Source organism: Salvia miltiorrhiza, chromosome 7 (genome assembly GCF_028751815.1).
Source record: "Salvia miltiorrhiza cultivar Shanhuang (shh) chromosome 7, IMPLAD_Smil_shh, whole genome shotgun sequence".
Classification (NCBI taxonomy): Eukaryota; Viridiplantae; Streptophyta; class Magnoliopsida; order Lamiales; family Lamiaceae; genus Salvia; species Salvia miltiorrhiza.
In genome coordinates, this window is record NC_080393.1 from 30,924,539 (window position 1) to 30,995,359 (window position 70,821).

General features: G+C 39.0%; 5 protein-coding genes and 1 non-coding gene across 22 annotated transcripts; 3 read left to right on the plus strand and 3 right to left on the minus strand.

The window, feature by feature from the left end:
• Nucleotides 1-5,351: 5,351 nt before the first annotated feature.
• Nucleotides 5,352-5,457, minus strand: LOC130996333 (small nucleolar RNA R71). The gene has a single exon (XR_009092517.1). It is a non-coding gene; the product is annotated as a small nucleolar RNA R71 (small nucleolar RNA).
• Nucleotides 5,458-12,831: 7,374 nt separating this feature from the next.
• On the plus strand, nt 12,832-20,566 carry LOC130995921 (DNA-directed RNA polymerase 1, mitochondrial-like). The gene is made up of 19 exons (XM_057921419.1): nt 12,832-13,831; nt 13,987-14,193; nt 14,482-14,609; nt 14,709-14,775; nt 14,902-14,960; nt 15,705-15,822; nt 15,968-16,081; nt 16,255-16,386; nt 16,475-16,891; nt 16,995-17,045; nt 17,548-17,618; nt 18,322-18,406; nt 18,625-18,777; nt 18,940-19,014; nt 19,091-19,180; nt 19,289-19,336; nt 19,436-19,550; nt 19,632-19,735; nt 19,851-20,566. The coding sequence occupies exons 1-19, from the start codon at nt 13,037-13,039 to the stop codon at nt 19,959-19,961; spliced, it is 2,940 nt and encodes a 979-aa protein (XP_057777402.1). The 5' UTR covers nt 12,832-13,036; the 3' UTR covers nt 19,962-20,566.
• An 8,310-nt stretch (nt 20,567-28,876) lies between these two features.
• LOC130995926 (putative pentatricopeptide repeat-containing protein At1g68930) lies at nt 28,877-38,914 on the minus strand. Of its 6 annotated transcripts, none has more exons than XM_057921432.1 (7): nt 36,418-38,914; nt 35,449-35,566; nt 34,331-34,931; nt 31,103-32,217; nt 30,101-30,515; nt 29,676-30,002; nt 28,877-29,298 (listed from the first exon to the last, which is right to left on the minus strand). In XM_057921432.1, exon 1 carries the CDS (start codon nt 38,759-38,761, stop codon nt 36,482-36,484), a length of 2,280 nt encoding a protein of 759 aa, XP_057777415.1. In that variant the 5' UTR covers nt 38,762-38,914; the 3' UTR covers nt 28,877-29,298; nt 29,676-30,002; nt 30,101-30,515; nt 31,103-32,217; nt 34,331-34,931; nt 35,449-35,566; nt 36,418-36,481. The 6 variants fall into 6 exon arrangements, with proteins under 6 accessions (XP_057777415.1, XP_057777412.1, XP_057777411.1 ...); XM_057921429.1 differs by having other exon boundaries at nt 30,114-30,987; XM_057921428.1 differs by having other exon boundaries at nt 30,114-30,515; nt 34,331-35,953.
• LOC130995920 (putative U-box domain-containing protein 42) lies at nt 29,295-33,193 on the plus strand. The gene is made up of 4 exons (XM_057921417.1): nt 29,295-29,553; nt 29,762-30,934; nt 31,039-31,348; nt 31,435-33,193. Exons 1-4 carry the CDS (start codon nt 29,524-29,526, stop codon nt 33,048-33,050), a joined length of 3,129 nt encoding a protein of 1,042 aa, XP_057777400.1. The 5' UTR covers nt 29,295-29,523; the 3' UTR covers nt 33,051-33,193.
• On the plus strand, nt 34,052-35,806 carry LOC130995948 (uncharacterized). The gene is made up of 5 exons (XM_057921471.1): nt 34,052-34,204; nt 34,307-34,935; nt 35,010-35,118; nt 35,200-35,520; nt 35,605-35,806. Exons 1-5 carry the CDS (start codon nt 34,052-34,054, stop codon nt 35,662-35,664), a joined length of 1,272 nt encoding a protein of 423 aa, XP_057777454.1. The 3' UTR covers nt 35,665-35,806.
• Nucleotides 38,915-39,033: 119 nt separating the features above from the next.
• LOC130995941 (transcription factor bHLH49) lies at nt 39,034-42,756 on the minus strand. 12 transcript variants are annotated; one of them, XM_057921458.1, is made up of 9 exons: nt 42,342-42,756; nt 40,866-41,763; nt 40,538-40,765; nt 40,342-40,407; nt 40,190-40,258; nt 39,971-40,042; nt 39,699-39,869; nt 39,547-39,631; nt 39,034-39,470 (listed from the first exon to the last, which is right to left on the minus strand). In XM_057921458.1, the coding sequence occupies exons 2-9, from the start codon at nt 41,646-41,648 to the stop codon at nt 39,433-39,435; spliced, it is 1,512 nt and encodes a 503-aa protein (XP_057777441.1). In that variant the 5' UTR covers nt 41,649-41,763; nt 42,342-42,756; the 3' UTR covers nt 39,034-39,432. The 12 variants fall into 12 exon arrangements, with proteins under 12 accessions (XP_057777441.1, XP_057777443.1, XP_057777442.1 ...); XM_057921460.1 differs by having other exon boundaries at nt 42,296-42,628; XM_057921459.1 differs by having other exon boundaries at nt 42,231-42,628.
• Between the last annotated feature and the right edge of the window lie 28,065 nt (nt 42,757-70,821).

The following is a 70,821-nucleotide window of genomic DNA, read 5'->3' on the forward strand; positions in this document are numbered from 1 at the left end:
TTACTCGGCGTGATCTTTTAACCGAGTTGGATGAATGGAGGAATGAGGCTTATGAAAGTTCTCGTATTTACAAAGAAAGGGCCAAGAAATTCCATGATTTGAGCATTCGCACTAAGGAGTTCAAGCCGGGGCAAGAGGTTTTTTTGTACAATTCCAGGCTGCGTTTGTTTCCTGGCAAGCTGCAATCAAAGTGGGCGGGGCCGTATGTGGTGCATAAGAGCAATTGGAACGGAACGTATGAGTTTTTCGCTGCTGATGGCACTACTTTCACTGTTAATGGTCATCGCCTCAAGCCTTACTTCAAGTCGGATGTTGATCGTGGTCTTGAAGTCACCAAATTCAATGATCCATAATTGTGAGGTATCGTCAAACTATAGACGTTAATTTTAGCACTTTTTGGGAGGTAACTCAATTTTTATTGCTTTCTTTCTTTTAGTTTGTTTTCTTTAGTTTAGTTGCTCTTTTTCGTTTTTCTTGTTTTTCTCATTTTTTCTGTTCTCTTTAAAAAAAATCGCAGGAGCCGGCAACCGCCGCCTGACCGCCGAGGTCAGGCCATTTTTTTCAAAGGAGCCGGCGACCGCCGCCGGGTCGCCGCGCAGTCGCCATTTGTGCGGTAAATGGTGTTTAAAGGTTTTTTCTTCCCCTTTTTCTTCACTCTCGCACCTCTTTTCTTCCTCACACCCAAAACCGACGAAAATATCAATTTTTCTTCATCAAATTAGTCCTAAATCACTTCAAATCCACCAAATTCCTTCCACACATCTCTTACCCACATCATAATCTTCTATTCCATCCGAATAATTTAAGTGTTCTTCCACTTTTTCACCTACATTCAAGTTTGGGGGTCTTTGTGTTGGTTTGTGATTATTCACTTGTTTTTGCTAAAGATTCAAGGTAACTCACTTCTCTCCTTTGATTTTATTGTTATTCTTGCTAGTTTTGCTAAGATTTTGCTATTGTTTTAGCTTAGCTTGGTGATTTAGCTTGATTTTATGATATTGGAGTAGTTAGTGTAGTATTTTATTTTTGTAAAGTTTAGTTGTGGATTGAAGTATGTTAGGCACTAGTTGTTTTCCTTGTTCTTGTTACTTGGGATTTATCTTGATGCTAGCATATCACTTTGTTGGAGAATTTAGCTTGAATTTTTGTTGGGAAGTAGGCTTTGCTCATGGTTGGTTTTGTTTTGTTTATTCATATGAGTAGAGTTAACTTGGAGTGTTTGTATTAAAAGATTGAGCTTTGGATTAGGGGGATGACTTTTGAATGAGGTTTTTGCTAAGTTAGGGGCTTCATTGCTTTATTTTAGTTGGTTTGTTGGTTTTAGGTGGTGCTTTGGAATTGATTGAAAATTTTTGTAGGTACAATGGCGCCAAAGAAATGAAAGGGGAGTGTTGGAGCCTCGGGTTCAAGTAGTACTCCATTGACACCCGATCAGCCAGAGTATCACGGTGTGGTACTCATGTCGGATTTAGATCGACCAAAGTTCTCGGCATTGTGCCACCGGAAGATAGAGCCCACACGTTAGTGCTTCAAGAGATGGGGGTTCATGGAGATGTCCAACAGTTGTTTGCTAACATTGGGTGGAGCCGAATTCTAGAAGGAGGATGGCCTACGATCGAGAGGGTTATTCTCGAGATGTTGAGCACGTTTGATGAGAGATTGATGTCGGTGACATATCCCGACTCTATGACCTTCCAGCTCAACAACATTCGGGAGCATGATGTGGACATAAGCACTATTAATAACATCTTTGAGTGCCCTACTGACTGCGCTTTCACACATCTTGCTGGATTTAGACCGAAGGAGTTGTGGCGGGATTTGGTGCAACCCGAGACTGGTAAATACTCGTCGGGCACCTCCAAGGCAGCTAGCATCAGAAACCCGATTTTTCGGACAGTTCAGTGCATCATCGCCCATACTATTCTTGCTCGCAAGGAGAATAGTAATGTAAGCCAGTTGGACCTTTACATTATCTATGCCATGCTCACAAGAACCCACATCAGCTTCGCCGACATCTTGGTTCAGCAGTTATACAAGGCCGCCAAAGCCACTAAGGGCGTTATTACTATCAGAGAGATGCTCACTCCCATTGCCCTACATTTTTGTCGCGAGGTGGGGGATTGGCCGATTATGAGGGGTGAAACGTTACTACATGCCCGCCGGATGTTTGATATGCGGGTGATTTCCCGAGTTCATCCGCCTTTCCAGTTTGTTCAGAGGGATGAGGATCACTTTTCCCTGCCCAACACTGCGCTCACTACGGTAAATGGTAGTTATGACATGACCAACTGGAAGCTGGACACTCCTGCTCATCGTGCACTGGCAGGTCCAGGAAGAGGCGGGCACAGGGTGCAAGCTCAGGTCGAGGTTGAGGAAAATGAGGAGGAAGAGGCAGTTCTCCCCCTCATGGACATCAGGGCGCTGCTGCCGGTGCAGTAGGATACTTTGACATGGCCGAGTTGACTAATAGGATGGGTAGATTAGATGCCCAGTTCACCGCCGTTCGTAGCGACGTGATGGCTATGAGGATGGCGCAGCAAGAGGCCAACCGGCGCCAGACAGAGTTCGAGGCTTATACACGTGAGCAGTTCGGCCGCCAGCAGCAGTTTGAGGAGTATCAGCGAGCTGAGCTAGAGCGTCAGATGGCTATGCAGGAGGAGCTTTTGCGTGAGTTCCGACGATTTCGTGATCCACCGGCCTCCTGATTGCGTTTCTGTAAGTATGCATCACACAACCTTTATCTATTTTTCCCTCCAAACTTACTTTCGAGCTTTTGCTCTTTTATAAGTTTGGGGGAGGGGGATGGAGATTGATTATGTTTTGCATTATTTTTCTTCTGCGTTAGTTGCTTTTATTCGCTTGTTTTAGTCTGCTTTGCTTGTGTTTGGTCTGTTTTCGTTGAGTGTTGGAGTCTGGCTTGTCTTGTGCTTTATTTGTTTGATATTGTCACAGCCCACTATCCCAAGGACGGGTTAATTGGGTTTATCACTTGGGGTAAAATAAGAAGCGGGAATTTAAGGAATTTGCTAAGTACTTCAAGAACAACATTCAAATCAACAACTAGATATATATATATATATATATATATAAACAACTGCTTGGGTAATTTACAAACGATCATGCCCTAACGACTAGACCCAAATGAAAGTTAAACAAAACGAAGGAGTAATAAGTTCAAATAGAAAAGATAATAAGTCAGAGTGTTTGCAGCGGAAAACGTGTGAGTTATGCATATGGAGATGCATACTCAAGGTTTCATTACATGACCATCAAAAGAAATCCCGCTCAACACCGATCCATTCCATCGCCTGCTCAACCTGCACATTTAGAAATACATGCAGGGCTGAGTATAAAAAAATACTTAGTGGCATAGGCCGAAAAAAAAATATGCATACATATATAAATTGAACTGCCAACAGTAACACACAGGGGTTTTCTTGAATGACCTGCGCTTACTAAAATATTTCTTTCATTTTCATAAAGGTGGATGCATCCCAGTTTCAGTCTATATGATCCATATCTGTCTTTTCTGGCACGCGCCGAGAAGGAGGCCTCCTTACCACGGACGCCAAGACCAGTCGCAAGCGACTCGCGGTCTCCACGAGTGTACGTGTTTACCTCATTTTTGTGATGTTTTTGTGAGTTTTTCTGCTGCGCATTCGAGCTCGTTTAGTACCTTTGTACTCTATTTTTCACGTGCTCGATGACTATTTGGGTGTGCTACTGTCGTGTGCAGGAATCAGGAGTTACCGCGCGTTTTGGCATCGTTTGGAGCAGTTTCGGAGGCAGAGCTCACGGCCGCCGCCGTCCCACGGCGGCCGCCGTCATGACTGCGGCCGCGGCCCCACGGCGCGGGCCGTGCAATTCCTGGGGTAATCAGCGAAGGCCACCCACGGCGCCGCCGTCCCACGGCAGCCGCCGTCCCTGGAAGTTCGGCAGTTACGTTTTCACCATATAAAAGCCGAATTTTAGGGTTTTTCCACTCATTCTCGATCCTAGCAGCCTCTAGGGCGAATTCCACACTTTTTCCATGGTTTTTGGAGTTTCAAAACAGTTACTTTTTCTTTTGGATTCATTGGATCACTATTGATGTCAATCAACATTCCATCGGATTAGATTTCTTGAATCGCTACGTTTTGTAAGAACTCAGTTTATGTTTTCTATTGAATTGAATGCTAGTTTATTTCCTTTGCATAGATTTTTGTTGCTTCGAGTTGGTTTAATGAATTGTTTGTTCTTTTATCTCGCCTAGATAATCGTTGCTTTATGATTGTTGAATTAACTATTGTCTTCTAGATTGCTAGTTTAGAACCCTAGGTTTACTAGTTTCCTGCGTTCTTAATCTGCTTCCTATCTTTCGCCTAGATAGATTTATATGCTTTATTTTGATTACGCATTAGTTAATCGTGAGAGAGTGCCAGACCCAACTACCCGATTAGAGTGTTTAGGTTTCCTTTCCGTTTCTTATGAGTAATACAATTAAAGCCCTGCTAAGCCTTCCGTGTGAGATGACTTGAGTCACCTTACCGCCCTAAGACGACCTCGTATAAATTCGAGTCCATCCGCTAGGTGTTTTTGGATGAGTCAAATTTTGGCGCCGTTGCCGGGGAAGGCTTTAGGCATTTGATTGTGTTGCATTTGTTTTCGTGTTTATTTTGTTTCTTTCTTTTGACTTGGTTATTTTCTCCCTCCGGTGCGTTTGATTTGTTTGTTCGTGTTGTGTATGCAAGGACGCAGAAGCTTGAAGAGAAAGCTTGCACCTTACTACGACAACATTCACCGACCTCGTGAGGTCCTTTGAAGCCTAGAGGAGGAGTCCGAGTCCAGTTCGAGAAACCTTGTGGAATCACAATCTCGAGAGGAAGACTGTGAAGAGAGAATCGCTTCCAACCCCATTCTGGAAGCCGTTGAGGACACACTTTCATTGCATTCTGAAGGAGAAGAAGAAGTTCGTCCCAACCCTGACCAAGAAGCCATGGCGGAACAGAATATACAGTATATGGGAGACTTCTCCAGGCCGGTTATTGGGAACACTAGCACCTCAGCGATAGTGCTTCCCACAGCAGTCCGGAATTACAATCTGAAGCCTAACGATTCAAACCTGCTGCCGCTCTTTCATGGGATGCCGAGTGAGGACGCCTTACAGTTCATCCGTGACTTCTGCTCTCAAGTGCAGACCTTTCCATTGCTGGAACTCACCGAGGACCAGTTGAGACTCAAGTGCTTACCTTATGCACTCAAGGACCGGGCTAGAACGTGGTTGTTGTCCCTGCCGCCAAACTCCATAACCACATGGGGAGAGGCATGTGAGAAGTTTATGCTTAAGTACTATCCTAATCACAAGACACATGAGATTAGGAATCAAATAATGAACTTCATGCAAGGAGCTGACGAGCGTCTCCACGAGGCTTGGGAGAGATTCCAAGAGCTCCTCCGCCAGTGCCCACAGCACCAATTAACACCCGTCATGTTGATGCAGTTCTTCTATGACGGATTGATTCAGACGGCACAGTTCATGGTGGACAGTACAGCAGGAGGCAACATTGCCCAGAAGACAGTCGATGAGCTCAAGGAGATCTTCACCACACTTGCCGCGAGCTCTCAACAAAAGTCGGTCAGAGGAAGGAGAGTTGAAGCTAATGCAGTAGATCCAAACAATGAGCTTCAGAAGCAAGTAGCGGACTTGATGAGGCAAGTACAGCACCTCAGGATGAACCAGGTGGAGGCTCCACCTGAAGGAGAAGCAGAGGTCTATGCTGCTCAGGGCTATCCGGGGAGGCCTCAATTTGAACAGAGGCCCATCTTTAATCAAGGGCAACAAAGCTCCAACTCGGGTTGGAGAAATGAGCAGAATTCGGGATGGAGGAACCAAGCTCCTGGCCAAGGGTCGGGATCAAACCAAGGCAATCAGTTTCCCCGACCTCCACAGCCAGTGGGGTATCAGAACCAGCAGCAGTTCTACCCATCTCAACAGCAGTCCTCATTCCCTCAGCAGCAGCATTACCCTCAACCATATCAGCAACAGCAACCCCCGCAGCAACTCTACCCACCTCAGCAGCACCAATCTCCAGGCCCCTTATTTGAAGATCAGATGCAAGCTTTCATGCAGGCTAGCAAACAGGCGATGGAGGCCCAGAGTGCTACCATCAAGCGCCTCGAGACTACAGTTGGGCAACTAACAGGAGCATTGAATCAGTTGCAGCAAGAACATCCAACTGGGAAGTTCCCAAACCAGGACCAACAGCCGCATCAAGCTCATGCCGTGGCGGTAATCAAGGAAAATACCCCAATAACCACGGGGAAATGGAGAAGCAAAACCGTGGAAGCAATCAAGGCTACCCATTGCCCCAGTGAGCCACTGCCACCTGTCACTGTTGCACCAAACCAACCACCACCCAAGCAAGGAGATCCAGGTAGCTTTACTTTTGATATTAGCTTAGGTGGGGTTGAAAAGGTTTTGGGAATGCTTGATTTGGGCGCGGCAGTCAATTTGATGCCGCTTGATATTTTTGAGAAATTGGGTAATAAAGAGCTTAAATGCACAAATATTAAGATAGAGCTAGCTAGCTGACGGCTCTATTAGCAGCCCACGAGGCCTTGTTGAGGATGTTGAGGTTGTTGTGAGGGGGATTAGTGTTTTGGCTGATTTTGTTGTCCTTGATGTGGGAAAAGGGATTAGAGGCGAGAATGGGCATCTCGTGCTGCTCGGCCGACCTTTTATGGCCACCACCCATACTCGCATCAATGTGAGTACGGGAACTGTGAGTATGGTAGGGGCAGGTAGAGCTGTAACATTCTCAGCTTTTGATAAAAAACCTACTACCCCAACTTCGTTAATTCAAAACTGCTCTTATGTTGAAACATTTGATGTTTTGGATGAGGATTGTATTGTGCAGGAATTCCTTAATAAGCTACAGGAGGAGGACGAGATTGTGGAGGAATTCCTTGCTAACTTGCAGGATGAGGCTGACTTTGAGAAGGAATTTCTGGATAAGCTGCACGAGGAAGATGATAAAGAGCAAGGCCTTCTGTGTGCCTTGCCACTGGAAGAGAAGCTTGATGAGGTTGTATCACTCGTTCTCCTTGGATGTGTGGATGGGAGACCATCTCATGATATGAGCATGGAGCGCTCATTTGGAGGACCCGCAGCTGCAATTCAAGAAGACGTGTTTACAAGGGCGTTAAGGCAGCTAGAGCTTCAATCGGATTTTGGTTAAGGGGTTCTCTTAGTCGGGCTGGCGACTTAAAAACTAGCGCTGCATGGGAGGCAACCCATGTTTTCTTGCTTTTTCTTATTTCGTTTTTCTTTCGTTTTGTTTGTGTTGTGTTTTGTTGCTTCTGCTGTTTGGTGCAGGTTGTTGCGTTGGAGACTGCTTGTTCTATGGATGAGAGAGAGGCAGACATTGTGGGACACTACGGGCTCGCCACTTGGATCGGTATTCAGGGAAGTATTTCTTCTTTCACCCCTCTTTTTGTATGCACTGAGGACAGTGCCAGATTTTAAGTGTGGGGGGTGTTTGTTGGTAGTTGTGAATCCTGTGGGCGTCTTTTTGTTGTGTTCTTGGGCTTGCTTGTTTTGGGGCGAATGGTCCCCTCGTCTTGCTTTCTTGCTTGTTTTTGAAGTGCTTCGCATATTGATGATGGTTTACTAGCGATTCTGGGTTATGTTTTGTGTTGTTTGTTGTCCTTGTCTTTTATGATTGATTTGTCCCCAATGAAGTGTAATTGGTTTAAGGTTTTGATGCAACACCCTGATGAGCAACTCTTGACGTGATTTGTCCGGTAGATGCTAGGGGGAGTGTTTTCAGTGCAATTTCCTAATATCTTTCTCTATGTTTAATTGTTTGGTTGGTTGTTGAGTTTTTGATAGCTCTGGGTCTCTGCTCCTCTAATGGCAGCATTATGAGCATAGGAAACCACACGAGAACATTTTGTAAGAAACGAGCTCTGCCTCCGAAACTGCTCCAAACGAGCACGTTTTGTAAGAACTCAGTTTATGTTTTCTATTGAATTGAATGCTAGTTTATTTCCTTTGCATAGATTATTGTTGCTTCGAGTTGGTTTAATGAATTGTTTGTTCTTTTATCTCGCCTGGATAATCGTTGCTTTATGATTGTTGAATTAACTATTGTCTTCTAGATTGCTAGTTTAGAACCCTAGGTTTACTAGTTTCCTGCGTTCTTAATCTGCTTCCTATCTTTCGCCTAGATAGATTTATATGCTTTATTTTGATTACGCATTAGTTAATCGTGAGAGAGTGCCAGACCCAACTACCCGATTAGAGTGTTTAGGTTTCCTTTCCGTTTCTTGTGAGTAATACAATTAAAGCCCTGCTAAGCCTTCCGTGTGAGACGACTTGAGTCACCTTACCGCCCTAGGACGACCTCGTATAAATTCGAGTCCATCCGCTAGGTGTTTTTGGATGAGTCAGTACGCGTTAACCCTAGCTAGCAACCTTTGTCTAGCATAGGATCCCAATTGGATTTCCTTTAAAGTTGGCGAACCAACACAGATAGGATACATATAAAAACATAAACATTTTTGCCAGTCAATCATTTCATAAACATTTCATCTTCATAAGAGTCATTTATCATGTGAGCATAATAATAAACTGAAATTAATAGTTAAAATCATTTGAAGCATATATTCGTATAAGAGGCCTACGACGCGCAGGGGATCTCTATATACGTAGTAAAGTAATGCCCACCTTAAACGTTCTTAAAGCTGGCGTGGAGTCGCTTCTTCTTCGGCTTCACTTTCTGTCGCCCGACCTTCATTGATGAAGAGTCAATAAGTGCGTGAAGAAATTGTCATAAGACAAAGTCTAAATTTTACGAGCCTAGGGTATCTTTTAATGTTTTAGGGTTTTAGCATCCATAATGCGTTCCATTAAAGACAGTAAAAAATAATCATAACTTCATGACTAATCACATAAATAATAAGGTTTAAAACATAATTAAAAACAACCCACTTTCCATTTTTTTTTAAAGGCAGCCCATCTCTGGCCCAAATTAATCAAGACAAGGCCCAAACTTCTTCTTTTTTATTTAAAACACACACACACACAAAAACCCTCTCTCTCTCTCTCTCTGCTCTCTCGCGCTCTCTCCTCTGCCATCACGCTCCCTGCTCTGCTCTGCTATCTCGATCTCTGCTCTGCTCTACCATCACTCTTTCTGCTCTACTTTGCCTTCACGCTCTCTGCTCTGCTCTCCATCTCCTCTGCTCTGCTCTGCTCTCTCGCTCTCTGCTCTGCTCTGCCTTCACACTCTCTGCTCTGACATCTCGCTCTCTGCTCTGCCATCTCGCTCTCTGCTCTGCTCTGCCTTCACACTCTCTGCTCTGACATCTCGCTCTCTGCTGTGCTCTGCTCTGCCATCTCGCTCTCTACTCTGCTCTGCACTCTCGCTCTCTTCCCAACCCAGGGCTGCTCTTCTTTTCCCTCTTTCCCTCCCCTATTTCCCCCTCTCTTTTTTTTACACTGAAGCCCTAAACATCTCTCCTTCTCACTCGTTATTGACAGAAAAAGAAAAAGGGTGGAGGTTGTTGCCGCGCCGTCGCCGGCCATGAGCAGCCGCCGGCTACTCATACCCTTCTCTCAAAAAGCGGACAACACACACAACAGAAACACAAATGATCTAAAATTCCAGAAATTCACACATAGAACAGCTAAGGTTTGTAAAAATCTGTTCTCTCAATATTTCTATTTATTGATGTAATTTCCAGATCTGTAATGAGTTACTACTGAAACACATAGTGGAAAATACCAATTGTGCGTGTGTGTATATCTGTTGGTGGTTCTCTGTGGGATGATCTTTGAAATTAAACGAAAGAAGAAAAAGATTTGATTTAGGAGGAACCTTGAAATCGGTTTGGTGGTATTTGGTATTCGCAGGAATCTGATTCGGAACCTTGGGAGCAGTCGAGACTTGGGTTTGATTGGGATCTGGAACTGCCAAACTTGGAAGCTAACTTGAAGTTTCTTTTTTATTATTTTTATTTTTTTTTCTTTCCAGCCGAGAGTGAAGTGGAGAAAGGAAATTAGGCAAATGAAGTTTAGGAGATAGAGATTAGCTTATCAAGGAAGCTAAATGCTTGCAAGTGGATAAGAGAGAGAAAAGAGAATGTGTGGATGAGGATTAGGAGATATTTAGTCAAACTTAATTAAATAATGCAAGTGATAAATGGGATAAGATCCACTAATTTTGTGGACAAGGTGTACCCTCAAATTTAAATAAACTTGTGACTTAAATACATAAATAAAATGATCTTTACTAAAATCATTAAAATAAAATCCCTTGATTAATAATAATAATAAAAAATAATATCTCATTTAAAGGGAATCTCGTGACTTCATGCATAATTTAAAATCCATGCAGTTCATATAAATACACTCAACTCACGAATTAAAACTTATGCATAAATTCCTTTAAATCTCAAATGGATTTAGATAAATAAAATCAAGCACATCAGAAAATAAAACCAAATTTTATTAATGGATGATGAACCCTAACTATTAATAATTAAGCCTTTAATCAGTGATTAAAAGCCGGGTGTTCGCTATTTTATTAACACGCCGCAAGTGTACGGGTGCAATTGTGTACAGTAGCAAGCAAGGTCGAATCCACAGGGACTAATGGTTATCAATGCCTACTCTTAATTATTTTACTCTATCTGGGTGAACGATTATTAAAGTTTTGATTTTAAAACTAAATAAATAAACAACAGGAAATAAAACAAAACAAGCTGCGAAACAGAGAAACAGATAAGACAAGATTTCCCAAGGCAAAAGTTTCAACAGATTCTCCTAACTAACATGTTCAATTCAATTAATAAGATGATTCCTAAGGCAATCTCTAAGCTAGTTCATACCCACTCCCGTGGCATACAAACCATTGATTACATGCAAGGCTACCGTCCCCGGATCGCACTTCTAACATGCAACTCCTAAAAGCTCATAGGATTAACGCCCTCACAAATATCAATTCCCTTTAGAAAATATTGGAACCAACACCCCCAAAATCCATCTCCCGACGAATCAAATTCATCCGCCCAAGGATTCTCGCCATTCACTCAAGAATCAAATCCTTTCAAACGGTGGGCATCGGAGGAATCAATTTGAACGCCCGATTTGCGGCGGCGGCCGACCCTGAGCCCGAGGTGAATGAGATAGCATATGTGCCGACAACCACCAAACAACGAGGTCACTACAATCCACCGGAAATGATCCTCATTTGTTGTTTGTATCTCGAGCACACAAACGACTCCGTGATAGGGGTCGACCAGAAATGAGCTCAGTACTGGGGCGCCATATGCAAAAAATACAATGCTCATCGGCCCGAAGGCACCATTCCACGCGACATTAAGCAAATCAAGTCGCACTTTCAACACGTCGCAAATGACGTGAAGTTGTGGGAGGGCATCTACAAAAAGTGTTGGGAGAATTGGGCATCCGACATGAGTGATGAGCAAATCATCGATCAAGCAGAAAAAATGTTCATTGCCGAGCATCGTTCGCAGTTTAGGTATCCATATGCATGGAAAATACTACACGAATTAGAAGATTTGCGAGCATTGGCGATGATGCCCACTCCGATAAACGCTCCAAGGGCTCGGACGGTCGCGACACAACAACTTTTAGTGATCAAAGTATCTCCACAAGGCCCCAAGGCCAAAAGGCGGCGAAGAGAGACAAAGGAAAAGGCAGGAAAAAGGCCGAGGCATCCGACGACAATGCTCGAGCTCTCGGGTACATGGCGGAGATGGTCAAGGTCATGGGACAATTCTCCCAAACTCAACGCGACATCGCCGATAGCATCTTGATGAGTAGGGACACCTCTCAAATGAATCCCGATGAGTTGATATTTCACTTGGCCAAGGTGGCGGAAATCAAGCAACGCAACAATCTCCCATAGATTTTAGGTTTCTTTTTTATGTTTTTTATATTTTAAGTAATTTAGGACTTTATTTAATTGTATTACAATTTTTATTTTCAACCAATGTAGGGTTAATTTTTAAATTTAATGAAATTTGAGTTGTTAAATTTAATGTTAATTTTAATTAAAAACAACAATAAAATTAAATAGGAAATGAAAATATAAATTAGAGAGTCAAGGGGTGGGCTCTTAAATGGTGGGGGCTACATTTAAGAGCCCACCTTGACTCTCCATTGTGGATGCTCTTATGAGTGAAATAGGGGTCCAACTTTATAAAAAGTAAAGGGATTGTGGTGGGATAGTGTACCAAAATAAAAATATTACGTTTTTGTTAGATGTCCTAAAATAACAAAATGTTCATGTTTTTGTGAGACGGAGTGAGTAATAATTTTTTTTTTGAAATAAGTATAATTTATAATGTTGATGATAACATTTTATAAAAATAGTAGTGTTATTTGGATAAAATTTGTCCGGACAAAAATTAAGTCAAAAACTTTTAAAAATTAATTTATTTATAAATTTTGATTCAAGTTTTAAAAAGATTTAGTTAGTTTTATTGTTTTTTCCATATTGTAGTTTTTCCGTAAATTTTTAACAATTTTTATTATTTTTTATTATTTTATTTGTAGTTTGTGTATTTTAAAAATAATAATAATTAAAAAATTACAGAAAAAATTACAATATAAAGAAAACAATAAAAATGGTTAAATTCTATTTTATTTTGAACCAAATTTTTTAAATAAATTTATTTTATAAAGTATTTAATTATATTTTTACCAAATAGCATTATTGTTATAAAAATCTGTAAAAATTAAGCAAATAAAAGAAAAACAATTTCGTTTCAAAAAAACAAAAAAACAACAAAACAATTTAATAAAGTCGATCTAGGTTTTGGAAGGGTTTAAGGCGGCCACAGCCTCCGGTTGGTTTCACCTATCCTCCGTTGTACTCTCTTCAAACTAAAATGCCCTATTTTTCGCCATTTTTGGCTCTCGAATGCCTGATTTCCTAATTTAATTTCTCTCTTCAACGAATTGTCATACTGATCACATTTTGTGGTCTCTTTTGCTCGTCAATCCAGTTGATTCACCCATCGCAATATGTGGAGACATCTATCGAAACAGTCCTGTTTGAGAAGATTCAAGATTTTAAAAGAATCCCACCCATCAATCAATGCGTTTAGCGCTGTCAAATACTCTCAGAATTCTATCCTTTGTGAAGAGGACATGCAGTTTCAGCCCCAAATCGGTGTAAATACAGGCAGCTCAGGATTGGGTTTTTTCCAAGGTACAATCTTACGACGGGAGCACGATGTGGGCCCTCCTAAATATGGTTTCCCTAGTGATTCTCTTAGATTTACAAGAGGTTATGCCGCTGCAGCTGAGGCTTTAGTGTCCACGTCCGAAGAAGAGGTCGACGAAATTCAGGAATTGGTGGAAGAGCTTAACAAAGAAATCGATGCAAAAAGCCCAGAAATCCAGGGGCGGAGGCAGCAGCAAAAAATGGTGGGAGGAATGGGATTAGGGAAATACAACATTCTTAGGAGGAGGCAGATCAAGGTGGAGACGGAGGCATGGGAGGAGGCAGCGAAAGAGTACCAAGAGCTTTTAGTTGACATGTGTGAGCAGAAATTGGCTCCTAATTTGCCTTACATCAAGTCATTGTTCTTGGGGTGGTTTGAGCCTTTGAGGGATGCCATTGCTGCTGAGCAAGACACATGTCAGGAAGGAAAAAACCGGGCCGCGTATGCACCTTATTTTGATCAATTGCCTGCAGATATGATGGCAGTTATTACTATGCATAAGTTGATGGCATTGTTGATGACTGGAGGAGGCAATGGCAGTGCCAGAGTTGTACAAGCTGCATGTCATATTGGTGAAGCCATTGAACATGAGGTTGGCTTGAAGAACTGAATTACAATAGCCATATTGGTTTATTTAGTTTACACCTTCTCTTCACTCATGCTAGATAGTTTTCTGCAGTAAGTAGAAGAATAATGGAAGTTAACATGTCCTGGATGTTCAATGATCAATGTTTTATTATTGAGCAGGTTAGGATTCATAAGTTTTTGGAGAATTGCAAGAGGAAAAATTCATTAAATAGAACTTGTGATGAAGAACCTGCTGCGGCTAAGGAGCAAGAGAGACTAAGGAAAAAGGTCCAGCTTTTGATGAAGAAACAAAAAGTACACCAAGTCAGGAGAATTGTGAGCCGACAAGATGATTTGAAGGCCTGGGGACAGGATGCTCAAGTCAAGGTAGTTGGCATAATATATCCTCTCCCTACGCATATGTCTTTATGTTCCCGTGTATACATACTGAGTGAGTTCTATGAAGCTTGCTGCATATCTTTCCTGTTTCTGTCTGCCATTCACTATTCTGATTTTAGACTTCTCATTTAGAAGTAAACACATGAGTTGTTTACTCTCTGAAGAATCACACACTATTGCAATCATGTCTCTATCTGTTTTTCATCTGCTCAAGGTGATTCGACACATATTTCTTAGAAAGTAATACTGATGACGCATTCGTGATACATTATATAGGTCGGCTGCCGTTTGATTCAGTTATTAATGGATACTGCCTACATACAACCCCCGGTTGATCAGATGGATGATACCCCTCCTGATATTCGTCCTGCATTTGTGCACACGCTCAAATCTGTTGAAACATTGTGAGTGCAACTGCATGGTTCCTATCTGAGTTTTTGATCCCCTGGTACCTTGTTACGAATACTAACTGCTTGGGTGTTTTCACGATGAACTTTTTGTAGGAAAGGGACCAGGAGGTATGGGGTGATTGAGTGTGATCCTCTAGTTCGCAAAGGGCTGGAAAAAACTGTAAGCACAACTTGTTGTAAGCTTCAAGCAGTTTTTGGGCTTCTTGTTGATGATGAAAATGATTTTGCTCTCTTTTGAGAAATGCTGATTCTAAGAAAATTATATATTTCTTCTTTGTATATACAGGCAAGGCACATGGTGATGCCATATATGCCAATGTTGGTTCCTCCACTAAATTGGACAGGGTATGCTGCTCTTTGTTTCTCACAGAAAAAAGTTTCTATGTTCAGTATTTTTGACAAGTGTTCATGGTGTGCTGCCTTTGTTATTTTCATGCCATATGATAATATACATGGTATGGTATGCTACAAGCTATTTTCTTTTTGTAATGCCATTGTTTTTCCCTCTCTATATAATGATCATCTATGATGTTATTATCTCTGAGGAAAGTCTTGGGCCGTTATTAAGGTTATATTAATCTTGGTGGTAGTGAAGAAATTTACAAGTTATGTTATAAGACAGATATTTGATCTTATAAGTGGGAGGTTGGTTGATTAAGTTGGTGCTGGGGAAGCAAGGGTGAGTGGGTCTGGATGTGGGCTTTGGTAGAATGGCTGAAATATCATAAATTAACAAAATGAGTTCAGATGAGGGAGGGCCCAAAGTGTACTTTGGATTTTTTTGGACCATTGAGTGTGAATCTCTTTTTAGTTTTTACTAATGCAGCCATATTTTTTACACTTGTAATCTGCGCAGCCACGGTTGTGTTTATACTACTAAGAGACTCCTGCTTGAGATCAAGGGGTGTATCTATTTTTTATTTTTTCTAAAGGATTCTAGCTAATCCATCGAGATAATCCCCTAAACGTATGACGTTTTAGAATGGAACTTCAGAATGACTCACGTATGATAGTGCTCATAGCCATGTTTTAGATTCTGCTGTAATAGTGCATATCATGAAGCAAATTAATATTCTCAATTGTTGGTAGGTATGAGCGTGGTGCTTATCTATTTCTACCATCATATATTATGCGAACACATGGTGCAAAACAACAACGGGAGGCTGTTAAAAGAACTCCAAAAGAACAGTTAGAACCAGTCTATCAGGTGTGCCACTTTGTACTTTTCTTCTGCATTATTTTCTTGTAATTTAGATTTCGTGTATTGTTAGTATTTTGTTTTCACTGTTGATGACTTGAAAATTATCCTATCCTCTGTTAAAAATCTTCAAATTTTATTTTATCTTATCCAGGCACTCAACACTCTTGGCAATACTAAATGGAGAGTGAATAAAAGAATACTGAGTCTTGTGGACAGAATCTGGGCTAACGGAGGTCAGCTTGCCGACTTGGTAGATCGTGAAGATGTAAGTAACGTTTGCATGGAAAGAATAACATAATGCATTTTTCTTGGCAAAGGTTTCTATTTTTCTTTTGGTAATATAATCATAAAGCCAACCCTCTCTCACACAGTTGACAAAATAATAATTTTGTATTGCTTTAAGTTCTTTAATGTCCCCTCAATTTGATGGTCAATCAGGTCCCTTTACCAGAGGAACCTGATACAGAAGATGAATCAGAAATAAAGAAATGGAGGTGGAAAGTTAAAACTGTTAAAAAGGAGAACAGTGAAAGGCATTCACAGCGGTGTGATATAGAACTCAAACTTACTGTAAGAAAGCTCATTCGTTTAGTTTGATTGGCACTTGGGAATGTTCTGCAGCGTTACATATTAATTAATAAATTTTATCGAAGAGTAGGTGGCCAGAAAAATGAAGGACGAAGAAGGATTTTACTACCCTCACAATTTAGATTTCCGAGGGCGTGCATATCCCATGCATCCGTATCTGAATCATCTTGGTTCTGATCTCTGCCGAGGAATATTAGAATTTGCAGAAGCTCGTCCGCTTGGCAAGTCAGGCTTACGCTGGTTAAAAATACATTTAGCAAATTTATACGGTGGTGGCGTTGACAAATTCCCATACGAGGGTCGGGTATCATTTACTGAAAACCATCTGGAGGATATATTTGACTCTGCTGATCGGCCTCTTGAAGGGAGACGATGGTGGTTAGGTGCGGAGGATCCTTTCCAATGCTTGGCCACTTGCATGAGCCTATCTGAGGCATTAAGAAGTCCATATCCTGAAACTGCACTCTCACATATTCCTGTCCACCAGGTAATAGATTGTCAAGTCACATTTTTTTTATCTGTTTGAGCAAAACTGTTGCTTTCATTGTTTGAGCTGAATCTTTTCACCCCTTTCTATTTTCAATTTCAAGGATGGTTCGTGTAATGGCTTGCAACACTACGCTGCTCTTGGAAGGGATACGGTAGAACATCACTAATTTTATCCATGTTCTTGACATCTTGTGTATCATTAAAGTCAGCTAGAAACAAGGATTTTCATCCAGTACCTTATATTGTGTTTCGAGTTGTTGTCTTCAACCCTCGATGTTAGGTATAGAGCATACAGATTTAAAACCAGCATTGGACACCCTTCTTTTCCTGTTAGTACCATGTTTCTTAGCACACGTAATCTACAGAGGTGGCTGTCCCTCAACTAATGAGAATTTGATTGTTTTACTTTGATTTGATGTGACATTCTATTGCACATACATTGATTTTTGTGATATTTTTGGAATTCGTAATGTTACTGGTATGTATAAAGTACAAACATGCATCTTAAGCATTATCACTATATTATATTTCTTCATTTAACCATTACGACTATATACCTATTACCTAATAAGTTTGAACGGATGAAATTCAGTTAATTTGGAAGTAATACAATATTTATTTCCTTTTTGACATGAAATTTATTATATTATTTAGCTTGGAGCAGCTGCAGTCAATCTTGTTGCAGGAGATAAGCCGGCTGATGTTTATTCAGGGATTGCTGCAAGGTAAGCTTGAAAACGAGATGCTCTGTTTCCATTGTGACTTTGATTACCCGACTTCATGCCCGTATTGCACAAGGGAAAATCTCAAATGATTTGATAGTAAAAGTGAATTTAATACAGACTCAATCATGACCAAATTCAAGAACTAGGGGCTGCACGACTTTATAGCAAACATCTTGCCAAAACATCCTTACAGGGTACTTGGCTAAGCTTATTTTAGAGCGCTTATTAGCTCCAACATCTTATAAGATGTTTCTAGAGCTTATAAGATGTAATGTCTCAAGAGCTTATAAGTTGTCAAACTGTTTGGATAATTGAGCTTATGAGCTAGAGAGAATTGTGAGTTCGAGAGAGAAAATTGAAGAGATATAAATTGATTGTTGTTTATAAGATTTTGAAAAATTAAGTTGGGGTTGAGGGACTTAATGTTTTGGAGTACTTATAAGTTGTTGGATCTTATTTTCACAACTTATAAGTTGTTTAGGAGATTATTTTGTCAAACACTTCTCAAAAGCTTATAAGCTCTTAAATTAGCCCTGTTAGTTTAATTAAGGGTAACTTGCTATTTTGTAATTCTGAGTTATGCTCTTAGAGGTTTCTCTTTGGATCAAAGGACTTCAATCAACAAATAATATTGGTGATGTTACTTTGAACATTCTAGTCAAACTATCACAAGCTAAAATTTCATTGAAATGTTTCGATGCAGAGTTCTTGAGATAATGAAGACAGATGCTGCTGGAGACCCTGCCATTGATCCCAATGTCAACCGTGCTAGGCTACTAATTGACCAGGTTTCTCTATCTTTTTTGTCATTTATTATGTATAAGCATTTTATTTCAAAATAGAAAACAAACTACTATTGTTTGTTCTTCCCTGTGACTAGTCTCCTCTGGTGTTATGTTCTACCTGAATTTCTATTGGTTTCTGTGACTCCGATTTGCAAGATATCGTTTTGCCACATTGGCTTTTGTCACTATGCTAATTGAATCTACTCTTAATTTTGTCACAGGTGGATAGAAAGTTAGTCAAGCAAACAGTCATGACATCAGTGTATGGTGTCACATACATAGGTGCACGTGACCAAATCAAGAGGAGGTTGAAGGAGCGTCATGCTATGGATGATGATGCGGAGTTGTTTGCCTGTGCTTGCTACGCTGCAAGAGTTAGTGCTTTCTGCTTCTTTCAGACTAAATTTTGAACTCAAACTGTTATGTGCTTCTCAAATGGTTTAGATGCTTTTATGGTGGTACACATTTTATCTTGCATTTATTCAAGTTCTGATTTAGCATGGTTTGTGCAAATTTCCTTTGGTACCGTCAATCAGACCACCTTGACTGCCTTAGGAGAAATGTTTGAGGCTGCAAGAGGCATAATGGGCTGGTTGGGAGACTGTGCAAAGGTTTGTCCATTGTATTCTCTGTCTCTCTCTTTCATCTCAGAGTTTATATTTATATCATTATAAGCCTTACCTGCAGATTATAGCAACAGAAAACGAACCAGTTCGTTGGACGACACCACTTGGACTCCCTGTTGTCCAGCCTTACCGCAAATTAGGAAAGCACATGGTATCTTGCTTTATCTCTTGGACCTCTTCTTTCAACACCAGCATCAACAACAATAATTCAATGCAATGACCATTTCCTTCAAAAATTTGATCATTGGTTTGAATGCAGATTAAGACTTCCCTTCAGGTTTTAACACTTCAACGCGAAACTGATAAGGTAACTCTTCCCTTCTTTTATGCTTTTTTCTTCCCCTGTCCAAGAAGGGTATAGTAAGCACGGCAACATCATAATTTGCATTGTCATGATCATTTCTAGGTGATGACCAAGCGGCAGAGAACGGCTTTTCCTCCGAATTTCGTGCATTCTCTTGATGGCTCACATATGATGATGACTGCCATTGCTTGCTCCCAAGCAGGCTTAAGTTTTGCAGGTCTATAAGAACTGAATTTGATTTTCAGGTGGTGATTATTTTATTGTACCATCAACATATTAACCCGGTAAATGACCTCAGGAGTGCATGATTCATATTGGACTCATGCTTGTGATGTTGATCAAATGAACAAGATTCTAAGAGAGAAGTTTGTTGAGCTGTATGACGCACCTATTTTGGAGAATGTATGTCCATTTCACTGTTGCATGGTTTCACCTCGTGTTTGTCCCAATTTTCTATTCAGGTAACTTTTTTATAGTTATTATTATAAGGTCAATAATTGATTTATCTTCTTAACAGTTGTTGGAGAGTTTCGAGAAGTCATTCCCAGGCCTAAACTTCCCTTCGTTGCCAGAACGAGGAGACTTCGATCTGAAGGACGTTCTCGACTCCACCTATTTCTTCAACTAGACAATACAGATATTTGCTTATCATTCTTTGAATAGCTTTCTTATCATTTCATTACCATGACACCCCGACTTTCTTGGATCATTACTGCTGCCAGTACCGTCTATATTGCTCTGGAAGATCTCCGAATAGCGGGCTTGCACGCCTCTGACCGTGTTTCTAGGTACTGATACTTGCAGCTTTGATCAGAATAAGACGAAGCTTGGATGCTAATACCGGGTGGAAAAATTTATAATGCACGAAGTCGCAAGTTCCTTTGGTTGCTACTCGTGGGAGCCGTGTTGTAGTTGAAGGAAGCAAGGCCTGTGCTTGTACATGGAAAAACTAGGAGTGGAAGTTGAGCTAAATTCGTGTATATATGTTTCAGATTGATGCAGGAGATAAATGAGTTTACTAGAGATGTAGATCACAGTGGATCTGGTCAGTTCTATAGATAAATTCTGAATCATTAGGATCTTATTAATGTATGTTTTTTGTAGGAAGAGTATGCAGCAATGCTTCAAGAGTAATTTCTAAGCAATTTTACATACATCAAAGTTTTGTAATTGATGATGGTCAGTATACTTGGGTTTCCCTCGAATAAGCCTGTAAATGGCATCTTCTTGACATTCTTCCTGTGCGACTTTTATTGTGATTCATTTTTTTGCCTTCCGAAACTAAAGGGACTTAACTTAATCCACTTATTTTGCACCAACAGAAGAACTAAGCAGTGTTGGTTATAACTATTAAGGAATTCCAATTGTAATTAAAGAGGTTTGGGTCCAAACTCCAAAGAGGACCTCTGGAAGAGAAAAATAAACAATAAGAGTTGTGTGCGTGTGTTGGTTTAGCGGTAGGATGTTAATGCCTAAGACCTGAGGTTCTGGGTTTGAGTCCTCCATCGTGCGGTCTTAAAAATTTTTTTTATTTAATTATGTAATGTAAAAAAAAAAGAGTTAAATGCATGTAATATCATAAATTTTCATCGAAATACAATTTGTCACGAATTTTAAAAATTTCATTTTTTTATTACAAACTAGTATTAAATGTGAACATGAATCTCAATAAAAAAAAAAATTTGAAGTTATGAACGGCATAATCTCAATAAACACATGAATTTGAAAATATTTGAATTTTCGGTTTTTGAAATAATTAATTGTTTATAATTGATATTGTGTATAAATATATAAATTATTAAATATTAAAAGCAAGTATAAATGATAATTAGTATCATTATGTATCATATAATATTTTTTTTTGACTTGGGGGAGTTTGGGAGGGAGAGGGGGTTTGAACCCAAGACCTCACTGTTTACACACAGGATGTCGCACCGCTTGGTGTCCCCTTGGGACAAATATATCATATAATATTTTAAGATGTATAAACAATTTTTTTTGCATATAGTTTAATACTAATACTTAAATCATATTTATGCGATAATTTTGTTTAAATAGAAATTTTTAAATAAAGTTCTTATGCAACATCCAAATAATTTATTTTGCAGAAAAGATAGGATTTGTTTTCATAAATAAAACTGATTAATTTATTAAGTTTAATTTTGTAATATTGAACGATGTTGCATTATTTTAGTTCGGTTTCAATTTTAATAAAAAAAATTATCTGAAAAATAGTTTTATCAGTGAGTCGTTAGTGTATACATGCCATGTAATTTGAATAAACATGAAAATAATTATAATCAATGAGCAAGTCGAAAAATAAAGGGTTGAACCTGAGATATGTGTAGTTCATTATCAAAAATAAAATGTACTATATGATATCAATAAATTTAAATAGACGTGCTACTACAAAATTAAACTCTTCAATTTACTTTTATTTTTACTTAAAGAGAATCAATAATGGTTCTCTAATTAATAATTTTCCAATGAGTTTCTTAATAGATATGTAATTGTCAATTGCCAATCTAATATGTGGTGGGGGATTCTCCAACAATTTCTTATGTGAGCATATTTCTGGAAAAATAAGCCAGAGATTTTTTTATCATAATGAAGGCTACTTTGTTATTCGATTTCAGAATGTGGAGGATAGAGATTCAGTTTTATTCAATGGACCTCACACTATAGCGTTTAAACCTGTGATTGTTAAGGCTTGGGAGTTTGAATTTTGTTTTGAAAAAGAAGTGTTAAAAGTAGTTCCACTGTGGATTCAACTACCTAACCTTCCTCTTAACTGCTGGGGTGCTAACTCTCTGAGTAGAATAGGTAGTGCTTTGGGTACTCCATTATATGCAGATGAGTTTACTACAACTCAAAGTAGGATTTCTTATGCACGTATGCTGGTGGAAATTGATGTGACTAAGCCTATACAATATAAAGTCATGATTGAGGGAGCTAATGGGAAACAAGTTGAGCAAAAGGTGGTGTATGATTGGGTTCCACCTTTCTGCAAAGTATGTCTAAAGGTGGGGCATAACTGTAATGAACCTGGAAAACCAAAAACATATCAAGAAGCTCTTAAAAAGAAGCAATGGGTACCAAAGGTGAAGGAAAAACTGGTTGATGAACCAGTGAAAGAAAAGGATCCTATCACTGGTGAACCTTCAAACTCAGAGGCACCACATAATCTACTACAAGTCAGAGAAGAATGGCAAGTTCCCAGGAAAGTGGCAAATAAAGTAAGTACGGTGGAGAAGATGGATTCAGTTCCAACAGGAAATTCTTATCATGCATTTGAAGATCAAGGGGGAACCAATGAACAAACTGAGGGGGGGCGGGGACCATATCCCCTTTGTGACAATATGAAGCTCATGATGTGGAATGTCAGGGGTTGTAACAAACCCTTTAAGCAAAAAGAGATTAAAAGTTTTTTGCATAAGAATAAGGTAGATTGTATAGCAATGTTGGAAACGAGAGTGAAGATTGGAAAATTTAAACAAGTATTTGAGAAGATTTGTAGAAACTGGGAAGCAGTTCATAATTACACTCATGCGGAAAATGGAAGGGTATGGATTTGTTGGAACCCAAAGACAGTGAATGTGAGATGGATTGAAAATGATGCTCAAGCGATACATTGTGAGATCACATAAATTAGCTCTGGACTTAAGTTCCAGTGTGTGGCAGTTTATGCATTCAATACAAATGAGCTCAGAAAGAGTTTGTGGAGATTTATTGATAAAGTATGTGAAGCAATGACTGAACCTTTAATAATAAGGGGAGATTTTAACTCTCTGCTACAAAGTCTGGACAGGTTCCAGGGAAATTCAGTTACAGATACTGATTATAAAGAATTTGCAGGTTGCTTGAGAGATAATGACTTGCATCCATTGCGGCATATAGGACATGATTATTCATGGTGCAATAATCAAGAGGGAGTGGAGAGAATTTACTCTCTTATTGACAAAATTATAACTAATGGAAGCTGGATTCAAGCTTATCCTGCAAGTGTGGTGGAATTGATGGATAAAGGAGTGTCACGTCATTATCCTCAGTTGTTGAATATAGAAAGTGATACTACTAAAATGAACACTCCTTTTAGGTTTCTAAATGTGCTCGCTGACCATCCAGATTTTAAGAAGATGGTAATGGAAGTATGGGGACAACACTGCCATGATAACAAACTTCTCAATATTTGGCATAAATTGCGAAAGCTCAATATTCCTTTGAAGAAGTTGAATGCTACCCAATATCGATTAATTAGTACTCAACTCTTGAATGCCAGATCTGAGCTACAGGATATTCAGCACCAATTGGGTAGGGACAAGCTCAATGAGGAACTGATCAAGAAAGAAAAAGAAATGCTTGCAAAACTTGAAAAATGGAGTATGTTGAAGAGAGAGTTTGGAAGTAGAAATCCAGAGCAGATTGGATGAGATTAGGTGACAAGAACACAAAATACTTTCATGCCTATGTGAAAGCTAGGTAAAATGCAAATACTATCAAATTATTGCTCAGAGCAAATGGTACTAAATGTGCAACTCAAGGAGCAATCCAAGAAGAGATTAGAAGATTCTATATGAATTTGATGGGAAGTGCAACTCCTAGTCTTCCTATGGTGGATAGGAATATTATTGCAAGAGGCCCTATACTCAATCACAACCACCAGTTACAGCTATGTGCTCCCTTCTCTAGCAAGGAAATAAAAAATGTGTTATTTAGTATGAATCTAGAAAAAGCTCCTGGATTAGATGGATACAATGTCCTTTTCTTTCAAAAAACATGGGATTGGATTGGTGCTGAAATCATTGCAGCTGTACAAGAATTCTTCTCAACAGGTTTTTTACCTAGAGCTCTAAATACTACTCTGATTACTTTACTACCCAAAACAAGTACAGCTTCCTCAATTAAGGATTTTAGGCCTATAGCTTGCTGTAATGTGCTATATAAAATCATCTCCAAGACCTTAACCAATAGAATGCAATGTATATTGGATTACCTCATCAGTGAGAACCAATCTGCATTTGTACAAGGCAGGGTGATTTTTGATAACATTATCTTAAGCCATGAAATAATAAAAGGTTATGGTAGAAAGGGTGTTTCTCCAAGATGTATGGTCAAGATTGACATACAAAAAGCCTACGATTCAGTGGAGTGGCCATTTATGAAACATCTCATGCTAGAGTTGGGGTTCCCATACCAGTTTGTCTCTTGGACAATGGCCTGTTTACAGTCAGTTACTTATGCAGTTAATGTGAATGGAGTTGTAATAGAACCGTTTCAAGCTAAGAGAGAACTTAGACAAGGTGATCCGGTATCACCTTATTTATTTATGATAGCTATGGAATATCTCAACATGTGCCTAATGGAGCTAAAGGAGGGCAAGATGTTTCACTTCCACCCTAAGTGCAAGAGATTGAGCTTAATTCATTTATGTTTTGCAGATGATCTGCTCTTGTTTACTAGGGGAGATGAAAGCTCAATCAGGAAGTTGTTGTATGCCTTTGGAAAGTTTTCTAAGGTATCTGGTTTAAAAGCTAATGAAACCCAGAGTTTTATATATTTTGGAGGGGTGAATGATGCTACACAAGCTGCTATTCTTGAAGCTTCTGGTATGACAAAGGGTTAGCTTCCTTTTAAATATCTTGGTGTGCCTCTCTCATCAAAGAAGCTGTCAATTGCGCAATGCCAGCCATTAATACAAAATATTCTAGGAAGAATAGACTGTTGGACTGCAAAGTTTATTTCTTGTGCAGGGATAATACAACTCATCAAATCAGTCTTGACCAGCATTCAATCCTATTGGAATCAAATATTTCTACTTCCTCAGAAAGTCATCAAGCTATTACAAGCAGCTTGTAGGAACTTTCTGTGGTCAGGAAAATCTGGTACTGCTAAAAGAGTTCTTGTGGCGTGGGAACACTTGTGTCAGCCTAAAACAGCTGGATGATGGAATCTCACTGATATAAGATGGTGGAACAAGGTTGCAATTAGCAAACAATTCTGGAAAGTTGCTCAAAAAAAAGATTGTTTGTGGATAAAATGGGTTCATGAGTATTACATCAAAGGACATAGCTGCATTACTTATGTCATTCCAAACCATCTTCATGGATTATTCGAAAAATATTGCGAGCCAGGTTCTACTTTGCTCAACTCAATTCAGGTAATTGCAGCCTAACTCAGTCTACATTCTCTATTCGAAGAATGTATGTGGCAATGAGGGGTGATGCCCCAAAGGTCGAGTGGCAAATGATGCTTACAAGGAATATTGCACCATCCAAGTTTATATTTATAACTTGGTTGGCTATTTTAAGAAGACTATCTACTGTGGAAAAGCTGGAGAAAATTATTGAAATTTATTGTGACAAGGAGTGTTCTCTGTGCATGATTGAGAATGAAACTATTGATCACTTATTTTTCAAGTGCTCTTTTTCTGCAAATATTTGGAAGCAACTTGCTGAATGGAGTGGAGTTCATGAACAATGCAGAACCAAGTCTGGAAGGCAACTTCTCTATAGGTTGGTACTATCTATTGCGGTTTATTGTATATGGAAGGAACGAAATGCAAGGAAATTTGGGGATAATGTGTGTACGGTTGAGCAAGTGGTTAGACAGTGCCAACTACACATAGTTACAATGGAAGCAAATGATAGGAAAGTGATGAGATATTTGAAGAATTAGATTCAGTTAGTAGTCTTTGCTTTGTTAGCCTGTAAAGTTTTGCGACATTGCTCATTGGTAATAAAACCCCCTCTATTTACCAAAAAAATAAAATAAAAAATAACAAATATGTTAATATAAATAAATAAATTTTATATGTTAATATAAATAAATGTAAAAATTCATACAAAAATTTAATAAATCTAAATCATATTTTAATTCTAGTTTTAAGATATATATATATATATATATATATAAATTTATATTAATATAAATTCGAGCTAAAGAGTTCTAAAATGAACAAATATAAGTTGATATTTTTAGTTGCATTAAATTGTTATAACAAAAAAATAGAAATAGAAAATATTAAAAATGATGTCTAACTTAAATATAAAAAGTAAAATAAAATAAATTGACAGAGAAATGAAATAGGAAAAAAAAACAAAAGAACCATGACATTCAAAGAAAGGAGGTCGGAGAGAGGAGAGGAGAGGATAGGTGAGATACGAGATGAAAGAGAATTTTTTTTTGCAACTTTAAATGATAGTAATAATTTATTGGGTTAATTGCATCAAAATATCTGACATTTTTCCAAAATTTGATTTTTTGACAAACTTTTTAATTGTAGCAAAATTTTTAGCTACGTTTCAATTTATTGCAATGTCCGTCCCGCGTATATTTCCGGCCAAATCCATTCATTTCCGGCCAATTTATTTTAGCTACGTTTCAATTTATTGCAATAGATTTGAGATGACAATGTTTCATTACCCGGCACGACATGCCACCTAAGCTTTACGGAGGTCCCCCTCAGCATGGATTTGGCCGAAAATATATGCGGGACGGACATTGCAATAAATTGAAACGTGGCTAAAAATTTTGCTACAATTAAAAAGTTTGTCAAAAAACCAAATTTTGGGAAAAGATAAGGTATTTTGATGCAATTAACCCTAATTTATTTATCTTAAATTTATTTTTTATAATTTTTACATCAAACTAAAGATCTTGTCATCATCTTTAATTTAACATCCATATCAAATACTATATTTTTATAAATCAAAGTTGATGATTTCTAAAAACGAATCAAAACAAAAAATGAAAAGTGAAGAGAGAAAATTTTTTATGGGAAAAAGTTTACGCATGTTTTATATTATATAGATATAGATTAATTAATAGATGTGTAATAAATTGTGGGATAAATCATGGGAGAGAGGATATAGTTAATAACCATTAGAGATAATACGGGGGAGAGAAAAATATATATTGGAGAGAGAAAATATGGCGGTAAAATTTTACCGTTAAACTGCTCTTTCATATAATATACTTCATTCGTCCTACAAATAACTTTATCTTTGGGGACGGTACGGGTTTTAAAGAAAAAATTGTAAAGTGTATTGATAGTGGAAGAAAAATGTTATAATTATTATTGGAAGTTGTGAGAAAAATGTTATAATTATTATTGGAAGTTGTGAAAATGTATTTTAATTAGTATTGGGAGTGGTGAAATGTGAAAAATAATAATAAATAAAGTATTATTAGTGGTGGGTAGTTGTCCAAAAATGAAAAGAAAGAAAGATGAAGTTATTTGGGGACATCCAAAAAGGAAAAAGAGGAAATTATTTGTGGAATGGAGGGAGTATAGATTTTCACATTTGTTCAATTTTCCCACTGTTTTCATTTTCCCCCAATTTGAACGACGTAGCGCTGATGTGGCTCGCCGACATGCGACACATTTATTATTGTCCGGTGACTAATATGCAGCGTTTGATTTTTGTACGAAACTACGTCGTTTCGTACTTATTTGTGATTAAATTTTTTGAATTGAAAAATCAAAACCCTAAATATAACTTTTTATTCTCGCATCTGCAACCAGTGAAAGTTCTTCTCCTTTTTCGCCGGCAGAAAAAGAACACATCTTGAAGGAAGAACGCGACTTCGAGTAAGAAGAATGCAAAGAAGACGTAAAGAGGAAGAACGCGGTTCAGAGGCTACTGTCGTTGAGGGCTGCTGCCGTCGCCGACAAGTGTGGAGAGAAGTCAGTGTCTTACGAGCATGGAATGAAAGTAGAAGCTTTAAGTGTGATTTTAACGATTTAGGGAGTTAGGTGAAATTTAGGAATTTAGGATTATTTATGATTTTAAGAGTTAATTAGATTATATTGAACCCACGTTAGTGGTACGTGTAAAATTAAATTCAAATTACTTCCACATCAAATTTACTGTTACCGAAGATGAAAGCAGTGATAAACTTGAACAAATGTGGAAGTTTGTAATAAAAATGAAACTTTTAAAGTTCACTAGCAGAAAGAACGTACATTGTATTGTACGTGTACTTAATGTTATTTTATTTGATAATTTATTATTTTAAAAAATTTATTAATTCATTACTTTTATTAGATAATTTATTGAATGGATATATTTATTTATTTGCCTTATCAATAGCTATAGAAATATATCACATAGATTTAGTGTAATCTAATGAATTCATATATTCTTATAAATATATAATATGTCAAATAATTTTAAAATAAAATATATAATAGGGGTAAAATAGGCAATCCACAAGGTGTGCCTTAAGATGCCTTAGACTCTTTTCTATTAGTATAATATAATATATTCTTATAAATATATAATATGTAAAATAATTTTAAAATAAAATATATAATAGGAGTAAAATAAGCAATCCACAAGGTGTGCCTTAAGATGCCTTTGACTCTTTTTCTATTAGTATAATATAATATATTCTTATAAATATATAATATGTAAAATAATTTTAAAATAAAATATATAATATGGGTAAAATAGACAATCCACAAGTTGTGCCTTAAAATGTCTTAAGCTCTTTTTCTATTAGTATAGATAGTTCGATAAAATTTGTGATATTACATGCATATAACCCCAAATAAAATCACATTTGGATATTATAATATCTGTTTGACTCAGTAAACTGCATCAAGTTTAACGACTCGTATCAATGGTATTGAACTATTGATAACATTATGCATCTTGGGACAAAAAATGTCAAAGGAAGAATATCTACTCTTCTTAGTAGTTGTTACCAAGTGTGTAATGAAGGCGACATTTCACTACATCAGCAAGGATGAAGAAACTAGTGGACTTATTCTTTTAAAAAAGTAGTGAACTGGCCGTTCTGCAACCTTACAAAAACGACTTCGTTTCTTCGTGGCTCTTTGCTGGCAGTCAGTACGTATCCCTCTTCAGCTAACATTTGATATAGTAATAGAGTTGGTGCAAAAGGCTTGGAAGATGAAACCTTGATTAGTTGACGCCTGACCGAGTCCATCTCCTGACATCCTGTTTCATAAAATAATCAAGATTTTTAGTATTATCATACAAGAATTTATAGCATGCTGCATTATTCTATCAAAATGCTACTTTCACGAAGAAAAGGATGCATACAGAAAGCATTTCCAGAGACTCATTCAATGATCTACATATTAAAATTTCCTTTTCTAACTGAAGAAATGAGGCACCACTCTCTCATCTTCGAGAGTTGAGTTTCTTGCACTGCTAACAAACATGTCTGACAATAGCTCCGACTGGTCGCAGGTATGCTCTCTTTCTCTCTCTCACACACACACACACATCAGTTCTTGCACCAGTTCTATCATACTTCAAAACTAAGCAGAAATCATAAGGATATCTAAGAAACTTAAGATTGAAAGACTTACCAATCTTCAGACAAATTCTCAATGTTGAGGATATTTAGATTTTCCTTTTTTTGTGTCTGATAAATTTGATTTTTTACTCTCTCCAGTTGAGGGATGAGAGGAGTCCACTTAGCAGACTTGCTGAGTCCTTGTTGGCAAGTATTGCAGAAATCATTAAGTCAGTGATACACATACAAGTAGAGAAAGAGATTTTCATTGAAATCGGCTGCTTCTTTTATCGGGCATCTGCCATAGTCATGGAGCTTCACATAAACTGGAATACTCCAACAAATACAACTGAGATCTTACAATCTCTGTGCAACAAAGTAGAGTTGGCCAAGAGCTTCACTGCAAAATTAGGGAAAAACACACAGACTTTAAGATATCCCAACTTCACAAGTATGCTGAAGCAACTTGAAGATGTTGTGAGAGGTATAGGGGAGAACCTTAGCCTAATACCTTTGTCGACATATGGAAACCATGAATACACAGAATGGGCAGCTAAGGCTCTCTCAAAGGAGATGAAAGATGTTTCATTTTCTGTCAGTCCATCTCATGGCTCAGAGTCGAAAGGGAAGCAGCTTCATAGGGTTCCCTCAAAGGAAGAAATGAAACAAGTGGAAACAGATCTGTATTCTGTTGATGCCGATGCTTCTGCTACGAATCTTCAGTTATCAGATACATCACAGTCGTATCTGAGTGCCAGCCAAGACCAAGAAAGTTCGATGAGCCTGGGCAGAAATTACCCCAAAAGTTTGAGTGGTGGCTCCTCATTGATGGCATTTCCACAGTTGGCTCAGTACATGGAGCCATTATACGACACGTTTTTCTGTCCTCTGACGAAGAAGGTCATGGAAGATCCTGTAACAATAGAAAGTGGAGTGACCTATGAGAGAAAGGCAATAACTGAATGGTTCGAAAAATTTGCCGATGGAGCGGAAATTGTCTGTCCAAAATCAGGAGAAACTCTAAAGAACAGAAATATCAATAGCAATGTAGCATTCAAAGCAACTATTGATGAGTGGAAAGAGAGAAATGAAGCTGCAAGAATCAAGGTCGCCCGAGCAGCACTCTCTCTGGCCAGTACAGAGAACATGGTACTTGAAGCAATCGATGATCTACGAAGCATCTGCAAGAGTAAACCATACAACAAGGTGCAGGTTCGCAGCATTGGAATGATTCCACTGCTCACGAAGTTTCTTGAATTCAGAAGCAGAGGTGTAAGACATGTAACGCTGGAGTTATTGAGACAGTTAGCCGAGGATGATGAAGACGGGAAGGTGGTTCACTTCAAAATCTCTCTTTTGGTTCATATTTGTACAAAACTTTTATTCTGCAATACTAAACTCGTATCATATGTAATACATTGTGCTTTTTGGTACAGGATGAAATCATGAAGACAGTTGATATCTCAACCATAATAAAGATGCTGTCGAGTAATCACACACCTGTGAGACATGCATCTGTGTCACTCCTGCTTGAGCTATCAAAATGCCAATCCTCGTGTTATAAGATTGGGACAGTAGCTGGAGGTATTCTGATGCTGATCACAGTCAAATACAGACAATCCTCGGATGCATTTGCTTCAGAAACAGCTGATCAGATCTTGAAGAACTTGGAGATTTTTCCAGATAACATCAAGCTCATGGCAGAAAATGGATACTGGGAACCATTGCTAGCTCATCTAGTCGAAGGTACCCCGTTTCTTCCTGCAACGAAATAGGTGCAAATATAATCACTTAAAAATAAGTAAACATATATAATGAAGTTGAATGAACAGGCAGTGAGGAGATGAAAATGGAGATGGCGAGTTATCTAGGGGAGATCGTTCTTGGAACTGATAGCATGGCGTTTGTAGCAGAGACGGCTTCTCCAGCACTGATCCAAATGGTGCAAAGTGGAAATTCTGTGACCAAAAATGCAGCATTCAAGGCCTTGAAGCAGATATCGTGTTACCATCCGAATGCAGGAATACTCGTTGAAGCTGGTATAATGCAGACTATGGTTGAGGAGATGTTCACAAGAACGATCCACAATGAACCAATGAATTCAAAATCTGAGGCAGCTATAATACTTGCAAACATACTCGAGTCTGGTCTGGAGCTCGAGAATTTCCCTGTCAGCACACAAGGTCACTCAATGGCATCAGACTACATAGTATACAACGTTATCTACAGAATCAAGAGCACGAGCCCTGATGACTTGAATATCAACTTCATCCGAATCCTGCTGTGCTTGATCAAGTTCCCAAAAGCATCAGCTACCATTGTTTCTATTGTCAAGGAGACAGAAGCCAGTTATAATCTGATCGAACTGATCAATACCACGAATGAAGAGCTTGGGGTTGCATCAATCAAGCTACTCATCGCGCTCTCAGCTTTCATGGGACACACATTATCGGATAGACTCTGCAGAACTCAAGGACAACCTGGGAGCTTAATCAAGAATCCAGCCGAAATTACTAGGATCACGGAAATGCATGCAGTTTCAGCTAATCTCTTGTCGAAGCTTCCTCATCAAAACCTGACGCTCAACCTCGCTTTGGTTAACAGCAACACTGTTCCTACAGTCATAAAAAGCCTCAATCAGATACAGATGAGTGGCACAAGATCAAGCAGACATGCAAGTTCGTATTTTGAAGGCTTAGTGGGCATTCTTGTCAGATTGACGACAACATTGTATGACCATCAAATCTTGCTTACAGCAAGAACCTACAACTTGGTCGAAGTTCTGACAGAACTCTTAACCAGATCATTCACTGATGAGGTACAGAAGCTATCTGCAATAGGGCTGGAGAATCTGTCAAGACAATCGATCACTCTATCAAGACCTCCGAATAGGGAGAAAACCAAGATCCTAAAACTCTTCTTTTTCCGAAAATGCATATCGATCAATCTGTCCAAACGAAAAGGAAAAGGAAAAGGAGAAGAATTCTCACTGTGCCCCATACATGGAGGGGTTTGCTCTTCTCAGGAAACATTCTGCCTCCTCGATGCAGAGGCTGTGGAGAGGCTGCTGGCTTGCTTGGACCATGAGAACGTGGAGGTGATCGAGGCAGCACTATCAGCACTATCCTCCTTGCTAGATGACAAAGTTAATGTGGACAATAGTGTAAGCTTGTTGTCTGAAAAACATGCTCTCTCATATGTGCTGAACGTCGTGAAGGAGCACAAAGAAGAATCTGTATGGCAGAAAGCATTTTGGGTGATAGAGAGATTCTTGATGAAAGGTGGAGATGTGTCTGTTTCAAACGTATCACAGGACAGACTGTTTCCTGCTACATTGGTGAGTGCACTGCATCACGGAGATGAGTACACCAGGCAGATGGCAGAGAAAATTTTGAGGTATTTGAACAAAATGCCTAACGTATCAAATACCATGAGCTTTAACATGTAAAACCTGTTCATTTTCAAGAATTATTGCTATATACAGTTTTCAGCAAAATCATTGAATTTTCTTAAACAAGGTTTCGAGCTTCCTAGTTCTCATTGGCGCTCTTGTAATTCGCCTCCTCATTAACATCTTTATTTGGTGTGCAATTTTTTCTCAGAATTTTTGTTTCTACAATGATTTTTTTTTAAATCTGAACACTTTATGTTATTGGTCATATCTAACAGACTAACCTCCATCACAAATGTAACCATGTAGTTGTAAAAAAGCAAGGGATGTGCCTTATGTGGTCTTTGCACGAGAAATGTTTCTAATTTGCGTCTGATAGAATTCAATTTTGTTGGTTTACCATGATGATGATGGCAGTGCATTTATTCAGAAGTTACAAGTAAAAAATCTTAACCAAAATAAAAATGATGGGACCTCGACATTGATAAACATGTAATTTGGAGTTAAACCGGCCGGCAAAGCCGAAAGGATCTCCCAAATATTGTAAATATTGATAAAATAAATCCTTCGGACATTTGAAAGCTTCCAATTATAAAATAAGACAAAAACAGAGGTGGTTGCCTTGATCCTTTCAAATATAAGAACTAGAAGATAATCTAAATAAAATAGTAGTCTTCTCTTACCTTATGGATAGCCACTTAACACCAACAGCTCCAAAATAAAAGTAAACTAGACTTTTTTCAGCAAGTATCCAACCACATACGACATCGAGAAAATGCCTACTTCTATGGAACAAGGCAAAGTGAGAAAAAGAAAAGAAAAGAAAAGAAAAAAACAGCCAAGTTGAGAACTCAAAGAAGGGGGGGGCTGCGACAAATGTCGGACATATTCAAACGTTGACATCATCGAATGGGATGCATTTACTTGTCAAACACCTCTACTACATGATTAGGCCAGCACTGGTTCTTTTGCAACACAATAAATTGAGTTTGTAAAATACAACTCAGAAACTTACAAAGAGAGGTGACTGGGAGAACTGTACTAAGTGTAACAAGAAGATGGCTTCTTTCTCAATAGAAGATTTTGTTGGGAATGGATATCTGAAAGACTTGTTGCCAAGGCTGCTAGATGAAGGCTGGGATGATGTACCTACTTTGAAGGTGATGAATGCCGAAGACATGGATGATATCGGCCTGACTCGACAGCAGAAGGTTGGTTCCCTCTATCAAATAATATTCAATCGATTCACATGCTATTCAACTTTGAAGTAATGAAAATAACAGTGTTAACACCTTTCATCTACTCTGCTCAAGGATGCAATTGAAATTAGGTCGTACCTGCATGACCGGTCGCTGATGCAGTACGGGGATCAATTAGAGGCTTCGGGGAAAGGTTTGCCTGAGCTTCTTGGCTTGAGTAATGAAGATCTAGTTACTCAGTTTGGAATGAAACGAGGCCATATTGCTCGTTTCATGAACAGAAGCACTGCGTGTGCGCCAGATCCATTGCCAGCATCATATACCCTCCCAGCAAGGAGGCGAAACAACTTGCCCTCCAGAAATAGTAGCATAAATAAGAGTCAGCTCACACCTGCCAACTCCAATAAACTTGTTACGCTGAGATCATCTGGAAGAAGCAGTTCTGGTTCTGATTTAACATTGGAACAGTCCATGGCGAGCTTTAAAATCAAGGATGGATATGTCTTCAAGGGAATTGTAGCAGCAATGCCGGCAGAGCCTAGGGTGTGTGGCTGCATGGAACCTCCCCCAGTAGTCGAGAACGTAGCTCCCTACACCACGATAGAGAATATCTCCGTCCAGAAACTAACTCCAGAATACAAGATTGGAATGGAGCGGTTGATCAAGTCAAAGACACCACCGATGAAGACTTCAGAGTTGTGGCGAGAGAAACCGGCTATCTTTGTCTGCATTCGTAGGCCTGGGTACGATTTCATAAATCAAGCAAGCCCTAAAGTTCAGGTCATAAATTGTAATTAACCCATATTTATGCAATCAGGTGCATCATGTGCCGAGCTGAAGCGCACCAACTCTACTCCAAGAAACCTATATTTGATGCTCTTGGGATTCAACTATTTGCAGTAATTCATGAGCACATAGAGTCAGAGGTTCAATTTCTCTCTCAGATTATTATGCATCATGAGACATGACTAAAACGACAATTAATGAAACAAATTTAATGGTTTCAGATAAAAGATTTCTGGCCACGATACTGGGGTGGTGCCGTGCTCTATGACAGGGGACAGGAGTTCTTCAAGGCTCTTGGTGGAGGGAAGCTGCTCAAAGACAAGTTCATATCCGGTTTCTTACTCAATCCTAGAGCCATCGCTAACTACAGGAGAGCAAAAGCTTCGGGCATGCAAAATAACTTTAAGGGTGAAGGTGAGATCAAAGGTGGACTCTTCATAGTTGGCAAAGGTAAAAGTGGGATCGCGTACCAGTTCATTGAGAGAAACTTTGGCGACTGGGCACCACTTCCTGAAGTCATAGACATCTGCACTCGTATTCAGGTAAATTGCCTAACATCTTTCTACTCCAGTAACATCGACTCTGGTCCTGCCCAAACATTCACCATCATGAGCTAATTTGTGCAGAGCACACAGAGCAGGGAATTAGACCCAACAAAAACATTGAAAGAAGAGTCAGAAGAATGAAGTGAACGACCAAGAGTACATCTCACATCAGCTTCCATATCTGTCCTTCATTAAGCTTTCGATTCAAGATTTCGAGGGTTTAGTACAAATATCTTGTAGTTTGCCTGTAGTATGATTTCAATCTCTTTATTGTTTTAAGCTATTTCACTGCATCAATTCTTCCAATAAGCCAGTCGTCACTCAGGAGCATTCCTGAATGCTTATTCAATCATCACTGAAAATAAAAAACTTAACGACTCATTCTGTACTTGATCTTGAATCAGTCGAGATCCAGTCCTGAACTCTGCAACTGTTACATAAACAAGAACCAGAGAAAGTATAATAATTTCTCTTAACAATAAAAATGAATTATTCCCTTCTCTTTTCGGTGAGTGGGAAATAAGTAAGTTTTGCATATTTAGTATTTACTATTGTATTCAATGTGTTTATTCATATTTAAGACTAATGAACTGGGTTTCTATCGTGAAAATCATACAAGTAGATATATGTAGGTTCACATGATGCTAAAAAATTCAATATTTCAAGCATAACAGGTATAAAAGAATATACACAATATGTTAACTCATCAGCTCTCTGGAGTTGTTTGATATAATGCATAAAAATCAGTAACCAGTTGCAGAATGCCTTTAATATACAGAGCAAGAAATGCCAAAAACAATGCATCATTCTTTCTCCCAAAGGAGATGAATTTTGAGCTTCTAACAAAATATGATACTGTATCTTGTTTAACGGAATCTGTATATAATACATTACCTTTCAGCCATCCTCCTACTAAGTTTGGAGGCTTCCGGCATCTCTTTAGCACAAACAAGATCCACTACCAAAAGTCTCCACAAGAACATTCCCCATTTTTGAATAAATGGAACCGTACAGCATCTCTAACAAGAATTTCTCGCTGGGTGATCTTCGAAATGATTTTGGTTGCATTATGGCAATCATCACAAACGCGGAGGTTTTTCACCACTTTTATCTGCAACTCAGGGGGAACGAAAAGCAAACCAAATGCAATTGCCAGCCTTTCACTATGATGGTTCAGCATCTTCAGTTTCTCCGACTCCTGAACATCATGCAGGACAGATTTCACATCAGGCACATATCCCTCCTCTCTCATTTTATCGCAGAGTCTCTCCAGCTCTCGGTATATCTGATCCGAAAACGGGCTTGACTTATCATCAGCGGTGAAAATGTGCACTTTGTTCTTATACTTGATCCAACTACATCCTGGCTCCTTCCTGACTCCCTTCTCTCTCATTCCTTTTCTCAACTGAGCCACCTCGTCCCATTCCCCTTTAGCAGCGTAGATGCTGACAAGCAACACATGGCCAGCAGAGTTATGTGGATCCAGTTCAAGAAGAGATTCTGCAGCCCATTTTCCTATTTCAATATTACCACGGTTTCTACATGAACTCAGCAGCGTAGACCAACCAATTGTATCAGGACGGCAAGGCATTTCAAGTATGAAGTTCTTGGCTTCTTCTAACTGCCCAGCTCGACTAAATAGATCAATCATGCAAGTGTAGTGATCAAGAACTGGCCTAATTCCATATTTATCCACCATTAGCATGAAATAATGGCGGCCTTTCTCCACAAACCCGGCCCTGCTGCAGGCAGAGAGAACCCCAACAAAGGTAACTCCGTCTGGCTGGAGGCCACAAGCCAACATTTCCTCAAATAAACCGATGGTCTCGTTAGCTTTTCCAAACTGCGCATAGCAGGAAACCAATGCAGTCCAAGTCACTTGATCCTTCACTCTGATCTCATTGAACAACTGATGCGACTCTTTGATGTTGCCACATTTACCATACATGGTTACAAGTGCGTTGGAGACGGTTATAAAGGCAATCAAACCCGACGCCATTGCTTGACCATGAAACTGAGTTCCCTCTTCGAGGCTGGCCAGATTTGCACAAGAGCTTATTACACTACCTAAAGTGTAATAATCCGGCTCAACTCCGTTTCTCTGCATCTCACAGAATATCCGCACAGCTTCCTCGCTGTACCCATTCTGACCGTAGCCTACTAACATGGCAGTCCACGACACAATATTCTTGTACGACATCTTCCTGAAAACTCTCTCCGCGTTCTTGATGTCACCACACTTTGAGTACATATCAACAAGTGCACTTGATGCAAAAATATTATCGATATAATCAGTTCTAGTCAGATATGCATGAATCTGCTTCCCTTCTTGCAATGCACAAAGACCTCCACAAGCAGTCAACACACTTCCAAAAGTAAACTGATCCATACTCACTCCATTCAATCTCATTCCTCGTAACAGCTCCAGCGCCTCTCTATTCATCCCATTCTGTGTTAGCCCAGTGATCATGGTCGTCCAAGAAATCGCGTCCTTCTCAGGCATACATCCAAACAAACTGTATGCTTCTTGCAACATCCCACACCCCAGAAAACCCATAAGCATCGTGTTGTAAACAACCAGATTCCTCTCCGGCAACTCATCAAACACGCGCTTGGCCTCCCTTATCAATCCACATTTTGCATACATATCAACTAAAGGACTCCCCACGAAAACATACGACTCGAATCCGAGCTTCACTACTTGCGCATGAACCACCCCTCCCAAATTCACCCAACCCTTTTTTGACAGCACTATTATAACCGTGGAAAGCGTGATCCTGTTCAGGCTCTCCAACCCGTGCCTCAACATCGATCTATAAGCCTCCAAAGCCTTGTCAATCAACCCGCATTTTATATAACCCGATATCACCAAGTTCCACGACACCCCATCTTTACGTGGGATCAAATTAAACATCTTCTCCATATTCGCAACGTCCCCCTGCTTCGAGTAGACGGATAGGACAGTGTTCCACGAGAAATGGTTTGGTCTGCGCATTTGATCGAACACGTTGCGTGCATAGGCGGTGTTGCTCAGCTTGTGGTACCCATTGATGAGATTGTTGAGCAAGAAAGGCTCCGGGTCCACGAGGTTCTTGATGATGTGCGCGTGGAGCTGTTTCGCTTGCCGTATGTTGTAGGCTTCGCAGCATTGCTTCAGCCGCGAAACGTAGTAATCGGAAACGTTCGACGCGGCGTTGTCCAAGATATGCCTCGGCGGCAACGGCGCACTTCCCCTCATAACCTCCGCCTTGGTCAACTAGTGTTGCTCTCTAATTTTGCTCTCTTTGATTTATCCAAGATATGCCTACAGATTTTGGTCGATTTTGAAAAGGAGAAAGAAGAAAATGATGCTGAACCTCCTTGCTACATGATTGTAAATTATAATGCGTGTGATTATTTGTGAAGGTTCGTAGAAATTCCATTTAGAGAGAGAGGTGCGGATTCACTTTGCCATAATTTTTTTGCATTATGTTTGCAGACAATTGAACAAGCAATATGAACGGAGTCATATGCAATCTGGAAAAGGGAAAAATGCACAATATATAATTGATTCGATTTTGAGGCACTCATTCAACTAGGCCAAACACATTGGAGCAAAGACATCATATTTTTATACTCGATTTTTAACAATATCATCTGCGGCAATCTCTCCTGGCATTAGTGAAGAATGTACAATTCTCATCTGACGACATGATGGAGCTGGAGATGGCGACTCTGCAGCAGAACTGCGGCACGCAATGCTTGAATACGCAGTGATTGTCCGTTGCTACACTTGGGGCAGAGGCTTTGACTCCAGTATATGCAATTGGCAGACAGGGAATAAGTATATGCATCCGGATAAGGTATAGGTGAATACGTTCAATTGCTTCGTCCAGTAGAAGATATTAGATTATAGAGATTGGTGATTGATCAGGGTTCGGCTTTCATGTGTCCCGGTGGTAGAGAGCCTGAAAGGAGAGACGATCAACAACTGAGATCACCAGCAAGTACGATTTTGTGATTGTGATTGTGATTGTCGTTTACCGCTTAAATCCTGGCTACTGGGAGGAGCAGTCGAGTTGAAGCCCATGTGCACCACATTGTGAAGTTCGTCCTCCCAATTGGATACCTGAAGATGACGAATTCAGTTGGAATTCTTCAATTGCGGAAGCATGTGCATCAAATGAAACACTTACTTGAGACGAAGGTGATTGGAGATTGACTGGTCTTCGAAGAGCTTCAGCAGAGTTGCTCTGAAGACATGTCTGGATTAGCCCCGCTTGTGGCGCATGAATTGGAGGAAACGGCATAGTCATATCTGGTAGTAATCCCAGTGACGACGACATACCACCTCTAGATTGTAGCATCTGTCGTCAATTTATCACTTTTTTCAGACAAACTAGGAACTAAGTAACTGCATCAATGCTCAACAATCTATGGATTTGGGATAGGAGGTGTGTAATCTTACATCTTTAGTTAGAAACCCTTCAATATTGAACTCCAAACGAGGATTTACAGTCGCAAGCTTCATCGATAGGAACTGAAACAGACAAGGGAAGCAATTCTATCCATAATCTTTCACTTAAAATCCAAGTGCAAAAGATTTCTAGATGATAAACTCCACATATCACTAATGTATTGTATAATAACTAATACTTGAAAATATTAGGAGAACTTATATCCCTACCTCAACTTGTCGTTGTAGTGATTGCACATAATTGATGATTTCATCAAGCATTACAGCTTTTCCAGTGACCTGATACGAGAAAGAAAAGAAAAAATCAGCGTTGAAGAATAAATTTTGGTGCTAATTATGACCCTTAATCAACAATACAATACCTTGCTGCAACCAGGCACAAGATCCTGAAGGAATTTCATCCTTTCACTGATCTTCTCCCTCCTCACCTGCATCGTCAACAGTTAATCTAGTTTCAATTCAAGAAACAAGTTGTATTTCACAGTAATCGATGGAGTCGAAGATTATATCACATTGTTCAAGATTGTCACTTTACAGGTATCAAGCGAAGATTATTACCCTCTCAGCGAGACTATGGCTGTTGGTCGCCTGGCCTCTTCGTGCTCTAACGTGTATGTAATCTTCCTTAGGCGGATCCGAGCCTTGAGACCCCTGCTTCCCTTGCTTGCCGCCAGGATTGCTGTTCGACGTTGTCTTCTGATCACCTTTTTGATTCATCTCCGCCACATCCTTTGTTGTCTCAGCCGACTGCGTAGGGGTTTCATTGTTCTCCTCATTCTGAGCATCCTGGCATGGCAAACACAATCGAATCAAATCACAAAAGACTAGCTGCATACATCTTTGCAGTGCGGAAATGAAAAAGGAAACAACAAAACAAGATCAAAACCTGCCCCCTTCCTCTCTTCCTCTTCTTAGCGCCAAGCCCTTTACCCGAAGACTCCCCCGTCACGCAGTCAACCTCCTCTTGAGGGCCACGGCCACTACACTCGGCCTCATCAGACTCATTACCCGACGCCCCAACTCCCTGCTTCGCCTCATCATGAATACTCTCGCTCCTCTTCTCATTCTTGAAAGGGCTCCCTTCAGCCCCCTGCTTCCCCAGCAACGGACCACCCTCTTTGGATAACTCGGCCACATTCACTTCATGCCTCTGGGAGTGAACCACTCCCAAGCCCCGAGAGAACGGATTCAGGGGGTCGGGAACGCCAAATGGATTCATCATTTCACCGAAATTCCCTCCACTGAAGCACGAAAACCTCGCTGCCCTCTCGATGAAACCAGAATCAGCTGGAAAGTTAGGCAGCATCCCAGAAACGGGCGGCATGAACATACCCCCTCGCAGCATTGCAGTCGGATTCCAACCCAAGTCAGCCCTCACGGAACCAAGGTTACTCGAAGTGCTAGCATCATTCACATCACAATACCCCAAGTTCTGTCCATTTATCGAATGGTCCCAAACGGGAGGGCAAAATGAATCGACCAACGAGGGCGATGAGCAAGCAGAGGACTCCATCAAAGAATTGCAGATAGACATCATCCCAATAGACGTGTTAGCTAGATTATTCCCACTAACTTGCCACTCTGCAGCCATATTAGGCGTGTGATAGTTTAAAGAATCATCATTTGCATTAGAAGGCTCAACACTGGCATCTTTTCCAGCAACATCCATAGTCAGAGAGAGGGAGATAGAGAGAGAGAGAGAGAGAGAGAGAGAGAGAGAGAGAGAGAGAGAAGAAACCACCAAGCAAAGGACTAATTACACTCCTTCAAAGAATCGAAACACCCTGATAAGAAGCAAAATGTAACTCAAATTAGAAGTGCCCTAAATTCTCAAACCTAATGATCAACAAATTCCAGGAATTTTCGCAAAATTCAGCAAGAAAGAATTCAAGGGATTATCATATGAACTCGAAAAACGAGCCCAGCTAAAACACCAAACTCACACAGTCAAAGTACTCTTTCAGAAACAGCTGAGCAGATTAGAGATTAATAATAAGTCACTCCAAGTTGTATGACTCGAGAATTGAAGAGAAACAAACACCACACAGAGCCAAAAACATGTAACGGAATGCCACAACTACACCACTGATAACTACTGTTCCCAAAGCTATTTCTCTCTGAAATTAAAGCACGCAAAACTCCATTAATGCAGAGGGGAAAAAACATAGCTCAGTTCAATAAAGAGCTCAAGAAAGTTCTCAGAAACTCAGTCAATAGAAGCAGAAAACATTAAATTCAGCATCATAAATACCAGTAGCACCCTCATTTACTCGTTCAAAAACAAACCCTATGGAAAAAAGGGATTCCAGTAAGTACTCTGGTGAAGCAGAACTAAAAAGGGACAAAAGCAAAGAAAAGATACCATTTTGAGATTGTGGGCTGCCTTTAAGAGCTTCGGTACTGTTTTTGAGCAGCCCTTGAAGAATTCTTTTTTTTTTTTTTCTTTTCTTTCTTCAAATTTTGAATTCGTGGCAATATTATCGTTCAAAGCTGAGACTGTTATGTACTGTACACAGTGACCTGAGCATTCAAGAAAACAATAAAGAGGAGAGAGAAAGAGGGGAAACAAGATCAGGAAGCAGAGAGAGAGAGAGAGTAAATGAGAGGGAGGAAGCAAAATAAATGGGTGATTTGAAGGAAATGAAAAGGATAACTTAATAGGAAAGATGCTGCATTTATACCCACGCCTCGCATAAAAAACAGAGCTCTTGATGCTTCATAAAAATAATTATAAATAAAATTAAATTAAACAGAAAACTCTTGATCATTAGTATTAATCAGTAAACCACCGCCACATCTAAATTCTATATATCTAAAGTTATTTCAATGTATCATATATGTGTAATATAATTTCTGGAACGTTAACATTTATGCATTATTCTCTTTTGTCATGGTTGAAAATAGCTTTTGAGTAAAGAAAAAAAAAACTTGGTGTGATTTTGAAAATGAATCTTAGTTAGTGTTAATAGGTGACGACTTCTTTAAAACAAAATGCCATTTAGAAATTGATTACACTCGCGTATTCATAAACATTACACTTCAAAATATAAATTATTTTATAAGATTTCAAGTCATAAATACACATTAATCTTCATAGTTCTCAATCAAATATTTCATGTTACCCACACAAAAATATCCTACCTAACAAATTTTCCATTTACTTAAAATAGAAAAGAAATATCCCAGAATTCTGACCAAAGCTGTAGGTATGGAATAGTACAATAATTTAATGGTGAATGCATGAGTATGTGACACTTATACATGGCATAAATATTTTCACATCACCTCCAAATATTATTTTATGTAACGTCTGAATAATAACGATACTAAATATTTTTTTCCCTTTTATCTTTCACCCAATTTATGTTATCCAAACTTTACTTATAAGTATCATGATTTGTATCTTAAGGCATGTACATTAGTTTTACAGCCTTTTATGTATTTAACTTTGCTTTTGTTTGTACTTATGTTTTTTAATTAATAAAGATAAGACTGGATTGAGCTAGCAACTGACAGTGCCAACTCTTAATGTTAGATTTACTATATCTTTTAATAATTAAATCTGGACAATGACCTTCATTACACCTAGGAATGTGAGTTTATAATATTTTTTCTTATTTTAAGGTTTGTTTGGTCAAGAGGCCTACATGTAGCTACTAGCTTGGTTTCACACACTTCATGACCAACTTGGATTGCTTCTAGAGCTGCTCTACCTGTGTAGGCTATCTCATTTTTTTGATAACTTAACTTCCTTATTCATTTCTTTTATATATGCATAAATATAAGTACATGTGTGTGTAATGTGTTGTATCCCACCTTTGCCCAAATGTTTGGAAAAGAGTTCGTATGCTGTTTGTTACTGTTTCCTAAATGTAATTCACCATTAATGAATGAATGGAAGTGTACAACTCCTTCAATCTGTTACTAATTACATTAGTTGTTTTATTTTATTTGGCCAATTTCTTTTTTACACAGTGATTTTACAAAAATAAGATTATACTATAGAAATGTGCGACTCAATCTTTAATACAATATGAAATTATTACTGAACAAAATATCAAATTAAATGGGACAATTATAAAAAATACAAACCAAGTCAAACGAGACAAATGAAGCACTTCCTGTTGGAATAAATAGCTAATTAATACTATAATTACTTTAGTAATTAATGAAATTAAATGATAATTTTGGAATCTACATGTTGAGTAGATTAATTTGGTATATTTACTTGTTCAAATCTATTAAAAATTGAATGAGTAATTAATGCCCAAAGATAGCTATTTGTAAATGAAAATGTGGTGTGCTATCCCACATTGGAAAAACAAGGAAGTTGTAAGCTATTTATAAAGTACTCTCTACCATAAAGAAACAATCAAGTGTGCTTCTCTATGGTGGACCTTATGTTGCACCCAAGTGGGTTTTGACTTAGCCTTTGTAGGCGCACATCGCTCGTTCGCATCGTCGCGAGGAGCCTTTAGTTTTGATAAATGAAACAGTGACTCGGGTGACGTGGAATAGTCGGTTCGGTGACGTGGCGGATTATACCGACATGTGTCACCTATGTGGCGGATAAGGAATCCGGGTGGAAGGGCGCTGGGTGAGGTAGCAGCGGTTGGATCATACCCTTTGGCCGAAACAGTGTGATGGTTCGATCAAGCCCTTTGGCTGAACCAGTGCTGACGTGGCAGCGGTTGGATAAGACTGAGTGAGGTAGCAGAGGTTGGATCATATCCTTTGGTCGAAACAGTGTGATGGTTAGATCAAGCCCTTTGGCTGAACCATTGCACTGATTCGGTCAGCCTCCTCCCTACAGACACACCTTTTCACAGTACCCCCTCCACATACTATAAATAGGCCCCCCCAGAATGAGAACAACACCAACGAATTCAGATAATCAACTTGTCATAATAGTTTAGTTTACATACTCAGTCCTGAGTATCAAGCCGTTTGACCGGATAGCGATTTCCTAGTGCTAAGGATTCGTCTATCATCCCTAAACCGTTGTATCTTGCAGCCAATTACTGTAGATTCGCAAGCACAGAGAGGAAGTAATTTTGCCTTACGGAGAGAGATTTATTCTCGCATCGGTTCTGCATCTTTTTAAATATCGTCATTTTATTTTCTACACTCACAAATAACAATCGTAAGGCAAAATTAGTGTGGAAAGATGGCGACAGAAAGCAACAATGTTCCAATCAACATTCCAAATGCTCCAGCACCTACCGAAAAGCCGAAAAAATTCTCAGGTTTTGAATTTAAACGTTGGCAATCAAAGATGTTTTTTATCTTACTACTTTGAATATGGCTCATTAAAAGAATGAGTCTCCTCCGACTGTGGGGGAAGACGAAACTGATCCGCAAAAGCGTATCGCATATGATGCATTGCATCACAACGACTTTCTGTGTCGCAACTACATTCTGAACGGGCTAGACGACACTCTATATAGTGTTTATTCTAGCACCAAGACGTCTAAGGAGTTATGGGACTCATTGGAGACGAAGTACAAAGCAGAAGCTGCCGGCTTGAAGAAATTTATAGTCGGTTGTTTTCTGGACTATAAGATGGTGGATAGCAAGACTGTTGTCGAACAAGTGCAAGAGATCCAACTAATCATGCACGACATTCTTGACGAAGGTATGGTATTGTCTGAATCCTTTCGGGTGGCTGCAATGATAGAGAAATTACCACCACACTGGAAGGACTTCAAGAACTATCTCAAGCACAAATGCAAAGAGATGGGACTTGAAGACTTGATTGTTCGTTTGATAATCGAAGAGGACAATAGACTCTCCAACAATAAGACGAACAAAACCTCTATGGAGGCAAAGGCAAATTTGGCCGAATCTAGAAACAAGAAGAAGCGCAAGTTTAAAAGCAAAAAGCCAGACTCGAAGAATCAAAAGAGGATCAAAAGAGATTGCTTCAACTGCGGCAAAAACCGAACACATGGCGAAAAGTTGAAGCAATCTCTTTTGATCCTCTTTTGATTCTTCGAGTCTGGCTTTTTGCTTTTAAACTTGCGCTTCTTCTTGTTTCTAGATTCGGCCAAATTTGCCTTTGACGTGAAACCAAAGAAAGACCAAAAAATGTTTCTTCTTGTTTCTAGATGAACACATGTCGAGGGGCACAGTTTTCTTTCTTTTAAATCGAGTTAGCAAAAGTTGAAGTACCAAAACCCAAACAAGTAAAAATATGACCAAAAAATGTTGATTGCATCTTCATAGGATATGCTAACAATAGCAGTGCGTATCGATTCTTGGTACACAAATCGGAAATACCCGATATAAATGAGGGAATGATTATAGAATCAAGAAACGCCATATTTTTTGAAACTATATTCCCGAAGAAAGAGAAAAATGATACAAGTTTGAAAAAGAGAACTTATGATGAAATTTCGCTTAAGGACAATGGACCAACACGTGAACCAACACCGCAACCAAGGCGTAGAAAGCGAACAAAGACTGCAAAAACCTTTGGTCCAGATTTCATAGTTTATACTTTAGAAGATGAACCAAAGACAATCAAGGAAGCATTGTCTGGTCCCGATGCCGATCTATGGCGTGAAGCTATCAATAGTGAAATCGAGTCAATCTTATCCAATCACACTTGGCATATTGTTGATCTTCCTCTGGGAAATAAACCTTTGGGTTGCAAGTGGATTCTTCAGAAGAAATATAAAGCCGATGGATCTATTGATAAGTACAAAGCACGTTTGGTAGTTAAAGGTTACAAACAAAAGAAAGGGTATGATTACTTTGATACATACTCTCCAGTCATTCGAATTACGTCCATTAGAATGTTACTTGCTATAGCCGCTTTATATAATCTTGAGATACACCAAATGGATGTAAAAACGACATTTCTAAATGGAGATTTAGAAAATGAAATATATATGGAACAACCCGAAGGGTTCGTGATTCCCGACCAAGAAAACAATGTTTGTAAACTTGTCAAGTCTTTATATGGACTTAAACAAGCTCCCAAACAATGGCATGAGAAATTTGACCAAGTAATGATGTCAAATAGATTCAAAATCAATGAGTGTGATAAATGTGTGTACATCAAAAGAACATCCGACAATTTTGTCATTGTCTGTCTCTACGTTGATGATATGCTAATTATGGGTAGCAATAATAAAATCATCGTCGAAACTAAAGAAATGCTAAAGAAGAACTTTGACATGAAAGATATGAGATTAGCTGATGTGAATCTAGGAATTAAGGGCATGGCTGGTATGCAGGAATGGAATGAGAATTGAATTGTGATTCCTGCGCCCATTCTCAATCATATATGGCTGGTACTATTTTTGTAATGGGAATCATCATTCCCGATTGAATCCCTATTCCCATGCATATGGGATTAGCCATTCCTCCCCTCCCTCATGATATTATGTATTCCCACGGATATGGATTCTATAATAAAAGTTTATTTTTTATTAAATAATAATAATAATAATAAATACTAAAATAATTTAATATAATTAATATAATAAATAATAATAATTTCAAAATTAATAAAATAATTTTAATAATAATAATATAATAAAATTAATAATAATAATAATAAATAAATAAATAAATGATAATAAATAAATAATATTAATAGTAATACTAATAATAATAATAATAATAATAATAGCAAAATAATTTAATATTATTAATACAATAAATAATAGTAATTCTAAACTAATAAAATAATTTTAATAATAATAAAAATAATATGAAAATAATAATAATAATAATAATAATAATAATAATAATAATAATAATAATAATAATAATAATAATAATAGTAAATCAATGATAATAAATAATAATAATAATAAATAGTAATAATAATAACAAATAAATAATAATAATTAATAATTACAAAATAATAATAAGAATAATAATAATTATTATAACTACTACTACTACTACTACTACTACTACTACTACTACTATTATTATTATTATGTTAATTTTATTTCATTCTTATCCATTCATTCCTTGTAAATACTAACCATAGGAATCTTATATTTCATTCCATTCCATTCCATTCTCATTGCCATTCCATTCCCTTCTAATTCCATGTTGGGAACTTAATGAAATATCCTAATCCTTATTTTGATGATACCAAAATCAATAGGTTTCTTTTGTAATAGACTAGAACTGTTCGAACTCAAGTGTTAGAGTTCTTTTTCTAGTTTAGCTTGTTGTTTTGAAGATTGAAGACTGAAGACTGAAGAACGAAGGACCGAAGGACTGAAGACTGAAGTTGCCGACTGAAGCATCAGTCGAAGAATCAATTTTGAACTGATTACTTAATGCGTGCCACGTGGGATCAGCGGATTGATACTAAAAAGTCAAGTACTCCCTCCGTCCACAATTTAAAGCCCTACTTGCTTTTAATTTTTTGTCCACAAATTAAAGCCCTATTATGCTTTTTATACTATTTTACTCTTCTTCTTTTCCTATATTTACTACCATTTGCCACTAATGGACCCACCTTAAAACATCTTTATCATTTTTATATTCTATATTTGCTACACTTTATCACTAGTGGACCCACTCACAACACCTTTATCACTTTAGTCAACTATCTTTATCACTTTAGTCAACTACCCTTATATTTCATCCACATCACATTTTTCAGCTTTCTTAGTCTCCGTGCCCACATCAAAATGGGGCTTTAAATTGTGGAAGGAGGAAGTATCAGTTAAACATTCTTCCTCGGACTGAACCTCCAATGTTCAAAGGAAGCCACGTACTCCAGAAGTATAGCCGCATTAAATGCAGAGATCTCAGGATCATCGTTTCTCTGCAGAGGACACTTCTCTTTGGTGATTACCTTTTAAGAGATGTCGCATCTCCTGCTATTCAAGATAGCCATTCTCACCAAACAAGGAACCTCGAAGATTGAAGCCTCAGCCCAAGTTCAAATTACTCTCTAACGGAAGAAATCTTGAAGACCTTCTCCGCCAACGAATCTATTCAAGACTTCTCCTATAAATAGCGCTCGAGGATCACTTCAATCTTCACCGATTCAACAACATAAGCTGAAACTCTGCCAAAATTGTTTCTCAGCTAAAGCCCAAACTCTCCAAAGTTTGAATCGAAGAAGAGAATCCCAAAGCCAAAAATTAGTCACTGCCGATTACATAAATTCTCTTAGACCTTAGGCAAACCTCGTTTACCCAAAGCCTAGGTCAAACTAACTGCAAAGAACTTGTTCTTTGAAGTTTAGTTGGCAAGTTTTCAAACCTCCCTTCAACCGAGTGAATCGAGTGTTTGAGTTGTAAATGAGTTCAGGAAGGTACTCTGTCTCCGTGATATCCTAGTGACCAGAGCGTGCTAGGAGTGAGAAATCCAACAAGGTGTGTTGGTACTGAAGATTGGATCTTCAGTTGTTTCGGTTGTGTGCACCTGCAAGCACACGTTCAGGTTTGCTGTGCACCCGTAAGCACGAGCATCGGTTTGCAGTGCACCCGTAAGCACTTGCAGAGTGAAGTTGTTGGTTTGATCAACCGACCATGGATGTAGGAAGTGTTTTTCGAACCACGTAAAAATCTCTGTGTTATTTACAGCTTTCAGTACTTACTTTCTTATTTGTGCTCTTCCCTTTGTAAATTGAAAACTGATTAATTGCAAAGAGAAACTTAAGACTAACAACGTGCTCAACTCACAGGCTATTGCGAAACAAAAGTTTTCCGCTGCGTGTGTTATCAGTCTGACTGATCTATCATCTGATAGTCAGTAAGATTTATAACATCTCTATTTATCAAACTCGACTGAAGCTTTACGTGCATCAATTAAGTTATTTCAACTTAACTGATAACTTCTTACTGAAGAGTATTCAGTATCAGTCGTCAACCCTATTTTGGTCAAAACTCTTTTCAGTAAACAGGTGTCTGAGTTTGTGTTCAAAGTTTTGTTTTGATCTCTGTGTTAAGATCGAAAAATAGCCTATAGGTGTATTCCCCCCCCATACACCTATTCGAGACCCTCCGGACCTAACATTCCATTCCTACATGCCAACCATCACCTAAGATCCTTAGAACACCCGAAGGAATAGTCTTATCACAATCTCACTATGTTGAGAATGTGCTTAAGAAATTCAACACTTTCGATCTACCTCCGGCTAAAACACATGTTGACTTAAGTATACACTTAGCCAAAAATCGAGGAGAACCCGTATCACAATCTACTGAAATAGAAATTTTATTGAAAAAAGAAAAAATCGAAACCCTTGAAAGCACAGAATGCAAACTAAGGGAAGGGTCGTCAAAAAGAGGACTCACAAAAAACGAAAAACAACAAGACAAAATGAACCGGGATGGGGCGGAGGGTCAACCTCAGAAGCTCCGGCTGAACCATTGCCCCTAGAAAATCGACCCCCAACACCAAAGAAAGAACCCAAAGGTGAAAAACACAGAAAAACCCAACAACAGCACAGCTAACAGCTGAAGAAAGGAAGCGTCAAATAAACAGACGCCCAAGCGAAGCAGGGGCAGAAACTCCAGAAACGACCAAAAGAACCCAAGAAATCGCCCAAAGCACAAGTCAACCTCCAGAAAGCCGGAGTCAGAAACGCCATCCTAAACCCAGAAACCTGCCAACCAAAGAAGAAAACAAAAGCAGCCAAGCAAAACAAGGAAAAAGCAAAAAACCCACAGACGAGCCAAACCACAAACAACAAAACACCCCCGAAAGGAACAACCCTTCCAAACAAGACTAAAACAAGCCTAGGCATCCCACTCAAGAACGGAGAAGGAACAATCGTGGTCCCACCACCCAGACATGTCTCAAACCAGACCCAGTCCCTCAAGAAACTACAATCCCCAAGAAGTGTGCAAGGCTAAGGCTTTGAAATGCAACATCAAGATGATACAAATTAATCAGATCAGACTCAATTCTTCGCTAAAAGTGAATTTCAAATCTCATTCTTTTAAATTAAAACTTTGCTTTCAACAGATAGGCCAACTTCGCGAGATAAAAACATTTGGGGTACCCAAAGAAATCCCGCGTGGTTTCCCATGCTCATAATGAAAAGCCCATCAGAGGAGCAGAGACCATAAGCAAAAAAGAACCAAAGTTCAACCAACCAAACTATCCAGAGAAAAGATATTAGGCTTATTGCAATGAAAACACTCCTCCTAACATCTACTGCGTTTGTGATATTTTCCTAGAGTTTAACCGACCTGCCATCATCATTTCATGACTTCTAAAAGCTTAAGCTATCTGTTTTGCCCGGTCTTGAGCCCCCAGTCTTACCTGCTACTTTGACAGATTTGTCCTGGGGTGAGAGATCCATGTATTGTTCTCTCATTCATTTTTCTTAATTGTTACAAATTTTATTTGCTGTTGAGATGTGGAGTGCAATGTCTATAAATGATCTAGGTCAAATACTGTCAAATGATGGAACACGTCAAATACCGGTCGCCGGATTATTTTTGCGGGTCACAAATAAGAAAAAAAAATGAAACAATGGGTATTGTTTTGTAAATATGATTAGAGTGGGATATATTTGAGAAAACAACCAAACGATGGGCTAAAAACTGATGTTAAGTTTTTTTTCTTTTATTTTTTTCATGCTAATGTGTACTAATGACATGACACGTGGTCGGAACACGTCAAATACCGATCATTGAAAATTTTTTATGGACTATAAATAAGAAAAAAAAAATGATGGGTATTATTTTATCATTATATTTAGAGTGAGATATTTTAAGAAAATGTTCAAACAATGGGTCAAAAACTGGTAGTTACCTTCAAAATAATTTATGTAAGCTAAGCTTACGCAAGTTCACAATGGGCCGCATTGGCAGGCGGCGATTACCTCGAACGAACAGGCTGCAAACCCGGCGCAGTCAGAGTTTGGGCAGCAGGAGGCTGCCCCTTTGAGAAGCAACAGCAGGTTGTTCATGCTAAACCTGCTGCGGCTTGGTCAAAGGTCGCCGAACATGCGGTAAAAAAACAAATTGTTGTTCCGGTTCTTCAGAAAGAGGCTGTCGAGACGCGAAATGCATTTCAGGCTCTGGACTTGGAGAATAATGCGGAGAATTGTTTGGAAACGGGCGTGGATCCTATTTCTGGACCGTCTTTCGGGGTTCATTTATCTGAGCCGGATTTGTTGGACAAAATACTGGTTCCGATTCAGGGGGATAAAGATGTGATTAAAGATAGTGACTTGGTCATTAACGAGGAGGACTCGGATGTGGAGGAAACTTTGGAGATGGAGGCTCCGGATGGCACGGGTTTGAACACACCGCTTATTGACGACACAACTGTTGCTCTCGAACGTGACCAAACTTTGGACAAAAGCGGGGGTGTTTCGCATGAAGGTAACAAGGATTTGTCAACTCTTGGCCCGGACAATATTACTAGTCGCATTAGTCGGTTAGAGGAGCAGGTTAGTCAGGGAATGCAATTACTCTCGGACAAGACGACCAAGCGGGGACGTGGCCGCCCAAAGGGCACGGGAAAGGGCATGGGAAGTGAGCCGATGCAAGCAGTTCCAGAAGGTAGCATAAAAGGTCGCCTCAGGAATGCGGAGGATATGGGCTACAAGCCGAGGAACTTTGTTGTTGATTATAGCAATAGTGATAGCATGAATGCAATGAATAATATAGTTCATAGACGTTGGTCAGATGAGATGGACGACTATCCTGATTTATGGGATCGTTAGTGTCTTCAGGTTTCTTTGTTTAACGATCTCTTTTCGAGTTTCGTGCCCTTAGTCTGCGTTTTGTGCTCTCAAGGGATTTTTTTACTTTTTCTTTTATAAAAAACCTCAATTAATAATTCTCAAATGGATTGGAAGCAATCAAGTTTAAAAATAATTTATGTAAGTTTATATTCTCAAATCTAATAAGATTTGATTTAAAAGTGTTGGCAGGTCTGTTGATGGACTGTCCCTTTCTTCTTTCCTCTCATGTCATTATTAGTTGGCATCGGGACTTGCATATATATGTAAATATTTCAAAGATCTAACAATCGTAGAATCATGGAATTGATTCAAAAATTCCTATTACTAAAATGCTTAATCCAAGGGATTAATTTAATATTAATAAAAAAGGACCGGGAAATGATTTGTATTGATTGGGTTGGTTTTACTAGGAATTTTTGGAAACTAAAACCCATTATGAATTTTAAATAAGAGCCCTACTTTTCTTTTTCTTTTTACTAATATAGATATATGTTGGATGCTTGAAGGCTCGGATCGAGACGCGCCAAATCATTAGCACGTCTCCATACAATAGTGTTAAATCGTTTATGTTTTAAACGATTTGATTGGATTGAATGACGGATGCTAATAAAAAAAATATTGAACACTGTGCATAGAAGATATTCGGATTTGATTGTACGTGAAAATGTTTGCAAGCCCGTTCACAAACTTTTAATTGAATTAGTACACAAATTTTAAACGAGCTCGAGCTCGAGCTCGAGTAATATTAAGAAGTTTTTCTTAAATTTTTAACGAATTGGAACTCGAACATCATGTATACAAACATCTAACGAGTCGAGTTTGAGCTCAAGTTCGAATTCAACATATCAAGTATCACACGAGCCGAGCTCGAGCTCGTATGGGTGACGAGCTGAATTCGAATAACCAGATAAAAACTCAAATCTAACTCGAGCCGAGCTCGAACACCCAAATATTTAAATGAGCCGAGCACGAGCCTGCTAGTATTCGGCTTGACTCGGCTCATTTACGATTCTATGAGTAAGTGGCCAGTTTTGACTGGGACAATTGTCCATGTCGTGGAAGTACCTGATTGGGCCATTTGGGTATGTCTCGCGATTTCATTCGGTTATCCTAATTATGTGGGATTGTCTATCACTTAGATAAACAATTTTGGCTGTGTAGCACACTAGAGATTTGTGTGTGCAAGCTAAGTTATTTATTTGTATGAGTTGTGAGCCCGTATATTGTGTGTACTTTACTTTGATTGTCCTATGTGCATATTTGTGCTCTTATTAGCTTGTGCTAATTTACGAATACTCACCTAAATTTAAACACGAGTGTTGGCGAGGAAGAGAGATTCACTGATTGTGCTTGATCAGCACTGCACAAAGCAAAGAATCTGAGTCCAAAATTACCTTGTGACAATATAATGGTATAATATGGAAATATAGTTTTAATAATTATTATTTCTCATTATAATTTAAAATTTCAATTCTTAAAGTCACATTGTAACACCTCTACGTGATATCTTTAAATTCATTTTTTTTTCAAATATAAATTTGTTTTCCTCTTTTCTTTATATTTTTATCTTTTTACCATTCTTTTCAAAAGTAAGTAATTTAACTAATAATAAAATATTCAATATTCATATCAAATTAAAGATCATGACAATAGCTTTAATTTAATATATATAAATAACATATTTAAGATAAAAAATATTAAAGTTAAAAATTGCTAACTAAATTGTGTTTTCCCTCTCCTCTTGCAATACGAATATCAAATTAAAGATCAAGACATTAGCTTTTTAATATATAATAAATAAAAAATATATTTAATATATAAAAATTGTTGAAATCAAAAGTTTCAAATTAAATTGTTTCCTACTCCTCTTTCTTATTTTATTTCTTTTTCTTCAATCTATTTTCATTTTATTCTGTTTCATTTTCTTTATATTCATTCTTTATTTTGATATATATATATATATATATATATATATATATATATTTTGGTTTATCTTCCTTTTTTTTTTTTTTGCACTTAACCTTTTTATGTATGATTATTATGGAAGTATTTGTGTAATTATAATAATGGAAGTATTTGTAGTAGTTTATATTATAAGTTTTAATTTTTTTTTTCATTCATGTTTTATTTTTTCATCTATATTTATAATTAATTTCGTTTTATAGTAATTATAATTTTTTATTGAGCCAACTTTTGAAATAGCCATATTGAGCAATGACACTTAATATTTGGCTCTCACATCTTAAAAACACAAATTTCGACAAATTTTTGCAATTTCGAACTATTTTGCCCTTAATTTGGACGGATCGGATCGGGTTGGGCACGCGGATTCGGGTGGTATTTTTGGCACTAACGTTATAATTTGTGCCAAAAGTACCAACATAAAGCAAAACAAAAAAATACTAAGTACTCCCTCCGTCCGCCAAAAGTGTACCACTTTGGCTAGGCACGAGATTTAATAAAATTGGTAATGATTTTGATGTAGTGGAGAAAGGGTCCCACCACTTTATGAGATGTGTGGTTGAAATTGAATTTGGAGTGGTTTTTTTGTAAATAAAGAGTGTTTGTAAGGATAAAATATTAAAGTGGATGGTGGGACCATTTCCAAAAAAGGAAAATGGTATACTCTTTGCGGACGCCAAATATAGTAAAAATGGTACACTTTTGGCGGACGGAGGGAGTAATTAATTTGGTACTTTTGGCACAAATGAGAATATTAGTGCCAAAAATAGCAAAAAAAAAAATCAAGTAATTTGGTACTTTTGGATTTTGACACTAATTTGGTACTTTTGGCACAAATGACAATATTAAATTAGTGCCAAAATTACCAAATTACTTGGTATTTTTTTTGTTCTAAGTAATTTGGTACTTTTGGCACAAATTATAATATTAGTGCCAAAAGTAGTGTTGCCAAGGGCCGACCGGAACCGGCGGTTCGACCCTGAACCAGCCCGCCGGTCAACGATTCCGGCCCGGACCGTTGACCAACGGGCCGGTTCAGGGCCGAACCGCCATTTATCCGGGCCGGTTAAGGTTCATAGGGTTGCCAACCTTGAACCGCCGGGCCCGGTCAATTTTTTATTTTTTTTAATTTTATATTCAAATCCTAATAATTTTAACTGAATGTAGTTTCACTATTTATAGTGTACTACACATGGTAGAAAATCCTACATTTTTCAATGTGGGATAATGTAGCTTCACTAGTTATAGTGTACTACACATGGTAGAGAATCCTACATTTTTCAATGTGGGATAATGTAGCTTCACTATTTATAGTGTACTACACATGGTAGAGAATGCTACATTTTTCAATGTGGGATAATGTAGCTTCACTATCTATAATGTACTACGCATTATAAAGAATCCTACATTTTTCAATGTGGGATCACTCAACCTAACTTATAAATATATAACTTATATTCATGTAATAACTTATAACTTCTAAATATATAACTTATAAATATGTAACTTATAACTTATAAGGTCTAGGGATCAATTAGTTAGTATTAGTTAGTTTACTTATTCAATTTTAAAGATTATGTAATTTGTATCATTGTAATATTCTTTTGGTACGTAGAATAAATTCAATAAAGATATCTATTTTTATGAATTCATTTGAATTTTTGGTTCTCAATGTGTTAATTATTTTTCCTTTATTTTATTTCAATTCAATTCTCATGTAATATATTATAACTTATAAATATATAACTTATAACTTATAATTTATAAATATATAACTTATAACTTATAACTTAGAAATATACCTGGCACCATCAATTGACATATGTATGCCTTTGATAACGTGCCTTAGTTATATACTTATATCAAACTTTGAAAACATATATTTTTTGTAATAGAGAGTCAATTGATTAATTTTATGTTACTTTTCATCGTTGATTCTTGACTCCCTTTTATGAACACTCTATAGAAAAATTAATTAATCATTAATTGAGGGCCTAAAAAAATATTAATTGATTTTGATTACTAATATTTTTTTGAAAGCCATACCTGACGGTTCATTTGATGGGTTTTCTCCCATAATTTAATGTTAGTCCAACAATTTGATTGAGAGAAGAGGGGTTTCAAAATTAGTAAAAGTAATTATATCAAATCTACTAAAAAACACATTATTTTAAATAAGTGTGCCATGATACATCCATTCGAATAAAAATTCGATATATTAATAAAGAGGCCTTGAATTCATTTTCCCCCATCTCCCAATTCAAATAAAAAAATGTAACCATTATACCTTCACGCCATTAGACAAATTAAAAAGACCAATGAATGATTAAGAATGAAAGTCTATATATGCTATAGATAATTTAAGTTGAGTGATCTCACATTGAAAAATATAGGAATGTGTAGTACAATATAAATAGTGAAGCTACATTAAGTTAAAATTATCCCACATTGAAAAATGTAGGATTCTCTACAATGTGTAGTACACTATAAATAGGAAGCTACATTAAGTTGAAATTGTCCCACATTGAAAAATGTAGGATTCTCTACAATGTGTAGTACACTATAAATAGTGAAGCTACATTAAGTTGAAATTATCCCACATTGAAAAATGTAGGATTCTCTACAATGTGTAGTACACTATAAATAGAGAACCTACATTTGATTAAAATTAAAATATTATTTAAGTTAGGTAATTTCAAAATTTTTCAAAAAAAAAAAAAAAAAAAGAAGAGGAAAAGCCCGAGAACCGCCGGTTTCGGCCCGGAACCGTCGGTTTTTGGCCCGGCTCGGAACTGTCGGTTCAGGGTCCGAAAACCGGCCTTTCAAATTTTAGGCGGGCCGGTTCAGGTTCATGAATTTTTCGAACCTGAACCGCCGGTTCGGGCTCGGAACCGGCGGTTCCTGAACCGGTGGCAGCCCTAGCCAAAAGTACCACCCGAAACCCGTGCCCAATTCACGCACCCAACCCAATCAGGTCTGTCCAAATAAAGGGCAGTACAGTCCGAAATTGTAAAAATTACCAAATTTTATGTTTTAAGATGGGAGAGCCAAATATTGGTTTCAATCCCCAATGTGGCTATAGAGTGCAAATTTTCTTTTTTATTAGTAGAGAGGTAAGAATTTTAGAGTATTTAACTATTTCCATATATTTTGTCATATGTTTGGATTAGTCTAAATAATTTATTCCATATCGTATTATTATTAACTGTGTTATAGTAAAATATTAAATTTAAATTATATAAGTTGAGTTTTACACGACTTTATTTGGTATTAGATCGACAGATTGCATAATATAAAAAATCATAGGAAAATATAAACTACGAACTATTTAAAGGTTTTAGATTGTGAAGATTTATGGTGCACTCATCACCTTATTTTAATGTTATATGTCTTTGTTTTTATATATGTTGAATTTATTGAAAATTTGAATCGCTTATATTTAATATTTACTTATATTTTTTAAAAATATCACTTAATTTCAATTTAATTAATAGAGTGTGTACTAGTATACTATTGACAATTAGATGGCATGGTATATATAAATATAGCGAAATTTAATGGAAATCAAATATATTCTTAAATGTCTGTGTAAAAATTCTTATTGAATTTGAGTTGAGTTAACCCCAACTTAAATTTTAGTCAAGAACTACACAGTAATAATAATCGAGTAGTTTTTTTTTATATAAAATAATAATAATTAAATAAATAAATTTAAAGATTGTGTCACAGTAAATATGAACTCAAGGCTTTTACCCTTAAACATTAATCATTATTACGGCTAGGCTAACCCAGGCACATGTAAACGAGTAGTTTTTATCTTCCCTTTCACTTGCTAGTCAATTCAAGGCGATTTTTATTTTTATTTTTTTCAACTGGAACCAATAGAATTATGTCGAACTATTTTGGGGAAATAAATTATATCGAATTTGTTTGTTTATATGTCATGTACTTATCTAATCAAACTCCATGCGAAGTAGTCAATGTTTTTTTGGCTTTTCAAGTGATAAAAGTCTATATGTACCTGTTATATGTGAGTAGTTTTACATAAAACTTTCTTGTGTAATCCTTCATTCGTCCACAAATGAGTTATCAGATTGATCATTACTAGTTTTATGCGCCTGTGATGCATAGAAAACATTATTTTTAAAAAATAAATGTTACTCTATTTTAAAATAATTATTATATCTAAAATTCAATTATTAATATATATATGTATATATATATATATATATATATATATATATAGGTATCAAAATATTTATACTTTCTCCGTCTATGAAAACATGTTACTAATTTATCATTTTCGCTCGTGTCTTAACCCTAGTTTATATATACAACAATCAAAGTAGAGGGTGGTCTTAGTATACGCTCTTTTCACATTATGAACAAAAGCTTCCTCGTGAAAATGGCGTAGAAGGTGATTCAGGGCAAAGACTTTAGTTATGAGAATATGAAAAGTCGTTATCTTATCAATTTTGCCCTCGCTAAGCGCACATTGGTGTCTTCCGTAGTTTGGTTTCGATTGAAATAAGAGATCAACAACATGGTGGACAACTCTTACTGTTCTTTAACTGGAGTGGCAACTTAATTTTGGAAGGATGATTGGTTGGGTTATAAGTTGGTTGACAAGCAGGCTATCTTGCCTCTCATGATTTCTAGGCTTGAGTACTCTATTGTTGATTACTTCTTTGATGGAGTTCGACATTTTTCTGAGGACTTTGTGAACTTGTATTTGGTCCCATTTGGCCATGGAAGTGATTCGGATGTTCGTTTCTGGAAACCCTCTATTCATGGGCAAGTCACCGATGCGTTGGCTTTTTTCCTCACATGTCATAAATATCCAAAAGTTTTTTGGGGTTCCTGGCTATGGAAAAATTTTATCCCCACTTGTAGATCTCTGATTTGCTGGCATATTATTCATAATCACCTCTGGACGATGGATCGTCTTATTAATCATTGCCTCGTTCCACCTAATTCCTAGTTTATATGTTTCAACTTGGGGTTCCTGGTTATGGAAGAATTTTATCCCCACTTGTAGATCTCTGATTTGCTGGCATATTATTCATAATCACCTTTGGACGATGGATCGTCTTATTAATCATTGCCTCGTTTCACCTAATTCCTATTTTATATGTTTCAACTTTGTCGAGTCGCTAACTCATATTTTATGGCTTGTCCGTTGGTTAAGTCAGTTTGGCTTGCCTTTTTTCAATGGTTCAATCTTATACATGGTATTGATTGTCCTAATATTCGTACTTTTTTGGTGTTCGCCTGGAACATCGACTTTAGTTCTCAACTACGCAACTTTTGGAAGATCAACATTATTACGCTTGTTTGGGTGATTTGGCATATTCACAATCTTTGTCATTTTGAGGGAGTTGTGTTCTCTGTGCAACATGCTCTCTCCCTTGTGCTTGTTGCTTTTAAGGAAGCAGATGCGAGTGTGGCTCGTCTGAGGCATATGTCGAACTCATTACACTATTATCTAGAAATTGGTATGAAATCTAGGGTCGTTGCTCCTTCGAAATTTATTAATGTTTCTTGGTGGCTGCCAATTGGAGCTTGGATTAAAGTTAACACTGATGGCTCGGCAACAGGTTCCCCTGGAGCTATTTCGGCAGGGCAGGGTTTTTCGTGATAGTCAAAGTTGGGTTAGGGGCTGCTTCCATGTCAAATGAGGGAGTGGTTTTGCCTTTGAGGCTTGTTGGGTCCCGGAGGGTCGCTGAACTGGTGTATGGGGGGGAATACACTAGTAGGCTATTTTTAACTTTGAAAGCTGAAATCAATTTCGAGGTTGAAACTGATGAAAGTAAACTGAAGTGAGGTGATCAGTGTAGAAGCGAGATCAGTTTAGTATGGGCTATGACTGCTACTGATAATGAATCAATTGAGTAACTTCAGTTTGAGAAACTGGTTAACAAACTGAAGTTCAGATAAAGGATCAGTCTTATCAGTTTTCGAAATTAGAGAAGTGTTAGAAATCTTACTGACTGTCCTAAGACTTGTCAGTTAGACTGATAACACTTGAGCGGAAACGATTTTACTTAATAGCCTTTAGTGAATCAACTTGTCAGTTTTAGGATTTCTCTTTAAGTTAAAAGTTTCAGTTTAGAATGAAGTTTGTGCACATATAAGAGAAATGAAATATTGAAAGCAGTAAACAACACAGAGAATTTTTACGTGGTTTAGAAAACACTTTCCTATATCCACGGTCAGTAGATTACACTGACAATCGATTCGGCTTGTGCTTACAGGTGCACAACAAACCTAACTTGTGCTTGCAGATACACAACAAACCTTACACCTGAAACAATCGTTTCAGTACCAACACACTGGGTTGGACTTCTCCTTATTAGCTTACAGATGCTAAGAAAAATAATTGTCTATCTTGCGGGTGCTAAACAACCTAGAGTCCAGACAACTGTTTCGAACTCTCTCTCAAACTCTCTTTTCGCTCTTTAGAAAATGGTTCAAATATCCAACAAGGATTATTGAGAACAGGCTTTCAAGTAATCAAATTCTAGGCTAAGGATGTAAGAAGTATTTGCCTAGACACACTTAGAGAATGTAGGTATATCAGGTAGACTGATAATTACAACAAGGGTTATTCTCTTCTTTGATTCAAGCTTTTTCCAATGTAATGGCTGAGACTTGATTTTGACAGAGCTTCAGCATATGTGTTTGAATCGGTGAAGAATAAGATTGATCATTGAGCTCTATTTATAGGCAGTGTCTGGAGAATAGATCCGTTGGAGGAGGTCATTCTATATTTTCTGCCGTTTGACTCATATTTGAAATCTTGCTTAGGTGCTCAGTCTTCATTCTCCTTAAGTTGAAAGTAGGTACCGTCCTTACTTTCATAGGAGATGGTTTTTTAGAACAAAGTAATACGGAAAGGGAAACTCTACATGTTATAGGACGATTCTACATATCTCTGCATTAAATGCGACTTGTACTAGTAGTCAGCAGCTTACTTTCCACGTGGCTATGATTGAACTGAGTGAAACATACTTAAACTCAGGTATCAGTTTATATCGAGGATATTAGTCTGAAGTTTCCTTCGGATACTTTACTGCAGTATCAGTAAATGTTATATCCGACGTGGCGTACACTAGTGTTTCCCTAACACTGGTACTTTAGTAAGGTCCTTCAGTTGGTGTCTTTGACTATCGCGGACCCGCGGTTGGTGATGATATGAAGGATGTTCTGGTAAGGAACGACATTTTACCTGATGCGCAGAATAATATCACCCCGATGCACGGTAGCAGCCCAGATCTGGCTTTGATGGTGACGCCAAGAAAGGCGGTGTTGGAGAATCCCCCCATAACTCGCGACCGAGGGCGTCCGAAGGGTGTTACCAAGAAGGGAAGAGTTTCTGATTCCTCTATAAAGCATCAGCTCCGGCGTATAATCAAGAATGATATGTCTTCGGATATGAGTAAGATAGTAACAGGGCATGCTGCTGGGGTAGTTGTGCAGAGCGTAGTTCTTAACACTTCGTCGCCGGTGGAGTTCTTGAATAAAGTGCAACATGTTCAGGCCGGAGGTGCAATTCTACAAACTTTTGTGATTCATTCTTCTTTCGACGTAGCTATATCTATGTCGGCGGTGGCTTCTAAAAGATGGGGAGATATGATGGATGACGAAGAGTCTTTAGACGAGGATGATCCAGTAAATATTTTTTCATAATCTTGGTTTGTTTGTTTTTCGATTACCCGTAGTTTCTTGCGGGTGTTTTCGCTTGATTTTGTTTTGCCTCTTGATGGTTCTTTCTTTTTTTCCTTTTAATAAAATTTCTATTTCAGCAGTCCTTCAGTTGGTTCAGCCGTTTTGATTCAGTTGATCCTTAGTCTTCAGTACTTCAGTATCTAGATCTTTTGCCTTCAGTCTTCCGATCTTCAGTCTTCATTCTTCTGAATTTCAGACTTCAGTACTTTAGTCTTTGCCTCTTCAGTCTTCAATCTAACTAGTAAAATGAACTCTAACACTTATGTTCAGTGAAATCCTAGTCTAGAAAAGATAAACTAAGTGTTTTGGGATCATCAAAATCAAGGGAATGATATTTTCATTAATTTCCCAATAATTTCCCTCTTTTTGATTATGCCAAAACCTCACAATAGATCCTAAGGCAGAATAGAATCAGAGCTTATAGGGACTGCAAGAAGGTTACAAAAACCATAGGGAAAACAGTTCCTCCTTAACTATATAATCTAACTCTTGCAAACAAAAAGCTCAAACCAACAGAATACAGTAACAAGTTAAAAGCAACAATGCAACTATCAGAGCCAAAAAAAAAAAAAAAAAAACATAGCAAAACAGAGCCTAGACAAAGAGGTATTGTCTTCAGGGTGAATTGAGGGAGCTTATATCTTCAATGCATGAGAAACTAATAAGACATCAGTTCCCATGAGGACATACATAGCCAACAGCAAAAACAACATAAATAGCCCGAAAGCAAGAGGAAAACATGCACAGCCACTGGGCAAGAAGATTGGTGAGTTCAATAATTTCACCCTTTAATTATGAAGATAGTGATTCACTAGTGTGTTGGGGAATTGAGAGAGAAAGCAAGAACATCTAGAGCGAGAGAATAGAGAATTTTTGTATTAGAGTTCGGATAGCATGTCTCTACAATGACAAGCGTTCCTTCTATTTATAGATGCCTAAGACAAGGGTAAATTAGTAATTACATGACCGATAGTGACCCTAGCGGTTAGAGAGAATCTTTTCGAGGTCGTTGTCAACCAGCGGGGCTGCCAATCTTTTCCAGCGCAGCATCTACCTTCCAGCCCTGAGATCCCCCTCTTGACCACACCAGCCCTACTTAAGTTCCCCTCCTGACTATGCCAGATTTGCTTAATCCCCAGCGTTGCTCATCATTTCTTTACTTCAGCCCTGGTACGCATAATGCCTAAATCCTCCCAAAATGGCCCTCGTGCTTTTATCCTTCGTGTTTTTTTCCCATAAATACTATACAAGCTCTTTCTTATGCCTCATGTTCCAGCGCTGAAGACTCTAGTGTTATTAGGTCTGCCTCACGCATATTTTACTCCTCATCAGCTACTCTTCCCCCAGTCTGATTGAGTGTTCCTGCTGCTTACGCTCAATCAGCTCTTCCATTTCTTCCCTTCGTGTCCAGTGCTACCCTTTTCTCTCTGTCGCGCATTAAATGCCCGTCAGTTAAGTGGGCCCCAACCCAATTAATCATCCTTCATTTTTTAGAAAAAATGCGCCTCTTCAGTTGTAACTTCTATTTGAAAACGCCACATGTCGTTCTTTGATTGGACCGATGAAACCCTCGTTCTTCGTGCCTCCCTCAAGTATATATATTAATCCCTTATCTTCATTCCACCATTTTTCCATCCTCACCGCTCCTGTTCATTGTATGCTCCCACCGTTTGCTCGATGCCTACTTGACAGTTGCCGGTCTCTGCTTACTATCGCCGCGTTCCCTCAACCAATCTTAGGTACTGTTTTCCTTCTTCTTTCCTCGGGTTGTGTGATTGTAGATTCTAGCTATTCCTTTTCGTTTTTGGAAAGGTTCTACGTAGAGGATCATAGAGAAAACTGTAGCAATGTCTTCCTACTCCGTTCTCTCTTCAATCACGACCGTCAGGGAAATGAAACAGTTAGAAAAAGATCTACGGGGACCTATCCCTGGCTTAACTTTCCGCCTCCCGGATAATAAATCCCTCGAAGGTCCTTCCAACCTTTGGGAGAACAACATTGCTCTTTGGGAGCAACAAGTGGCAGCCGCGCTGCGCTTACCTCCATCCCTCTTTCTGGTAACAATCTGTAATCATTTCCGTATCCCCTTTTACCAGCTTGCCCCTTTAGCCCTGCGGCGGGCCTTCTTCTTCCATATACTAGTGAAATACCATAGCTGCCGAGATACGGCAGAGCTGTTTTGTCAAACCCAAGTTCTCAAGAAAACCAACACCTATTACAGTTTTTCCACCAATAAAAAATATAAAACCACCTTTATGAGTAAACTGCCCTCCACAGACAAGAATTTTGTAAATAAATACTGTATAGTTTCCACTGATAAAGGAACCTGGCGTGCCTTTGCCGAGGTTGCTAACGTGATCTGGCACTTGGAGAGTCATACTCAGCCACTCCTCTCTTTACCCCCTCCTTCTTACCAGAATTTAGCCATTTTTGATCGGCTCAACACTTTTCACTCTAATCAGCCTTTTCCTTCCCGGTGCTTAGTAGAGAACAACTCAGCGCTGGCAGCGAACGGGCTAATCTCCCATTTTCCCCATTCCCGAATAGGTAATCTGTTTATCGTATGTTTTTTTTGTGATAATAAGATGTGCTTGATGCTAACCCACCATTTACTTGTTTCAGAGATGGACTGGATGGCTGATTGCGAAGGTCTTCTTCCAGCCCCGGCAGCCGAAGACGAGGATAGGGCTGGGACTCCCAGAGCTTAGACTCCCGGGGACGACACCCCTCGGGCTACTCCTTCGGAAGCTGACACGTCCAAGACGGTCAGCGATACCCAAGAGTTCGGGGGCCCGATAGAGATCCCGTCCTGCATTAACCTTTCCCTGACTGAATATTTTTCCTCAGTTCCAATTACATACATGTCTTTCCATCCTGGTCTGCGCCGCCCTAGTCTTGTCCTGGAGTAAATCACCCAGATCTCCACCATCCACACAGGGCTAAGAGATGAGGAGGAGGAAGAGTCGGTCGACGACGATATAGAAGTCCTCGACTTAGAGCCCGTCTCTACCCTCCGTCCAGGGGAGGCCAAGACTGCCCCGAAGAGAAAGATGAATGACCCTCTAAAGGAGAAGGTGGAAGCCCTGGCACGCAAGAAGAGGGACATTCGCCTGGGTAAATCGACAGCCCAAGAGCCAGAGCTGCCCAGAGGCGGTCCTGAGGATCGGACCACCGTTCTGATATGTCCCGTCTCTACTATGGAGGGGCGGGAGTATTATGAATAGATGTTAGCCCGGGTTCACCCGGACGATCAAGCCTTCGCCCGTAAGGCCTCGGGCACGGCACTGGTTGAATCACTGAGTCGCACCTATATGACGGTATACTTCTCTCTCATTCCTTGGTGTTTTTGTGTTTTTCTTTTTACCAGTTCTACTTATCCCCAGGAGGAGGCTCAGAAGGCCGAGGCTCTTCGCATGGTAGAGTTTTTTGATGAAGTAGAGAGGAGCCTGTACCAGGCCAGGGCTGCATTGGCCCTTAAAGAGAAAGAGGCCTCTCAAGCAACATCCAGCCTCAGTGAAGCAAAGGCAGAGCTGTCCCGTGCTCAAGCCAGACTTGCAGAGCTGGAAGTTGAGAGAAATTCCTTGGAATCCACTCTTCAAGAGGCGAAACGTGAGACCCATGAACTGGGCTATAAATTTAAGGAGCGTTATTCCAAGGAATACGATAAGTCGAAGAGGCGATGGAGGGAGGCCTGTATTAGAGCCCACCGAGAGGCGTACATTTTTGGGGCTCGTGACCAGCGCCTGGAGTTCTTCCTGTCACCCCAAGGCCATCAATTTCTCAAGCTTCTCTTAGAGGGCATGGTGGACGCCTTCTGCGAAACTCCTGATTTCCTCAAGAAGTTCGTTCCCGCCCTGGCCCACATGATCATGGAGATCGGGCGTAAAGGAGCAAAGATGTCTGGGACCATCGCTGAGCAGGTGGCGAAACTGGATCTGCGGGCTTTAATGCGGTCTTTGGACAATAATGCCCTATGCGCAAAGCTAGGCATAGACCCTAAAGCCCCTGCCAACCTTGAGTGGTAGTATCCAGTATTGGACAACGCGCTTCAGTAATTTATCGTGGGTCTTTGCATTGAGGATGCCCCCACAGAGCCTATCTTCTCTAGCCCTTTTCTCGAAGTTCTTCAAGAATATGTGCAGGATCTATCCGGGGACAGAGCGGCACCCCGGTCTTTTGCTGAATTTGGGTTGTACCCTCCTAAGCCTCTGTCATCTGACCTGTCCAGCCCTCTTGCTTCCCGCGAAGATGTCCTTCAAGAACTTGCTAAGTTATATGTTTACCTCATTTTTGGGTAGTATTTGCGAGTGTTTCTGTTGTGCATTCGAGCATGTTTCATATCTTTTTGCTCTATTTTTCACGTACTCGATGACTATTTGGGTGTGTTGTTGTAGTGTGCAGGAATTGGGAGTTGTCAAGTTCTCTAGCATCGTTGGGAGCATTTTTGGAATCAAAGTTCACGGCGGCCACCGTCAAGTCGCCGGCCGCGGCCCCACGGCGTGCGCCGTGCAATTCTGTGGAGTGAGCAGCGAAAGGTGCCTACGGTGCCGCCGTCCCACGGCAGCCGCCGTCCTTGGGTGTTTTTGGCAGTTACGATTCTTCCATTTAAAAGCCCATTTTTAGGGTTTTCACCCCATTCTCGACCCCAGCAGCCTCCTAGGCGATTTTACCTTTGTTTTCCTAGTTTTAGAGTAGTTCAAACATCAACAAACATCTTTTGGCTTTGTGGATTGAAGATCATGTTAGTTTTCTTTACATTGGATTGAAGATTTGGATCATACTCGCTGTAAGAACTCAGTTTACGTTTTCTATAGGTTTGAATGCTAGTTTATTTCCTTTGCGTAGATTATTGTTGCTTCAAGTTCATTTGATGAATTGTTTGTTCTTTTATCTCGCCTAGATAATTGTTGTTTATGATTGTTGAATTAACTATTGCTTTCTAGATTGCTAGTTTAGAACCCTAAGTTTATTAGTTTTCCTGCGTTCTTAATCTGCTTCCTTTATTTGGCCTAGTTAGTTAAATATGCTTTATTTTAATTACGCATTAGTTAATCGGAGAGTGAATGACAGACCCAACTTCTGATTAGAGTGTTTAGGTTTATTTCCTGTTTCCTGTGAGTAGCACAATTGAAGCCCTATTAAGCCTTCCGTGTGAGACGACTTGAGTCACCTTACTGCCCTAGGACGACCTCGTATAAATTTGAGTCCATCCGCTAGGTGTTTTTGGATGAGTCAAATTTTGGCGCCGTTGCCGGGGAAGGCTTTAGGCATTTGATTGTGTTGCATTTGTTTTCAGTGTTTATTTTGTTTCTTTCTTTTAACTCGGTTATTTTCTCCCTCCGGTGCGTTTGATTTGTTTGTTCGTGTTGTGTATGCAAGGACGCAGAAGCTTGAAGAGAAAGCTTGCACCTTACTACGACAACATTCACCGACCTCGTGAGGTCCTTTCAAGCCCGGAGGAGGAGTCCGAGTCCAGTTCGAGAAACCTTGTGGAATCACAGTTTCGAGAGGAAGACTGTGAAGAGAGAATCGCTTCCAACCCCATTCTGGAAACCGTTGAGGATACACTTTCAGTGCATTCTGAAGGAGAAGAAGAAGTTCGTCCCCATCCTGACCAAGAAGCCATGGCGGAACAGAATATACAGTACATGGGAGACTTCTCCAGGTCGGTTATTGGGAACACTAGCACTTCGGCGATAGTGCTTCCCACAGCAGTCCGGAATTATAATCTGAAGCCCAACGATTCAAACCTGCTTCCGCTCTTTCATGGGATGCCAAGTGAGGATGCCTTACAGTTCATCCGTGACTTCTGCACTTAAGTGCAGACCTTCCCACTGCTGGAACTCACTGAGGATCAGTTGAGACTCAAGTGCTTACCTTATGCACTCAAGGACCGGGCTAGGACGTGGTTGCTGTCCCTGCCGCCAAACTCCATCACCACATGGGGAGAGGCATGTGAGAAGTTCATGCTCAAGTACTACCCTAATCACAAGACACAGGAGATTAGGACCCAGATAATGAACTTCATGCAAGGAGCTGATGAGCCTCTCCACGAGGCTTGGGAGAGATTCCAAGAGGTCCTCCGCCAGTGCCCACAGCACCAGTTAGCACCCGTCATGTTGATGCTGTTCTTCTATGATGGATTGATTCAGACGGCACAGTTTATGGTGGACAGTACAGCAGGGGGCAATATTGCCCGAAAGACAGCCAATGAGCTCAAGGAGATCTTCGACACACTTGCCGCGAGTTCTCAACAAAAGTCGGTAAGAGGAAGGAGGGTTGAAGCGAATGCAGTAGCTCCAAAGAATGAGCTTCAGAAGCAGGTAGCAGACTTGATGAGGCAAGTACATCACCTCACGATGAACCAGGAGGAGGCTCCACCCGTTCGCGCGCCACCAGCAGAGTGTTGTGGCATATGTGGCGAATTTGGCCATGGAATCAACGCGTGCCATCGAATGGGCGAATTCACACCTGAAGGAGAAGCAGAGGTCTATGCTGCTCAGAGTTATCCGGGGATGCCTCAATTTGAACAGAGGCCCAACTTTAATCAAGGGCAACAAGGCTCCAACTCGGGTTGGAGAAATGAGCAGAATTCGGGATGGAGGAACCAAGCTCCTGGCCAAGGGTCGGGATCAAACCAAGGCAGTCAGTTCTCCCGACCTCCACAGCAATTGGGGTATCAGAACCAGCAGCAGTTCTACCCATCTCAACAACAGTCCTCATTCCCTCAGCAACAGCATTACCCTCAACCATATCAGCAACATCAACCCCCGCAGCAACTCTACCCACCTCAGCAGCACCAACCTCCAGGCCCCTTATTTGAAGATCAGATGCAAGCTTTCATGCAAGCTAGCAAACAGGCGATGGAGGCTCAGAGTGCTACCATCAAGCGCCTCGAGACTACAGTCGGGAAACTAACAGGAGCCTTGAATCAGCTGCAGCAAGAACGGCCAACTGGAAAGTTCCCAAACCAGGACCAACAGCCGCATCAAGCTCATGCCGTGGCGGTAATTAAGGAAAATGCCCCAATAACCACGGGGAAATGGAGAAGCAAAACCGTGCAAGCAATCAAGGCTACCCAATGCCCCAGTGAGCTACTGCCACCTGTCACTGTTGCACCAGACCAACCACCACCCAAGCAAGGAGATCCAGGTAGCTTTATTTTTTATATTAGCTTAGGTGGGGTTGAAAAGGTGTTAGGAATGCTTGATTTGGGCGCGGCAGTCAATTTGATGCCGCTTGATATTTTTGAGAAATTGGGAAACAAAGAGATGAAATGCACGAATATTAAGATAGAACTAGCTGACGGCTCCATTAGCAGCCCACGAGGCCTTGTTGAGGATGTTGAGGTGGTTGTGAGGGGGATTAGTGTTTTGGTTGATTTTGTTGTACTTGATGTGGGAAAAGGGATTAGAGGCGAGAATGGGCATCTCGTGCTGCTTGGCCGACCCTTTATGGCTACCACCCATACTCGCATCGATGTGAGTACGGGAACTGTAAGTATGGTAGGGGCAGGTCGAGCGGTAACATTCTCAGTCTTTGATAAAAAACCTACTACCCCAACTTCCTTAATTCAAAACTGCTCTTATGTTGAAACATTTGATGCTTTGGATGAGGATTGTATTGTGCAGGAATTCCTTAATAAGCTACAGGAGGAGGACGAGATCGCGGAAGAATTTTATGCTAACCTGCAAGATGAAAGTGAGATTGAGCAAGAATTCCTAGATAAGCTGCAAGAGGACGATGATAAAGAGCAAGGCCTTCTGTGTGCCTTGCTACTGGAAGAGAAGCTTGATGAGGTTGGGTCGCTCAATCTCGTTGGATGTGTGGATAGAGGGCCATCCCAGGATATGAGCATGGAGCACTCACTTGGAGGACCCGCAACTGCAATTCAAGAAGATGTGTTTACAAGGGCGCTAAGGCAGCTGGAGCTTCAATCGGATTTTGGTTAAGGGATCTTCTTAGTCGGGCTGGCGACTTAAAAACTAGCGCTGCATGGGAGGCAACCCATATTTTTCTTGTTTTCGTTTTCCTTTCGTTTTGTTTGAGTTTGCGTTTCTGTTGTTTGGTGCAGGTTGGTGCGTCGGGGACTGTTTGTTTATAGATGAGAGCTTGGCAGACATCGTGGGATACTACAGACTCACCACTTGGATCGGTATTTAGGGAAGTTTCCTCGTTCACCCCTCTTTTTGTTTGCACTGAGGACAATGCCAGATTTTAAGTGTGGGGGGGGGTGTTTGTTGGTAGTTGTGAATCCTGTGGGTGCCTTCCTGTTGTGTTCTTGGGCTTTCTTGTGTGGGGCAAATGGTCCCCTTATCTTGATTTCTGGCTTATTTTTTTTTTTAAGTGCATCGCATGTTGATGGTGGTTCACTAGCGATTCTGGGTTGTGTTTCGTGTTGTTTGTTGTCCTTGTCTTTTATGATTGATTTGTTTCCAATTTGTAATTAGTTTAATGTTTAGAT

Bases quoted from the DNA above. Each gene is read 5' to 3' on its own strand.
- LOC130995920 (XM_057921417.1), top strand. From the start codon at position 29,524: ATGTCTGACAATAGCTCCGACTGGTCGCAG. The intron at 30,935-31,038 runs GTGGTTCACTTC...TTTTTGGTACAG, and splicing joins AGGATGATGAAGACGGGAAG to GATGAAATCATGAAGACAGT. The intron at 31,349-31,434 runs GTACCCCGTTTC...TTGAATGAACAG, and splicing joins GCTAGCTCATCTAGTCGAAG to GCAGTGAGGAGATGAAAATG.
- LOC130995926 (XM_057921432.1), bottom strand. From the start codon at position 38,761: ATGAGGGGAAGTGCGCCGTTGCCGCCGAGGCATATCTTGGACAACGCC.
- LOC130995941 (XM_057921451.1), bottom strand. From the start codon at position 41,648: ATGGATGTTGCTGGAAAAGATGCCAGTGTTGAGCCTTCTAATGCAAAT. The intron at 40,766-40,865 runs GTTTTGATCTTG...TTGCCATGCCAG, and splicing joins GGAAGAGAGGAAGGGGGCAG to GATGCTCAGAATGAGGAGAA. The intron at 40,043-40,189 runs GTAGGGATATAA...TGTCTGTTTCAG, and splicing joins CACTACAACGACAAGTTGAG to TTCCTATCGATGAAGCTTGC.
- LOC130995921 (XM_057921419.1), top strand. From the start codon at position 13,037: ATGTGGAGACATCTATCGAAACAGTCCTGTTTGAGAAGATTCAAGATT. The intron at 14,610-14,708 runs GTGAGTGCAACT...AACTTTTTGTAG, and splicing joins CTCAAATCTGTTGAAACATT to GAAAGGGACCAGGAGGTATG. The intron at 18,778-18,939 runs GTTAGTGCTTTC...ACCGTCAATCAG, and splicing joins GTGCTTGCTACGCTGCAAGA to ACCACCTTGACTGCCTTAGG.
- LOC130995948 (XM_057921471.1), top strand. From the start codon at position 34,052: ATGGCTTCTTTCTCAATAGAAGATTTTGTTGGGAATGGATATCTGAAA. The intron at 34,936-35,009 runs GTACGATTTCAT...TTATGCAATCAG, and splicing joins GTCTGCATTCGTAGGCCTGG to GTGCATCATGTGCCGAGCTG. The intron at 35,521-35,604 runs GTAAATTGCCTA...TAATTTGTGCAG, and splicing joins ACATCTGCACTCGTATTCAG to AGCACACAGAGCAGGGAATT.